The sequence below is a fragment of the Lethenteron reissneri genome, chromosome 18, assembly GCF_015708825.2.
Source record: "Lethenteron reissneri isolate LAM-NWPU_2019-01 chromosome 18, ASM1570882v1, whole genome shotgun sequence".
NCBI lineage: Eukaryota > Metazoa > Chordata > Hyperoartia > Petromyzontiformes > Petromyzontidae > Lethenteron > Lethenteron reissneri.
Genome location: NC_083796.1, coordinates 6713086 through 6784358, shown reverse-complemented (window position 1 = coordinate 6784358; position 71273 = coordinate 6713086). Strand labels below are relative to the sequence as shown.

At 46.3% G+C, this 71273-nt stretch overlaps 4 protein-coding genes across 8 annotated transcripts in view; 2 read left to right on the top strand and 2 right to left on the bottom strand.

Annotated features, from left to right (window-relative positions):
* The window catches only part of IER3IP1 (immediate early response 3 interacting protein 1), a 3951-nt gene extending 3672 nt beyond the window's left edge, over positions 1-279 (top strand). The window contains exon 3 of the mRNA XM_061553599.1: positions 1-279. This exon is cut by the window's left edge and continues 124 nt beyond it. The gene's annotated coding sequence lies outside the window, so the exon portion shown is untranslated.
* Positions 280-11697: 11418 nt separating this feature from the next.
* On the top strand, positions 11698-44715 carry STRC (stereocilin). The gene is made up of 28 exons (XM_061553592.1): positions 11698-11830; positions 13662-14215; positions 14732-14756; positions 14948-16502; positions 18345-18407; positions 19824-19934; positions 20697-20863; positions 21895-22075; positions 22741-22859; positions 23485-23617; positions 26238-26420; positions 28399-28437; positions 28942-29109; positions 29826-29969; positions 30217-30281; positions 31166-31289; positions 31386-31477; positions 31906-32041; positions 34324-34523; positions 34872-34962; positions 35419-35596; positions 37362-37525; positions 38753-38908; positions 40045-40187; positions 40984-41132; positions 41629-41726; positions 43186-43333; positions 44566-44715. Exons 1-28 carry the CDS (start codon positions 11736-11738, stop codon positions 44640-44642), a joined length of 5358 nt encoding a protein of 1785 aa, XP_061409576.1. The 5' UTR covers positions 11698-11735; the 3' UTR covers positions 44643-44715.
* An 843-nt stretch (positions 44716-45558) lies between these two features.
* On the bottom strand, positions 45559-57089 carry CIMIP2B (ciliary microtubule inner protein 2B). Of its 5 annotated transcripts, none has more exons than XM_061553593.1 (7): positions 56926-57089; positions 56655-56737; positions 53453-53688; positions 49477-49745; positions 48013-48139; positions 47051-47383; positions 45559-46137 (listed from the first exon to the last, which is right to left on the bottom strand). In XM_061553593.1, exons 2-7 carry the CDS (start codon positions 56723-56725, stop codon positions 46046-46048), a joined length of 1128 nt encoding a protein of 375 aa, XP_061409577.1. In that variant the 5' UTR covers positions 56726-56737; positions 56926-57089; the 3' UTR covers positions 45559-46045. The 5 variants fall into 5 exon arrangements, with proteins under 5 accessions (XP_061409577.1, XP_061409580.1, XP_061409581.1 ...); XM_061553596.1 differs by having other exon boundaries at positions 56655-56733; positions 56926-57073; XM_061553597.1 differs by having other exon boundaries at positions 56655-56730; positions 56926-57039.
* Positions 57090-60095: 3006 nt separating this feature from the next.
* On the bottom strand, positions 60096-67774 carry FAM221B (family with sequence similarity 221 member B). Its single transcript, XM_061553591.1, has 6 exons — positions 65645-67774; positions 63521-63664; positions 62588-62698; positions 62012-62215; positions 61556-61675; positions 60096-60854 (listed from the first exon to the last, which is right to left on the bottom strand). The coding sequence occupies exons 1-6, from the start codon at positions 67536-67538 to the stop codon at positions 60664-60666; spliced, it is 2664 nt and encodes an 887-aa protein (XP_061409575.1). The 5' UTR covers positions 67539-67774; the 3' UTR covers positions 60096-60663.
* Positions 67775-71273: the final 3499 nt, after the last annotated feature.

Sequence of the window (71273 nt, the reverse complement as noted above, 5' to 3'; positions counted from 1 at the left end):
CTACTCTGTTTTGGTGTGTTTTTTGTTTAACTACACGTGCAATGAAATGCAGCCTACCCAATTTTTTTTTCTGATGTAAAATTAGGAATTGCACAATCGGTTAATGTATTCGGGAACAAATGTCTTGCTGTATTGCCTTTTTTGATAGTGCAATTCGATCTGATAAGCAATTAAAGTATCAATTTACAGTCACATTGAATAAAGCATACTTCATCAATCAGAAAATGTAAGACAATGCCTATTAAACGAATTCAGAATAAAGTCGCAAGTTACTTTTTATTTTCTTGCTTTGTCATTATTTCCAGTTGGAGGCTTAACCACGTAATTATTTTAGACGTGGGGTATTAGGAGACGAGAATGAAGTTTAGGTTCAGTGACTTCATGTTTTATTACATAAAAGGTTTGTATATTAAGCTCGCAAGCCATTAAAACATCACATGAACGTCTTTCGTTGTGATATGCACATATAAATGTAATTACACTTTATACCACTCATTCATTACATATTAGACAATACTTTTGTTTTATGTAGTCGAACACATGACTTGCAAGAACGCATGGTATTTTAATATGAAATAAACTTCAGCTTCACACTGATACTTCTGAAGTAATCTACACATCTGCTTTGGATTAATGTACATGAACTTTATAATCAAGTGTGATTATAGATATCAATGCATAAAACGACATCACAAACTAGATGAGGAATAAACATGTTTCAACAAAATATAAAACTCCGTGGGCGTCGAGGCGATATACCTTGGCTTGCCAGAAGGTGGTACTGTACAACAAATGTGGACTCCACCTGTTCCACAGTATTTCCCATCACGCGTGGGTTTTTTTCCGTGTGCTCCAATTTCCTCCCATGTGTAAACACTCAATACACGTTGAGTTTCATTTTTTGTAAACTAGTAGGATAAAAGTCGTATTTTCTGCATCTATGTTGACGTTTTTTTCGGAGATTATTTGAACTTTTGTTACCTATTTTTGGTGTAAAAAGATCTACGCTTGTTTACAACATCATTAAAAAATTTTCGAAGAATTGACAACTTTCTGATCGTGGTTATATTCTTGAAAGCTTTTCGCTTAAAGATTCGGATGTGTGATAAACCAGGTCGGTAATTCTTTATATTTTTTCTGAATGCAAAAAAATCTATCTTCATTTTCCGAAAGTGGGTGTCTCGGGACAGAGCACTGACATGTGAACTAGGACTACTGATCCTGGATTTGAATATATTGGGAGCCACCCGTCAGTAATCGGGGTTCTCAACGTGAAGTGAGTTGATGGTCTGAGCCCAGTAAACATACAGTACTTCACAAAAATCTAATTTAATCTGTTTTTGAACATTCTTTTATTTGAAATATGTTTTGCCTACCGTTTGATGAATAATGTATTGTTCTTTTCTTCTGTAGCAGAACATGTGGAAAAGTGTTCTCCCTATTGTGTAGATAAATCACTTTAAGGGATCTCATTACTTTATCTTCTGCTGGCCATTCTGAAATACGATGCACTGATCTGCCCTGAATGGATGCTTGGCTCGTGACATGACTCCGGTGGTCCATTGCAATACAATAGGGAAGATGACAAAACATTTAATAACTATCTCCTGTATGCTTATGTTCCTGCTGGGACTGCGATGTTCATTCTGAAGACTGTTCGTTTTCCCTGGATATTGCTCCGTCTTTTGTATAAACCCGATGAGCAATATGTAATTTAAATACACATTTTTTTTTCTTAATAAAATCTATACGTATATTTTGAAACTATAATCCAGGCATCAATCTGACCATCAAAGCAATGTGCATTATCTTACTGGCTTGTTGGACATTTCCACCAACAAATATGTTGTTTCCTGGAATAATTCTAAATCACGCCTGGCATTTGTTACATTTTTGTAATGCAGTTTTGCACGTACCACACTTTGAACCTGGCAACCTGTGTTTGATTCCTGGCTACGGCGAATATCGGTGGCGGGTGAATTACGAATCGGTTATGCGCTCCTCCACGTAGTAGGATGGGCAAAAAAGCATTGCCCGTACTATATAGTACATCAATTAATGCAGCCTGCTGTCGTCTGCCTCATTTCGACGTTTTGATTTGGTCTGTGTTCAATGGTTGTCCTTGGTACACGATAATCTGCTTTGTTTTCCAACTGTCCCTCCGACATATATCTTATTATTTAAGAGAACGTGTTCTACATTACGTGTTATACAGGTAATTTATATGTCACGAAATTCGTTTTTCAATGTTTGCCAATGGGCATCCTGTTTTCTCAATGTTAGCCTACGGGCATTCGTTTTAGCGTGTTTCTCCGTCTTTTACTCATTAACTGGTCTAATGCTTGACAACTATTTTTTGACCTGAATTTCGGTTATAACCATTCAATGAAGATTTTTATTTTTGCCACTGACATTTTCTCTCCGCTTCTCCCATCGATATTTTCCAGCTTTCTAATTGTTCATTCAGGTCTCTCCTTCTCTCTGCTCTTGGTTTCTCTTTTATCGTCGTGGATTTTTAAGGGTCTTTGACTCCACCATGGGTATCTCTGTATCCTCTCACGCATTTGAATGTACAAATGTACACTCGCACTTCTGTTAGGCGCATTGTCCCCTTGCCACACGTCCAGTTTTCATTCTTTCAACTTGAAACGCGCAGAGTATTCGCTCACTCTCCAAGGCAAAGGCGCGAAAAACCACAGAGAAGACATTTGTGCGCCTTATTTTCCCAAGCCAATATTTTCCCAAGCTCTGCGGTCCGCTATATATTAAGGTATTATCAGCAATTTAATGCATGTTTGCGGAGAAAACCCATACGTATGATGGGTAAACTATCCCATTCAGACGTAACAGGTGGAGTCAACATTTTTGCTGTACTGCATTCTTTTGGCAAGTCAATTCGCTGTATGGCAACGTGACGCCCACGGGAATTTTCACAACAATTTTTTGATCTACCAACCCTCGCCTCCAAAATTATTGTTGTCGAGATTTTAACCTGCCACCTTCAGTCTCTGGGGTCGTCTCCCATCTTTCTGGGCTACCGCGTGCTCACACAGGACTCAGGAGGAGGATGCCACCCTCCACGTGGGCGAGAGGCTGCTGCACCAAGCGCGCGCACGTGGCCGATTTAAACACGTGGCCTCGACTACGTTTTCACGCTCGATGACATCATAGCGTGGAGAGCTTGTGACGTCATCGCGTTAATCGGTCGACCAGAATTAGAATGCTGTTATATTGGAGGAATCCGATGAGCTAATGCCCATAGGGGCAGATCAGAACGTTACAATAACAACAACAACCAAAAACACGATAGGAGTGGTAAATATAGGAAAGGTAAACACATCACTAAAAATATATATACTAATAAAAATTAACTATTTTTTTTAAAAATCTTACCAGACAAGGCTCACTGAGCTATTTCAGAAGCGGCCTGTCACAAATGATAGCTCAACGAAGTGGCTTATCATGTGGACATTTATCTCCGTAAAATAATCTAAACTATTTAGACGCTATATTCTTGGTTCTTTCGGTAAAGCCACGTAGAAGGAAAATAATAAAATAATAAAAATGTAAAACAATAAAAGCTTTAAATCAAAATGTATCTATACGCTATCTGATAATAATTATGATAATAGAGTTTGCATTGAGTGTTGGACCCTGAGACAATATTCCTCTGCCTTTTGATTTGTTTAATTTAAAAAAAATTGCCGTTTCGTTCACGTTATTTATTCAGTACTGTACTGAAAAGGACCGTTATATTTCATACACCGCATTAGCAGAGGGTGCCCTCGTACCTGCATCTGATTGGTGGGCGTCTCGCTCGCTGACCAATCGGAGGCGAGGAACGCCCCCGCGGCGCTCATGAGAACTGGGATATACAAAGAGGGTTCGATAATCCTTCGCCGGTTGTTGACGAGGCCGCCGCTTCGTGTTTCTTTAAAGTTCGACAAGAGGCGGATAAAAGTAACGTGGAGTGAGTGTCGCGATCGATCACATCGCCTCTTAACGCCAACACCACGTGCGCTCGTAGTTGTGTTAAACAAAGAGGGGGGAAAAAACTGCTCAATGTCAGCCGCTTGCCGTGTTCGCGTTCCTTAGGTTTCCGGGTTCTAGAACATGTTGCCTTGAATGTTTTAATAACAATTGATGTGTAGTTTGTAGTTTCCTCTAACATGTTTAATGATGACTTGTTTACATCCGCTATTGGTATTGCGTGTTGTGGTGTCGCAGTCTTGTGTAACAGTTGCCTTCGTGTACAGTAGCGCTGTTGTGTCGTCTACAGTTTTTAGTTCTTAGCTCTGTAATTTATTAAAATACTAAAGACTTATTAAAGAGCGTGTGTTTAAAGCTTCTCGGTTGATTGTGTGTGTGTGGTGGATTTAAAGCCGACGTAGGGTGTGCTAATTAAATGCTGCTGGAAAATAACGCATTGGTCCTGAGGGACAGGTCAGCTGATGGCTGGCTGGCTGGCTATGAATGTTATTTTCTTAAAGTTTATATTTTTATTGCGAGATAAACCTTTATTTTGTTTAACTTTTCTACGATAAAATATCCCGCAAAGAGTCCGTTCTGGGAAGCAAGCTGGGATTCAACCCCGATCGTATTTGGATGGGTAACCAAATCATAAGCTTTGGTGACTGCAAGGATTCATACTCTTAGGTAATTTCGGTAAAGTCACGTAGGAAAAATAATAATAAATGAATTGATTTATTTTCATTTATTAGTATTTAATTTTTTATTTTCATTTATTAGTATTTTATTAAAAAAATGTATTTTACCTACGTGACTTTACCGAAAAAACCTAAGAGTAGGTTAATGGTCTTCATAGCTACTACATTGGTGGTCATGACGGCGTCGATATTAGTAATACTGTACAGTACTTCTGTGCTCCCACAGTATTAATTCATCGGCCACTCGCGCTGATCAGCATGGTTAAATTACGGTCAATTAATCACCACCCTTACCGAAGGAGATGTTCCTCATTCAGCACTTGATTGGCAAAGGGCCGTACATGTACATCGGAGGCGTAAGAGTGGACCAAAGGGACATCGACCTATGTTTACCACCTATAGTCCAGCACAGTGGATATACATTTTGTGAGGTGGACAACTTCACAGAGATCCTCATTATGGTGAGCTCGAAATTGCCTCGAGACCACGAGGTCGACCTCGGTTCGTATTCAAGGACGTTGGCGACAGAAACTTCAAATACGTCCTACGTCGGTGACGTGAAACTGCGTGAGGCTATTGTCTTGCGCGATAAGACGGATACCACTGACGATGCACAACAATGAGAAACATTTCTTGAACGCATGGTTTGGTTTATGTGTTTCTCATATACACTACAGTCTTCCCTCATCGGTTTAACACGTCGGCTTTCGCGAGCGATATCCATAATACAGGTTTTTTTTGGTTAGATCGCGTAACCTTAAATGTGTCGTTAAACCGGTCACCACCCGACAGTCTTCTTGGTTCTTTCGGTAAAGTCACGTAGAAGGGAAGTAATAAAATAATAAAAATAAAACATAATAAAACAATTGTTTTATTTTTATTATTTTATTACTTCCCTTCTACGTGACTTTACCGAAAGAACCAAGAAGATGAATCCCTGCAGTCACGAAAGCTTTAAATCGAAATTCACCCGACAGTCGTTTAGTAAGGTTTGTCACGTAAACAAAACGTGCCAATTAGAGAGTAAAACATTTACAATTAGAGTACGATGTTTAGCCGGCGATTACAACCATCAGGCGATTAGCCAAAAACAGGGCACTTTGGCGTGTGCTCACTTGTGTAAAAACTAAATAGAGTAGAGTAAAAAATATACGGTCCTGTTATATACAGTACATCTGAATATCGTATATTTTTTGTCATGCGGCATAGCAAGCGGTGTGTAGATTGAACGTTGTCATAACACCAGGACAGTGATATTTTGTGATATTTTGAAATTTACCTATTTTCACTGAGAACACGTGTGCATTTTTGTAATTCATTCACGTAAAGTCCTGGTCACAAAAGTTTGTGGGGAATAATAGCCATTTTCTATACTTTTTAGGCATAAGCAATAAAAAAAACACTTACTACCCAGGGACAAAAATCGTGTTACATAGTGTAAACGCAGTTTTTTTCTCTCCCCCCCCCCCCCCGCCACAGAGAATATAAGATGGTGTGCATTCCATGCATCGTTATCCCTTTCCTGCTCTGGGTCTACAAGCGCTTTCTGGACCCTTACGTCTACCCGATGGTGGCGCCCTTCATTGCCCGACTCTGGCCAAAGAAGGCGGCCCTTGTCACAGCGGGGGGAGGTGTTCAGGGCAAAGTCCTGGATGGTGGGGACGCTGACAAGGTTCGTTCTGCAAGTCGCACGCACATACACAGCCCAAACAAGTATAACCCGTAAAAACAAAGTTTTTCACTATAAATCCTTTATATGCGTGGTGGCTAGAGTCCTCTGGCTTGAGATGGCTGCCACCTATGGGTCAGATGATTGTTTTGCACCATTAAGCAATTGGTAATTAAATATAATATTTTTGTCCTAAAAAGTGTAAAATTTTTGAATTTTTTTCACGAACATTAATTGTCACGCACAACGAGTCTGTGTGGAAAATGTCAGCTCGATTGGATCACGGGAAGTGGGTTAAAAAACGACCGAAAGATTTGCACGGTCGTAAGCAAGCAAGCGAACTTAATATAAAGGATTTAAAAATACTGTGCGTACCCAGACAAATGGCCTCTCGGTTTCCAACCTTGAGAAGAATATAATTGTATCCACCCCTTGGATTTACATTTACAGGTTACAGCCCTTTTGTCAATCCACTGCTCACAGTGGCCCTCCCGTCCCGTGGGATCGTAGGTATTATTTGACCCGACTTCACCACGCTTGTCAATGCGGGTTGATGATTGCACAGTAACGTAGAAGTACAGTACAACAATGGGCGCTTCTGCATTGCCCTCTGCTGCCCAACACTTTCTCACAGGCTAAGACACTTTTTATACTGTTCATAACGGTCACCCATCCAAGCATTCACCAGGCTAATAATCCCTGCTTACCTTCCGATATTTTACAAGATAGGGTGCAGTGCGGTTGATTTGGTCGTGGGCATCATGCTTTTGGCAATATACTGATTATTTTATGCTGGGAAAAGTATTGTCGTTTTTATCTTGTACACGTACGAGTTCCTTTTAAATATAAGCTTCTTTTTGCATTTATGATGTGTACATCTAATTATTGAATGCTGAGGAACCAATTTCAACTAATGCAATGAATTCTGGATGTCAACATACACAAACTGAACACTGAACTACAATATTAGATGCATCATTAAATATTAACCTACAATGCTAATAGAGGCTCACGACTAGGGTTAGGTAATTTATTACAGTAATAGTATTCTAGTTGACTTGAAACATGTTCATGTGTCTTCAATGTTTTTCAGACGGAAGGTTCAACTCCTGCCAGTGGGACGACACAGGAACTGGTCAACGATAAAAGCAGTTCGGATAAGAAGATAGACTGACCTAATACTCCATATGGACATATAGAGACAACTTTTGCACCATTCTTTTGCGCTTGGAAGTCTATGGAGGGTCAAGTGTAATTAATATATGAATGTAAAGTTATATTATTCATGTGTATTCTGTCACAGTAATTGTTTACCTTTGGTAAATCACTCAAAAACATGGCATTTGATCTGAGTAATTAAGAATATGTAGTAAGCATGTGTTACAGTTCCTTGTACATATTGTTTGTGTGAAAAGTTTTTTTTTTATGGTCTAAATATCCAACTCATGATGTCATTTTACAAAAGTATAATTTTCTCATGCAGAGCTGTAACCGATATACGTTGTTAAATACCATTTCATGTTTGAAATTCTCCCTTCATACGATCAGCACGGTGTGAACACATTTTTATCGGGCAACGAGAGTAATGCTTTTCTAAATCCTTTATATTAAGTTCACTTGCTTGCTTGCGCGCTTACGACCGTGCAAATCTTTCGGTCGTTTTTTAACCCACTTCTCGTGATCCAATCGAGCTGACATTTTGCACACAGACTCGTTGTGCGTGACAATTAATTTTCGTGAGAAAAAAAATTCCAAAATTTTACACTTTTTAGGAAAAAAAATATTATATTTAATTACCAATTGCTTAATGGTGGCAGGCAATCATCTGACCCATAGGTGGCAGCCATCTCAAGCCAGAGGACGAGAGGACTCGAGCCGCCACGCATATAAAGGATTTATAGTGAAAAACTTTGTTTTTACGGGTTAATTTTTTTCCCATCACAAACTCATCTGAGAACTTTTGTGTGTGAATTTAATGCAGTAAATTAATTGAGATGTCCATGGTGCTGTTTGTGAAAATTGCTTAATCACCAGTAATCGGTTGAAACAGGAACCTTTAGTAGATCTTTACAGATTGTAAAATGGAACCACGATTTGGAGCTAGTGGTAACTGAAGGCTGTCAAAATGTTGGTGCACACTGAATTTTATAGCGATGTATTATTTCCTTTGATGAAACACCATTTTCGAGGTTACATCTTACTACGTTTAGACTTTTTTTGGCAAATGGCTTAGCTTTGTGGCAATATTTAGATGATCACTGTTACTACTTCGGTATGTTTACCTGTAAATATGCTGCTAATAGTAATTTGTTGCAATGTTTGGTTGCATTGGACCCCTAATAGACATTTATAGAGACGTTTATCGAAGCCATAACACTTTTATTTTACTTTGTTTATTTTATTTATCAACACTTTTAAAACATCAGCTGCAAAAACCCTGCATCCGAGTCATATTTTGCTGCAATTCACTATTGGTCTGTAGTGCACAGACTGCAAAATAAATAGTTGCCCCAGTTAAAAAACACATTCCTTACATTAATTTTGAAATTTGTTTAAAATATTAATTTATGTCAATGATGGAGCACTAGTAAAAATATGAAGTTAACGTTTGGGTGTATGCCCCTTGTTAACATGCATTCTATGAATAATAAAATCGAATTAACAATTGATATGATCTTGGTGTTTGAATGTTTTTTCTTGTATTTCACGTACATAGTTTGACATGCCAAAAAAAATCTAGGATGCTCTATTAACTGCTTCAGAACTGGTCGTTGTGCACACCTCCACAAGTGGAGAATTAAAGACAACCCACAGTGTGACTGCGGCCACCCGAGCCAGACAGTGGACCATATCGCAAAAAACTGCACTCTACGCCCGTTCTCCGGCGGACTGAGCAGTGTTAGTTGCGCAACTCCTGAAACTATCGCATGGTTCAGACTTCAACTTGGACGTGTGACTTCCACATAATTGACATACACTAGAGAGAGATTGTTTGATAGCTACACCTTAAATAAAATAAATGCGTAGTAAGTCTAGCTTGTGGACTAAACATTTACGTCGTGCACACCCTGTTTTTAATGCTTGTCAATTTCTGCAGCCTAGATATTTCAGTTAAGTATTTTACAGGCAGAAAAAAAAGTTAATATCAACAACATATTTATCAGTACAGCTGTCCCCCAGCCAACTGTATTGTTGAGTGATCCTTGCGAAGATTACATGGTAAAGGTGTCTTGCATGTACAAGGCATTAATTAGTTAGGAATGTTTTGCTTTAAAACATGCTCAGGTAGGTATTTTTATAGGATAAAAGAAATGTTTTCACAAAACATCGGTGCAATACCTGGTTCTTATACATTTTTTTTCGTTATTGCAAAAAAATAACTGCACTTCTGGTTGTACTATTTAAGAAATAAATTGGGAATGAGTTATTGTTTTAATTGTAGAATTACATTATGATAGCCCTTCTGAAAAAACACTGGGAATGATCTGTAGCCTGAAGTGTCTGCGCCCCAATTAGTTGAGTTGTACAACTTTGGTTTAGGTTTGGTTACAACTGAATAAGTAATTGAAATGCGACCTAAGCTGTCTATTTCTAAAGAGAATTCGGCCAGAAGCAAACATAAAAGCAGATGATTGAAGGTGGCATTCACTCGCCCTACATTTCTATCAACGCAATTGAGTCGGAACGGTTGGCAGTTAACTGGCCTTTGTATAATGTATGTATTGCTGATTGATAAGTAAATCAGTAGCACTTAAACCTATTCTGCAGTCTAATCTAGGTTTATCGGATTCTATTATTTGAGACAAAATGCCAGTTGTCTTTAACATGTTTATCTGCTAACTAATCAAAAGTAGTAATATGATGACAAATTGTTGTAACTGTTCATAAGACGTCTAATTTGCATTTAAAGAATTAAATACTGTGTGGAGACCATATGATTAACATTCATCATAGTTAATTTTGAAAAAATGTTTAAATGTTATGGCAATAATGAAAATAGATTAACATTCTCTTATTAAATGGAGGGCTGCCATTAAATGTTATTCAGATATAATTTTCTACCACTTGCCTTGAAATACTATATTTAGCATGTGCTGTATATGCCCAAGTTATTTGACTAAAAAGCAATGTTTTAAGTAAAGTAATTTCAATGTAACACATGATACCTTTCAACATTACTGAGTGGAATTAGTGAAGTCTGGGTTTTTATTACACACTAAATGTGATTTAAGCGGATAGGCGATTACAATTTACTTGTCACTTTATGCATACAGCATTGGAAATCTCATTCAAAACAAAACACGGAATGTTGCAATTCTATTTGCAAACGCTTTGAGCTCACTAAATTTAGGCGTGTGTTAATTCAATTAAAAACAACTCTCCAATGCAGTGACATTCAATATGCTCCCTGCACGGCTCAGAGGCCACATTGATAATTTATAATGGCCAAATAACAATGAGATATGCTTGCCATTGGAGTGAAAGCGAGATGAGAGCTACTGGACAGAATGTGGACGGACCTGCGTTTGACCAGTCCGCGGTTTTGGCAGGATAATGAGCAGCAGAATTTCGCCACATTTCCATTTAAGACTTCTCTTCCTAACGCCAGCTGGATTTAGACATTTGAGGGATTTTGCTACGACTCGTGAGTGCGTTTGTCTCGAACCATGGCGCCAACTCGATCGAGGATAATCATCGTTGGTATTCTTCTCATCCTAACCAATCACAAAGGTAAGTCTTACAAATTTTTTTTTTATCTTGCAGTGCTTAATTTGGCACAGTTTATTGTTATTACGATCACTTACAAATTGTCATTTAACGTTTTAAGTGAATAATTGAAACACAAAAAAAAATCTGTTTCGCGCGTGTGCTTAGCCCTTTCAGCAGGGCGTAGGAAATCGATCAACAATACAATTGCCGTGCCACAAACAAACGGCTCGGCGATCAGATCGGACAGCAGCCCCGCCATCGGCACAGCGAGGCAGCACGGAGCCAAGAACCAAGTGAAGCTCCAAGACGTGGTGGGCTACGCCATCGAGGGGCTGCGTTTGCTCGGAGTCATCGACGGCTCTCACTGGAACCCGCCGGCATTCTCGCATCTCAAGGGTGCCGACAAGAAGATCACAAACTTCTCCTTCCACTTCCACAACCTGCTTCCCCCGTCGGAGCCGCAGGGAGCAGACTCCGCACCACAGCCGCCACCGCCGCCACCGCTCGATGTCAAGCCAGAACACTCGTTCTCCGGTCTCGCGAGTGTCCTGCAGACGGTGCTGAGGGTCGAGAGGGAAGGGCAGAACGGGCAGCGGGTCACGCTGAAGCTGGAGGACGTGCTGCTGGTGCTGCGCGGGGTGAAGGGCTGGAACACCATCCTGGCACCGTTGCACGAAACCGTGCGCACCATGGGGCAAGCGCGACTCTGGGAGAGGCTCAGCCGGCAGGTGGAGAGCCGCTGGCTCAAGGTCGCCTTCTCAGTGGCGCAAGCTTTCTCCAGCAGGTTGTCTTTTTTTATTTAGTTGTTTTTCATTTATTTTTTACCTACGTGACTTTACCGAAAAAAACAAAGTATGAATCCTTGCAGTCACAAAAACTTCAAATCTAGAATGTTTATTTTTTTTGTACGTGGAAACAAATAATAGTTGTTATTTTCTCCTTGGCTTTAATTTGCTGTGGCTGTATTTTATCATAAAGATTTATCATTAGCATCAGGCGTGGTCAATCCACTGCTGGATGAAGGCTTTCCCAAGCTGCCATGTGTGGTGATTTTACGATTGAATATAGTGATATCATCACCATCGTCACGCTTTATCGTTCGTTGTCACCATTGTTAATGACTTGTGAACCTTTTATCAAAACTGACATTTCTGACATTTAAAGTTCCATTTAAATGTCATACTGCATGCTTTTATTGCTGTATCTTCATATACAGTTGGGTTGTCTCTTGGTTTATATTTTGACCTTGTTTATTGTTTTTAATAATAAGGGTCGAGAGGGAAGGGCGGTATATATTTTATGCATTTTGGATCTCAATGTTGTGGAAAGAGGCACGAGGAATCACGCAGGAAAGCCGAGAATGCACCCAAACCCATGCCGGCAATCGACAAAGTTCTGTGGTCCTATATTAGGATATTGGCCAAACTCCATTAATGAGCATTTATGACCTATTTTATGATCTTTTATCACATATTCTCTCTTTCAGACTCTAATTTTGAATAAAGATTTTGATAGACTTCTCGGAAAAGGTAAATTTTTACTATATATTTTTAACTATTTTTTATTTACCAGGCAAGACCCACAGAGCTACTTAGCTCTTTTTTAGAAGTGACCTGGCCACAAATGATAGCTCAACGAAGTGGCTTATCACGTGTAAATTTATAGCAGACATATGCTCTTAACGCATGTTTCTAAATTTGGAGAGAAAAACCGGAGGACAAGGAGAAAAGTCAACGCAATCACGGGGAGAACATGCAAACTCCAAATATACAGGTGTCGGGGTCGAACCGACGACCTCCTGTATATCAGGCGAGGCAGTTAACGCCTCACCACCGTGGCGCCCCCATTCGGTCGAAGAAACAATTTGTGAATAAACTACTGTATTGTCAAGTTGGTCATATCTTGCATGTAATTTATGTATAGTAAATTGCAGTTATATTGATTATTCTTTACTGTTCCTTCCGATAATTAATATTACTCCTGTTCTCTTCGTTACTGGCCATTTTTCATGACAGTCTTTAATGAGTATTCCGAGTTGCTACAACATTTAGTAACTGTCCCAATGAACTTCACCCGTATTGAAGACTCGGTCTATCAGACTGACTGTGTAATCCCATCCATCCATACTGTGTTCAACCAGCACAATCAGGTCAAAAACACTTCTATTTCTGCTTTTTCCTTGAGAATGTTTGTCAAAATCTTAATTTAAACTGCAGGAGGAATCCGATGAGCTATGAATTTCTTTTTCACAGATGTCCAGTCTGGACGGGACAGCAAGTTACAACAGCAAACAATACAAAGCACGATAGGAGTGCAAAATAGAGAAAGTGGTAAGCAAGTTAATATAAATAACAAATTACCTACAGTTTATCAAACTTGGGCAAGGCAGCAAAAGCAACAACAATAAAAAAAAGTCCCAGGTCACACCAAGATAACACAGTCTTTCAATAAAATGGCACATTACACTGCTCGGCTCTGTAATTCCTTCCCATCTTCTCTCTTGACAAGCTCTCTCAATTCAAGAAACCTTCATCCGTGCATTTTGGTCCTGTTGGGCCTTGCACCACAACCGTGATTTAAATAAACAAAAACATTTTTTATTTCTCCAACCACAGCTCACCAGTGGACAGAGGCATGGTCGAAGACCTGGGCAGTTCCTTGCGCGGGTTCCTTTGCGTCCTCTTTGGCGACAAGCACCCGGAGGAGTGCGGGCCTCTCGCCAGCCCACTGGAAGGCATCATCCGCAGCCTGATCTCCAGCCAGACCTGGAGCAACCTCAGCTCCTTCCTGAGGAACAACCTGAAGGTGGACGTGCGCGGCGACCCCGTGGGCTTCCTGGAGGCCCTGTCACGAGCCGTGACGAGCAGCGGAGACCTGCAGCTGATGTTCAACACCGTGACCCCCATGCTGAGCGTCCTGGGCGTGCAGGGCAGCACCCTGCAGGCCGTGTCGTCGGCGGGGCGCTTCATGCAAGCCGTGCTGGGCTACGACACTGCAGAGATGGACAACCTGCGCAGCCTCCCGGGCAACCTCATGGACCAGATCGGCACGCGCCTTTACAGGCGCGTGGTGCAGAAGATGGAGGAGGTGAACAGCTTCCTGCTGGAGGAAGCCGCTTCCACGCTGGGCATGCAGCATCAGCAGGATCCTCGGCAGTTCTGCCAAGAAGGTGAGAGCGTGGATCGAGAAAAAAAGCGTAAAACCAGATCGTAATTGAATGTCAGGTCTTAGAACGCGATAAATGCGTGCAATCATTGGCGCACTGTTCGATGTATTGGTAACCGGTACAGGTGTAGCATCTGCAATTGTTTGCTCAAGCTACTGCTGGTGGAAGGGCCTACGCTAGAGCGCCCCTCTCGAGGGTATTTTGTTCAATTGTTCCACGCTGTAACAGTCGTGATAATAATCATTTACAGCCCTTCGTCAATCCACTGATAGATGAAGGCACCGCCATGCCTCGTTGGTCATGGTGGTTGTTGACCATCCTTTACCATGCTGCTCAGTGTGGGTTGGTGAGTGTGGGGGGAGATGCAGAAGGGTTCACGTTTTGCTTAATTTTTCGCTGTATATTCATGCATTGTTTCAATACAAACTGTAAAGCATAACTTCATATGCATAATGTGAAATACTGTATTGTAATTTGTCAAATAATTAAAACCATGTGTGTTTTCTGTTTTTGTTTCAGCTGACTTAAGACAGCTGCTTCTCTGGTAGGTTAATTTACACACCACTTAAAACACATTTTACCATAAAGTAATTGAGTTATTTGAAATACATTGTGCAGCATATTGGCATTATTTACCCCTGCTGGCACTTGGAGCCAGGTTGAACATGTGTTGGATTTGCCTGGAGTGTCCTTCCCTTGTTTTTTTCTTGTTCATCTTGTTTGGACGTCCGCCAGGGGTGTAATGAATAACATCACCTGGGACCACCAAGGGATGGGCTTCAGTCTCCAGGATCTCCTTTCCTTGCTGCTCTTTGCCGCCTGCGATGACGACGCACTTTCCGAGAGCCCGCATCAGCACACACGCGACTCCCTCGCCAAGGGGCCCCGTTCTGCCTCCAAGTTCTTTGAAAACGACCAAGCACAGGGGCAGAAGACTGTGAAAAAGCAGTGCGGTATAGAGCCACCTTACTCGGGCTCCATGGCCCAGTCCGTTTACTGCAGCGTCTTCAGCACTGTCATGAACGACGCAAACTTCGAGGATGCCTTTGCAGCGTGTCGAAATGTTTCCCGGATGTCGGACATGTCAGAAAACTTTGGCATTGTGTACACGTGCGGCTGGGTCAGTTTGGTTCGTTTCAACGAGTCGATTTGCAATGGGGACGGTTTTTCGGAGGCCAGTACTAGTCCTGGTCATTGGTTGCAAGCTCGCTGCAGTTACCTGCAGCGCGAAAAGGTACACGGAGGAACGGAAAGCGGCTTCATATGCGACAACATCCTGTGGTTTGTGAAGCCGTTTGGATTCAGTGTCTTAGACTTTTGCTTCGATCAAAGCCCAGCACGTTTCATCAGTGCCATTTGCTCCTACCCTCATCCCACGGATTACAATGTCTCTGTCCTGGTTAAATACTGCAATCAGGAAAGTAACGTCACAACAAATTCCGGCAGTGAGTTTTTCGTGAAGGAACTAGAAGAGATTACTTTGCACTGTCGGGACTTGAACGTCGTCGCAAAACGCAACTTCAGCTACAACGTCGTTGAAATCTGCAACGTGTACATGTGGTGGGCAGTACGAAATGTTTTCTGTGCAAACAATAGCCTCCTTGATAACTTACAGACGGACCTTCCGTGGCTGCACGCATTCTGCGGAAGCCCTCAAGCAGAAACCACCATGGCCCACCTGGTGGCCAACATGTCCACGGGAGAACTGTCGGCACATTCTGACACCATAAAGAAGTTTATTTTAAGAGGTTTCAATGATACGACTGAGACACACTTCTCCGTACCCAATTCTACCACCATTGCATCGACAAATATAACCCAAGGGGAGGAGGTTCTTGCCCGTGGCCTCGACTCACTTGCGTACAACGGCTCGGACACTTACCACGGTCCGGTAAGACGGAACCGTTTGCCAAGCGCGCGGCCCCGTAACGCGTCGGTCGGAAGCAAAAACGCGAGGGAGTCTCTCCCCGGGCAAGATCCTTCGGTAAAAACGTGCGTGAGGCTGCCATCGCTGCTCAAAAACTTGGTGTCCCTCGTCTGGAGCGACGGCACGGGCTTCGCCGCCGAGCCCGAGATCACGACCGCCTGGCTGCGTCTCGCCACCGAGGACATTGGGCAGCAGCTGGTGGAGGACATCGACGAGGCCATCTTCCTGCTCAGCCTGCTGAGCAGCAATGCGTTCCAGGCGTACGCCAAGCCCACCGCCTCGCTCAGCATCCTCCAGTCGATCAGCGGCTTCCTGCACAGCGTTCCTCCCGACAAGGGCTACCAGCTGCTGTCCTGCTTTGGGGTGGGTCTTGCTTTTTTTTTTCCCGGCTGGCTACGTGTAACACGTAGGCTTTCGCGACCAATATTATTCATAATAAAGGTTTTTTGGGTTAGATCGCGTTATTTATAAATGTGTCGTAACCTTCCACCACCCGACACGGCCAAACAGTAAAAAAATGTGTCACGTTTACAAAAGACAAATAGGTCACTACTTTAGCCCACCGGTGTGTTGAAAAGTGAATCAACATCATTTACAATTTTGAGTACGACGTTTCTCTGGTAATTACATCCAGCATCATCGAGATGGGGAGGGTATTGTAATTATATAATAGATTGGTAATAATTCAATTGTTATTAATTAGTATTTGTTTCCCCTACAAGGAATTGTAGTTTTGTTGCGATGATTTGTTGTTGTTGTTGTGTGTGCGTTTAGTTCGTTGTCCTTCCCTCGCACGCACCTCCAATTAGCACGGTTGGCTACGTACGGTGTGAAAGAAGTCAACGTACATATGTAGGACTCGTACTCGGCTGTCTTTCTGTTCTCTTTATTTTCCGCTCAACAGTCCACCTCCACCGCGCCACCACTCCGCGTCTCGGTGTGGCCTCACTCCGCTCCGCGTCTCTCTCTGCAGCCCCACCACTCCGCGTCTCTCCGTGCCCTCACTCCGCTCCGCGTCGGTCCGCGTCTCTCTCTCCCGCCCCGCCGCGTCTCCTCCGCGTCTCCCTCTCTCTCTCTAGGTCTGTCGACTCCCCTGCTATTCTACACTGCATCCTTCAGATGCATGGCTACCCCTGTTCGCACACTGCGTTCTCGCTATCACTGCCTCTCTATACTCTACTCCGTCTGTCGCCACTAACCCACTCTATCTCTGCTCTACTACCGTCACCGCCTGCTCTGCGATTCCCCGGGCACCGTCGCTGCAGCTCCATCCAAGACGCCTACCAAGAAAAGCCCCCTCTCTCCGGCGTGCTGTGGCTTATATCCCCACACCAATTAATCCTTATTAATTATCTCAACCCCCCGCTTATTACTCGCCCCCCTGGCCCCCGGTCTCACGTGACCTTGTTATTGCCGCCAGAGGGACGCCAGCTAATAACCAATTACCCTCTTAGCCAATCGCTGGCCTGTGTCCCCCCCGGCTACCCCGAACACCTATCTCAACACTTAACAACCCTCTCACCTAATGCCACAACAACAACCGTGTCCTCACATACCCCCCACTGTACTCTGCTCGCTCGCATAGCAACAGTGGAAGAGAATGCGTGGCGCGCTATAACTCAAGTCCTACACATATAATGCAGCATAATAATAATAATACCCCTACGTTACCCAGGAAAGCCTCACTTTGTTTTGAGATTATACTTTTTGGATGGTTCTGCATTGGGATGATTAGCCAGTTCCATCAATGAGTGTTTGACATGTGGGAAGCAACTGAAGTAGCCGTGCCTGAAGAGAAGTCATGCAAATGAGGCAAACCACTCAAAGCTCCACCACACAGGTAGATTAAAACATCCATTACTGTACTGGCATCTCCAGGCCACCCCTTGTAGCCCAAGCCGACATAACCTGGTGTTATCAGGGAGTCACCCATCCAAGTACTAACCAAGCTCAACTCTACTCAGCTTCCAAGATCCGACGATATCATGCGCAACCACGGTTCATGGTCGTAAGTACCATCTTCAGTTTTTAGGAATAAACACATCGGCTCTTGGGATCTTTCGATCTCTGTGCAGCGGTAATCTCCCCACTCCATCTCCCCACTAGTTGTGGTGTGTAATTTGTGCTGGGTTCTGGTAATGTAATGTATATGGCGTGAGCATTAACATCTCTCTTGACTCACATTGTGTTTTTTTTCTCCCACAGGGTACTTTGTGGAATTTAATGTTTTACGCAGAAAACTCCTCGGAAATTCTCTTCCTTTTGCAGGTGACGTATATCGCGCGTGCTATTCGTTCGATCGAACTTCTGATTAGGGGCCGTCCATAAATGACGTCACGCGATTTTAGACGATTTTTGACCCCCCCCCCCCCCATAGTCACACGGCGTCACAAAAAGTCAGACCCGCCCTCAAATTTGACGTCACAAAGCTCTGCCACCCCCCCCCCCAAAAATAAAACATGCTTAAAATCGCATTAAACTATTGTCATTATAGTGCGTATTTAATGTGGCGCTGCACTCTGATGTTGTAGGAGAAAACATTTATTAAAAAGTCTATTTAATTAAGTAGAACGTGTTGTCTAAATTTATTTAAAGTTGCGCATTTTGATGTGACGTCACATTTCTCACCCCCCCCCCCCCCGTCACAAATATCTGACCCCCCCCTAGGTGCGTGACGTCATTTATGGACGTCCCCTTAGCACGATTGTCGACCTATGTAGCCAACCATGCGAATCGGTGGTGCGAAAGAAGTTCAACAAATCTACATATATACTTCGCGGCTTACAACTGTTCTGCATAGGCACTCACGATTCGTGCTGTATGGCTCTCTGAGACCCTGTTTATGTTTTCTGGGAAAAACAAAAGAACTTTAAGGATCACTTTCCCTCCAGCGGATTGAAGTGCCATTTCTACTCCGATTGTGTTTGCGGGCAGCGTGCTGTTTTGCACAATGTCCGACGTTTTGCTCCATGTGCTGGGAGCTGCCATAGGAATTGAAGTTCTCAGCATGTGGAACGCTTTGTTGCCTGAGTTGGTGTGATCGTTGGACCTGAGCTTGGTCTTTTTAGTACCCATTCATAAGATTATTGACAAAGATGATCTCCACGTCGTGTGTGTGTATGCGTCAGTATGTTGTAATCGTGTGTATGCGCATTAGCTGGGGTGTTTAGAACACTCTTCTCAGTTCATGGCCATACATGGCATCTGCACCTTTTCTGCATCTCCTATACAGTAAGTTAACCTAACCTAAAATACGACCTCACGTAGCGACTGAAACCTCACCACCGATGCATGACGATGGCCTCACCACCTTTTCTTGTGTGATGCCAGCCTGAATGTGCACTTGCTAACAACACTCAAGCGGTCATAGAGGGCTAACCTGAGGATGACTGTGTTGTATTATTATCACATTTGCCCAAAAGCATATACTGTCACGCAAATTGGCCATCGACTAAAAAACATTTCACCAGCATTAGCCGCTCTAGCGCAATCCATGCCTCACAGAGGACAAGCACGCAGCTTGCATAGAACAATGGCTAGGGCGTCTCCGGCAGCCACAACCAGACGTGTCTATATCGGGAGGCAGAAATGGTCCCCTGGGCAGCACCAAAGCCGAGACGGCTCGACTTGACTTCGACATTGTCCAGCTGTTGATTGCGTGCGCTGGGTCCCGGTTGGTGTCAGGAGTACCTGCGCCTGCCCAGCCACGCGATGGAGACGGTGCTCTTCTCCAGCGATGATGTCACCGTGCGATACTTCCTGTCCGAGCTGCGCCAGGCTTGGCACGACCTCTCCGTACGTTCACCACACACTCTTCGCATGACACAAAACAATGATTGGCGTCGCTGTGGAGTATATAAATCGATAAGCAGGGAATGTCTCCTTCAAATGTTCGTCTCTACACGTAACAGTATTCTGTTACACAAATCACTGCTCCATGGCCGTCTGGGAGTGCATCATTTCAGCAGCATTGATTCAGTATGGGCAGTCCTCGGTTTACGAAGCTAATTCGTTCCTGAGACCCATTTGGAAGTCTGGCGTTGGCAAGTCTCGAGGACTGTACGTACAATCAAACTTTAGTGGTTTTGAGGCACACGTTCGCAAGTCTACATACAATGTTCAAGTTGTGGCGAGGCGGCCACGACACAATGCTGAGCTGGCACCACTGAGATCCTCAATTAAAATCCGGGCAGCCACCCACGATTCAACTGGATCCTCAAGTGAGTAAAGTTGACCGTTGCAGTCAAGTCACCATTGACTGCTCAAAACATCATCGCTTATTTGACCTCCGAGAAGTACACATTTTAGTTTGATTTACAATAACATTTGTTTGCAGGGTATACCAATGGTATGTCCCTTGTGTTGATAAAGAGGCTGAGAATTGAGCAATTGTCCCTTGCAAAAATAGCAGATGGACATTTGTCTGATCACATGGTGTCAATAGCAAATTTGCATTCTAAATGTGGTAAGAAAAGTCAATCATAATCAGAGATAAAATTTTTTGCAACATTAAAGTTGCCTAATGAACCGCAAGTGCTTGTGCTGGCCTTCACACAGGTGGAGGAACGCTCGGAGCACTTGCTGAAGCCCATGGTCGGCTCACTACTGCGCCGATTCCACAACCTCACAGAGGACATCTTCCTGGAGATGGTGCAGCTGCTGCCGTACCTGAGTCCCGCCGACATCACCGCCTTGCCGGCCACACTGCTCGAGAGCCCCAGTGTGTGCGTTTGTTGCGCGCTCGGAGAGCAAGCCCGACAATGGTGCCACGATGGCAAGATGTTAATTACCTCGCCTGGTATACAGCAGGTCGTGGGTTCAATACCGACCCTGACGCCTCCTGTATATTTGGAGCTTGCATGTCTGTCTCCCCGTGGACGTGTGGGTTTTTCTCCGGGTCCTCCGGTTTTTCCCTCACGTTTAGAAACAGTGATAAGCCATATTCTTATTCTTGGTTCTTTCGATAAAGTCACGTAGAAGGGAAATAAGAAAATAAGAAAAATAAAACAAAATTCTCACGACGTTTCGATGGTCATGAATCCCTGCAGTCACGAAAGCTTTAAATCGAAAGTGATAAGCCACTTCGTTGAGCTATCATTTGTGGCCCGGTCGCTTCTGAAAAATATCTATATAGCTCAGCGGATCTTACCTGGTAAAGTAAAAATAGTTGCAATAGTTTCACGGCGCCATATTGCAAAAATTACTGTAGCATCGTATATTTCCAAACAACCTCGCGGTGAAAGTCAAGTCAAAGTGATGTCTTGCTCAAATGACTATTGAGCCGCCAGTGCTCATCTCCCATTTACAGCTCTGAGTCAGTGGTGGAAATTCTACATTGCCATGGCAGGGGCGAGTCTAGCTATAGGACAATGATGGCTTGTGTTGCAATCGAAACGTCGTATGCTATTAATTAATTTATTATTTTATCTTTATACGTGACTTTACCGAAAGAACCAAAGAATAATTCCTGCAGTCACGAAAGCTCCAAAATTAAGATAGGACAACCACTGTTGACTTCTCCACAAAGTGGTACTCATCGTATCGACCCCAGTAGGATGATGAGGTGAGTCAACTCCAAAGCAGGATTTAAACTCGCGATCACCTTATGATCGCGAGCCTCGCGCCCTAACCGGATGAAGCAATTTTGTTTCACGGCGTCACGTTCCGAACGTTTCAAATCGTATCGTGAAAAAGTGACATCGCGGCAGCCCCCGTGGTGACGATGGTTGCCTTGTGCCCCGCGTGACGGCCTCAGCCTCACCGCGGCGCTGGCGTCGTGCCCGGCGCTGCGCAAGGAGCAGAGACAGGCGCTGGCGCGCCACGTCGCACGCCGGCCCGGCGGCGTGGCCGGCTGGTCCCCGCAGTTCCTCGAGTCACTCGCGCCGCTGCTCACCAGCCTCCCCATCAGCTACTTCGTGCAGCTCACAGACCAGCAGGTGAGCACGCTGTATGAAGAGAGCACCAGCCTCCACATCGGGTACTTGGTGCAGCTCACCGACCAGCAGGTGAGCACGCTGTATGAATAGAGCACCAGCCTCCACATCGGGTACTTCGTGCAGCTCACCGACTAGCAGGTGAGCACGCTGTATGAAGAGAGCACCAGCCTCCTCATCGGGTACTTCGTGCAGCTCACAGACCAGCAGGTGAGCACGTTGTATGAATATAGCACCAGCTTCCACATCGGGTACCACAATCTTTTTGAACACGCTAAATAAAAAATAAAAAAGGTAAAAAACAAAAGTTTCTTTACTTACTAATTATTGTATTTACTACTTATTTTTTCTTTTGCTATTCGTTGCGCACGGTTGCACTTTATTTTGCACGCCGTTGCAATTTACTTCGCTCAGTCTGTGATAGCCGCTGAGGTCGTGGTGGGTTTCTTTTCTCATTCCTGTTGCTCCATGCCCCCTGTACCGTTGCCGTTCTGCTGCAATGTGCACCGGTGCCTTACTTTATCCAGGGCGATATTTACACATTCGAATAAAGGCTGAGTGCGCCGTGGGTCACAACACTTCTCAGCCTATGTATTCCTTGACGCTCGCTGCTCGACCCCCGGACATTCCCTGCCACCGCCCCACAAACCTTGCCGCTGCGCGCGTAGGTGCTGTCGGTGGTGAGCCTGCTGGACAGCAGCTCGGCGGACACGGCGCACTGGCGGCACGTGAGCCACGTGGCTCTCAACGGCAACACCGGCAACCTCACGGAGAGAGACGTCCACAGGTGCGACGTCGGGGATTTTTCAACGGCGAGATGGAAAATGATAAGCGGTGTGCGTAAGCCACAGCTCATCTAGCTGCAGTGTGACCCCACGATGCACGCCGACATAAAGTTCCATAGGTTGGCATACTCTCTGGTTCTTTCGGTAAAGTCACGTAGATAGAAAAATAATAATCGAACACGACGTTTTGGTCGCACGAAAGCTTCAAATCCATAGGTTTTGTTTTGTTTATTACCAATGGATCAACATACTGTCCAGGAAAGCCTCACTGAGTTCCAGCGCTCGAAGTAAGGTGGGTCCTGCATTGCAATGTGTGGCCAATTCCACTCAGCACGTGGGGGGTAACACTCAAAACTTCATACAGATGGATTCAAGAATCCATTGCTGTACTTCCATGCAGCGATCTCGCAGCCCAAGTCCACATCAATTGGTGTTCCCTGCTGGTCTCCCATCTAAGTACTAACCAAGCTCATACCTATCTGATGAGAACACGCACATTCATGGTACTTTGATTTGCTGATTTGGTCACCTTTCCTCACACTGAAACAGCGGTGAGTGTCTCTGTGTTTACGTGTATGGCCGCTACAACCACGTGCAGTTTCAAAAGTGTAGCATCTCGCCGTGCAGGTTTGGCAGGGTGCTGTGTTACACAAACACAGAGGACCTGGCGCAGTTGATGGGGAATCAACCCGTCTTCCGGAGCGTCCTTCAAGCCCTGATCTCCTGCATAGAGAAGGGCGCCATTGACATTGACGGCAAGGTATGGAGGTGATTCACAAGCGAGCGTAAAGCCGGATTCACAACTCGAGCGATCAGTTGCACAAGCAGGTTGTTCTCAAAGTCGCGCAACTTCAACTCCCTGCGTTTGCGCTCTCCGCATCTCAGCGAGTAGTTGCGCTCCAAGGAAATTAAAGAGCGTACGGAAGATTGGAACGACCAAGCAGAGTTCGCGTATTTGCAGCACGTAATGGAATACGTCACTATAAATCGCCGAGCTGATCAGTTGAGAGTAAGAGTCCTACTCATAAGAATGAGCATTTATATACGGCGTCATTTATGCAAACGGCATCGCACGACGCCGCACAATCCACAACACGTGGGGGCGGCATATCAATTAAGATGTTTTTCAGCCAATGAATGACGAGTGTGTATACGTGTGGGAGGACACCGGAGTGCCCAGAGAATAGTCACGCGTGCGAGGGGGCAGCACTCTCCCCCCATACAGATCTCAACAGACGACATCAGTCCACACGTTGCGGTACCTGCCTTCTTTAAGGCAAGCCAGAATATGGAACCTCGACGCCTACGGGAAGTGGATTAGGGGCCGTCCATAAACGACGTCACGCACCCAGGGGGGGGTCAGGTATTTGTGACGATGTGTGACGAGGAGGGGGGGGGGAGAACTGTGACATCACATCAAAATGCGCAACTTTAAATATAGAATTGTTATAACACTAATTGTTATAACAACACTCCTACAACCATTCTCAAGCAGCATAAACTATCATCCGACCTCCGGTCATTCTCGCAGCGGCTTTTGGCTTAGCCATCGAAGGAAAGAGGGTCACTGCATCGCGCGCTTTCAGATGCGCTTCTGCGGCCGTCTGGAACGCTCTTCCTTCCAATATAAGCAGAGGCGTAGCTAGGATATTTTGCGCCCGGGGACGAACTATAAAATTGGCGCCCCCCCCCCGTTTAATCACATTTTCCTATTACATCGAATAAGGAATAATTTAAATTTTAATGAAACATTGTACTGAAAGAAGCAAATTTATAGAAATTATATTACATGGCTCACTCAGTCACTGTCGTAGACTGGTTGACATAGTCTACAAAAGATTAATTTTTCTTGATTTCACTGTCGCAAACTGGTCAATCACGTAATCAAAATCAGTTTTTTCCAATGTTTCTCTTTCAACGCTAAGAAGAGCAAGATCGCTGAGACGATCTTGTCCCATTGAAGCACGCAAATACGACAAAATAAGTTTCAATTTGCTGAACGACCGCTCACAGCTTTCAATTGAAACTGCTATTGTTAATAAAATTTGCAGTGAAATTCGCAAATTCGGAAATATGTCGTCTCCATAAAACACAATCAAACCAAGAAGATCCAAAGGAGTTTCTGGTAGAACTTCATTCCGGTTACTGAGCAGCATTTTGCAATCTCCAATTTCTGTGAAAAGTTCGTGGCCATTGATGTCGGTATCATAGAAATTTCCAAAATCTGTGCAATTTCGACGAATTGCATCGACATCTGTGTCGGATAGAAGAGTTTTGACGTCCAGCAGAAATCCAAATTTTGTGTTCAGGTCTTTTAGTCGTAAAAACCGTGTTGACATCTCCTGTTGAAGTCGATAAAATACGCTCTTCATAACGCGCACAATTTCTTCTTCTGCTGAAAGTCCTGCATCTCTTACCAGTTCTCCTGGCATCTTCCGAGGTCGCCTAATTCTTCTGTCCACATCGATCTCCCAGGCTGTGCATCTTGTTTTGGCGTTTTCTACAGCAAATTAGCTCAAATCATCACGAAGCTTGACAAATTCATGCCCCAAAGATTCAAGATCAGTTGCTGCTTCCTTGAAATTCATAGTAGGATCCTGTAAGCGCTTCTGAATACGATAAATTTTTCCAAGAATGACATTCCAGAAATGTAATAAAACTATGAAGTTAAAATTTAAAACGCATGCCTGTAACTGTTCTGCATCACTTCTGGTTTCAGGTGTCATAGTTACGTCCTCCGATAATTTGTCTAGCAGCCCTACTAGTTCATCCAGTCCTTCGTAGATAGCTTTAACAGCTTCTGATAGTGCACTCCAGTGTGTTTCAGGCCGTCGTAGTTTCCGCCACCAAAAAACAGGCCAGTGACTAAGGCTGAAAGACTGCGCCTGTCTGTTGTTTGGGACGTTCTTCCATGTAAGTTCTTAATAGGCGCGCGTACCAAAATGTAATTACATGACATGTAGGCTGTGTGTGGCGGGATATATAAACTTTTAGGTTGAGGTGTAGATTTGTGCAGTAGTTTCAGGCTGCCGCGCCCGCCGCAATAAGTTATAATGTAACGTTGTAAGCCTCATTTTGGCACCCCTTTACCTTGGCGCCCGGGGACATATGTACCCCCCTGCCCCCCCCTAGCTACGCCTCTGGATATAAGGAAGCCACTGGAGCTATGCACTTTTAAATGTAGATTGAAAACTAATTTCTTTAGAACTGCTTGTTGTGCATCGACTCGCACAGAGACCTTTAGGACTTACAGAGACCCGTCGTTTGGTGTCCTTTCCCAGCACCTCTGATTAGCAACGGGTGGCTATGTAAGGTGCAAATGAATTTGTGGTGCTCGAGTTCTGGCTCTTGGCCATTCGTCATCTTTCCCTCCCGTGCAGCTCGCGTTCTTCATCGCCAAGAACCTCGGCGTCGCTGAGGCCTCAGAGCTGACGCAGGATGACCTGGCAGAGATGGCCTACCTCCTGCCGGCCCTGGGGTTGGCGTATACGCAGCAGCTGCCCAGCCAGCTGGTGCAAGCCGGCGCTCGCCACATCAACTCGATCACCTACGCTCCGGCACAGGTCGGTTCTGGCTTCGGTGTGCCTATCATGTAACATGCCCGTATCTGTCTCGGTGTTGTTGTACGTGTTACATGTGCGGCGCTTTTTGTTCAGGGGCCGTCCATAAATGACGTCACGCACCTAGGGGGGCGGGGCGGGGTCAGACATTTGTGACGATGTGTGACGAGGGGGGGGGGGTTGAGAAATGTGACGTCACATCAATATGCGCAACTTTAAATAAATATACACAACACGTTCTACAACATTAGAGTGCAGCGCCACATTAAATACGCACTACAATGACAATAGTTTAAAGCGATTTGAAGCATGTTTTTTTTGGAGGGGGGGGCAGTGCTTTGTGACGTCATATTTAAGGGGGGGGTCTGACTTTTTGTGACGCCGTGTGACTAGGGGCGGGGAGGGGGTCAAAAATCGTCCAAAATCGCGTGACGTTATTTATGGACGGCCCCTCATTCGACCGGTGGATGAGGGCCCCCCATGCCGTGCGAGTTGTGGGGGGAAGGGTGGATTTTACCATAACTTCAATCCCGCTGGTCAGCGTGGGTTCGTGAATGCTGCAAGCATGGACGTAGGAGCAATAATCGGTGTTGCTGCACTACTCTCTGCTGCCCTCTGCTGCTCATATTGTAGCCCTCCCCCATTAGCCTCCAACACCTTGTCTTATGCATGTGTGGCCACCCATCCCAGCACCCTGAGGTCTGACTAGCGGCTTCTGTAAATTATATTTAAATTATGTCCCATTCATGGTACTGGAATCGAGAGTGTCCCTAAGGTGGCACCTGGTTTTGAGTGGAGGTCACGCGGCAATTGCCTCAGCCTGGTGGCATCTGTGTGGCTCGTCACGAGGCGTGGTTGCTGTTCTGTGAGAGAGTGATGAGAAACATTTCGGGGCGAGTCCCTGCCAGGCCCAGCTCCAGCTGCTCTAAAGATGTTGGGGGGGGGGCCCAATAGGGATGTTGTGTGTGGGGTCTCACCATAGGGAATTGATTCACAGCGAAGCGGAGTGAACTTGGCTGGGGTCAAAATGACATTTGGTTGTGGCAGGGCCCTGCTCCAGCGCCTCTGCAGCTGATAGATGTCTCTGCAGGACTGGCGAATGTCAGACTTGGAGTGAACTTGACAGTGTTTTTAACTCAGAGAGTGCACGGCGATTCCAAAGAACACAGGATGAGATGTTACTATCCTTTGAGCAAGCACTTCCAAGAGTTCATGAACAGTGAGCCTGGTGAAATTTGGGGAGCGCATCGTCAGTAGTGAACCTTTGGGTCCTAGGGTGTTTCAGCCTTTCATACTATACACCCTCCCCAAAGGCGGCCAGCGACAGGGTGATCAATCCTACGCTTGCGTCCCATTCCCAATTAGTCCTAGGAGTTGCCTTGTTGTTGATAGCCAACATCCCATGGGACTTTGCATGGCAGGGGCGTCCTCCTCCCTGAGTCAAGCATTGTTGACTGCATACCTCCTGGCCCTCTCACTTTGGGGCCCAGCTGGAGTCTTTCCTCTTCATCCAGAGCCACTGACTGCTGCCTTCTGCCGCCTCCGATACAGCTCTGATTGCCGAACGTTGGCTCTGGCCCTTAATTCCCAGGTCTCTAAGCAGTTCATTGCAACAAAACGTGAGCCCGGTACAACGCGACGAAATATTCCAGTGACGGGGTGCTACAGGGAATCCGCGGTAATCGATTCCGGCACGATGGAACCACACGACAGGGGAAGGAAGGGGGGGTTTAGGCCCTGCGGCCCCAACCAAATGGGGACCTCGCGTGTGTAGAGAGGAAGATGAAGATTTAAATGGGGAGGGGAAAGGCGTAAAACCAACATGCTATGGAAAGACCAAGGATAGGGGGAGGGTGGGACAATAGGAAACATTGAATGATGATGTATTTGAAACCACCCCGTTATATTTTTTTACACGTGTGTGTATTTGCGTGTGTGTGCATCTGTTTATTTTGAACGTATGGTACGTATTGTATTGCAGGCTCGAGTGCTTGCTGAAAAATTCATTCACGAGAGACAAGTAAGAAATGTTGTTTCGTTACATAAGGCGTTCACTGCAGTCGTTTTGAAACACACCATTTATACCACTGCACTGATTGCAGAGAGATTGATTTCAAGCAGGTTTAAATGTTTTGTTAACTAACTTGGATAGTGCTTATTATTTAGGTTAGTATACTATTCACAAAGTTTACACCAGGGTTAATGACCAACGTATTGTATCATGTTGAACCTATGATACTACATGTGGTCGAATTTAAGTGAATAAAAAAAGGAGGAATGTCCGACCGGTAAGGCCTCGGCGTCGACACTAACGAGAGAGTGGCAGCCAATGGAGGAAGCACACCTGAGGGCATAAATTGTTACCTCCATGGACAGCGAGAAATGGTAACGGTTGGGGAGACCTTCATTCAGCAGTGGATTACTCAGGACTGATGATGATAATGACAAGGAATAACAATTGATGAAGATTATTCCAGGTCGCCAAAGTTGTGCTCACACAGCGTGTGTGCCTCTTCTTGCCCAGCTGACGGCGCAGGTCGTGGGGCAGCTGGGCAGCCTGGTGTGTGGGCTGCCGCCATCTATGCTGCGCACTCTGCCCCCGGCGGCCCTCACCCAGGGCTGGCCGGCAGTGAGGCCCCACGCTGCCTGCCTGCGTGCCGCACAGAGGACGGCCATCATCTCAACATTCAGGGTCAGCATGCTCCCCTCCCCACATCAGTTTTCATGTTCTCGCACATGGGTGGGTCAGAGAGACAGAATTTCCCCCCTCGTTAGGCTCTTGCGCCGCCAATCTCGGATTTTTGGTCACAGAGTTTCTGTTCTCCCCCCTTGTACTGTGACCGGTGATTTGTACTGGGCTCGTGTTGAGTCGCAAAAAAAAACGATTTAAAACAACTATTTAGGGTCGGCCTCCCTCACCTGGCTCTTTTGTTCATTCACTGCAGGATTTCCTTTTTCCCCCAAGTCTCCCTCGCAAAATAGGCTTTTGTCTGAATGGGCCTTTCACCTCGAAACACAAATTGGCCCTACAAAGTTGGTGTCACAAAAACTACTTCAAAAGGCCTCTTTATCCACATGAGGGGAACATCTTTGATCACCTGCAAAGGTCATCACATATCAATCAAACCTGAATGTTTAAGTCTCATAGCTGGAATAAGCCTATTTACATGAAAAACCCAATGTAATGTGATGCCTTTTTTCAAAGTCATTGATCATAATCACCATACTTAATTACGCAGTTGTTCCCTGGAACCGAACCCAGGATCCCAGTGGTGCTCGCTCAGTGTCTTAACCACCAGGCCAACTTTGTATCATATGACACATTGTAAAAGCAATTAATATTGTCAAGCAGTGCACATTTGGGCAGTACACCACAGGGTCTATGCTGAATCCTTTGACTTTACCCAGCGCTCCAAGATTGACTGTCTGGAGTGGATCGCGCGACTCGGCCCCCTGCTGTCTGATCTGCCGTTGGTTGACCTGGACTTCCGCTACCCGGCGCATGCTGCCAGCCTTCCGGCACTCGCCGACATAAACTGGACTCCTCACCAGGTGTGTGGGCCCCTTTTTGCAAGCAGGTGAATTCAGGAGTCGGTGCCCGCTCTGGGTCTGTGTGGCAGCAGTGGTTGTTGGATTGTTGCATCACAAGACTGTGATAGATGGTAATGGTAATAGAAAGGCCATGATCCAGCGGTAGATCATTCATGGCTGATGATGATGATGGCATCAGTACTCACTCATTATTTATGTTTTGTTGTGTTTATATATAATGTAATTTTTTCTGAACTTTTTGTTGCAGGCACAGTCCCTTTTCAGAAGGATTCTCAAGGGGCACAGTGGAGAGCTGAAAAAGGAATTTATACTGTAAGGGATCTTACTGTCAGGGATCAGCGATGGATCGGTGCCATATATCCACCGTGGCCATGCACCTGCACAGCGGCTCATCATTGTGCTGCCTTGTCAGAATCAGAACATGTATTTATACTGAAGAAATCCGATGAGCTATAATGCTCTTTTTCACAGATGTCCAGTCGGGGCGGGTCAGAACGTTAAAACAACAAACAATACAAAAACACGATAGGAGTGCAGAGTATAGGCAAATAAAAGGTAAATAATGGACACACAAAGAACATGTTTCAGTATATCATAGTAATATGATGATGGTTAAAATAAACATTTTAAAACATTCAATTGTGATTGGAAAAATATTGTAATTTATTTGTCTATCAGTAGCAGACAATACATCTCCCTTCCAGGAGTGGCCATCAGCTCCCAGAAGGCCGTGAGGCTGAGGGGCTGGGTAAGATTTACTTTGAATTGTTTATCGAAAAAGATGGATGTGTAAAGCGGCCGTGTCGTCTGCTTATTTGTTTTGTTATTTATAATTCTACAAAACGACACTCATGCTTCTTTTGAGTTGTCTGTCAGTAGGTGTCTTTAGTGAGGAATCACAACCAGTCACTCTGCTCAATGTTCCTATGCACATCTCCAGGTCAGCTCATGCACTCTCATTAAACTAACTTGCACGATGGAAAGCAGATTTCATTGTTGTTATTTATTATTTGTGCATTTGCTTATCCCTGGTTCTGGAAATATGAACAGCATGACAAAGCACCATCATTTAAATCATCCTCTTTGCTAATGAAATCCTCTTTGAGAGCCACGTTGTTCAGCCAAACTGAGGTTAAATGTGACATTGTCAATACATGAATGCACAGTGTGACAATAACATATATTTGTTCACCCAGGTCTCTGGGGACGGTTTTTCAAGGTGTGGACTGTGAGACTTTGATGGCATTTTCCCAGGATCCTGAGTTTCTGGGTTTGGTGCATCACCTGTTGTTGGTGGCAGAGGTGGTCAGGACATCTCTGGTGAGAGTCTCGCATGGTCAAAGCTGATGACTGAATGTTGGTTTCTGAAGGCTGTCGTGGCCTCAACTTACACACGTCTTTTCTCTATGTCCACAGTGCAAGTGCATTGTGGCTTGGATTGAAAACAAATCTGAAATAACCGTGGAAGAAATCATCTTGATGGGACCTCAGCTTGTCATGGAGTTGCCGTAAGTGACATAAAGCTAGAATAAAGACAATAATTATGGAAACAGTAATATATCACGTGAAAAAATATCCCGTGTTCATTCAGCACATTCATCAATAACACTGCCATAAAGAAGGGCCATTGCCCGAAATGTTGCCTAATATTTGATCTTTAGGACAGTGTTATTCAGAAGTGTTGTGGTTTTGTTATTGGTGCTTGTGTACCACTGCTGACACAGCTATAATAAGCATTGTTTTTTCTGATGTTCCCTGTTCATTCAGATTTTCATTCATTTGTATTTTCAGCTAACAATTGCTCTCTAACACCATATAATAAACATTTAATCAATATTTACCACATTATGGTAATTATACTGGTTAAAATAATAGTTGTCATTATTATAATATGAAAATTTTATAACGGTGCAATGTTTTGTATTTTACTGTTTAGGATGAAAACGCTTTCCTCATTTCCCAGCAAAGCATTCAAGATGGCTGTGGACATCATCACCCAAAACCAAATACACTTCCTCAATCTGGAACCGTCCAAGCAGAGGCAGCTGACAAAAACAATCTTGGAGCAGATGGTGAGCACAGTGCTATTTTTTTCTTCACATAATTTATCCAGCGCTTGCTCCTGAGCAAAGGAAATATGCACACGTGTCCCAATCGTGCTCTGGCCACCAGCTCAAGAACCAAACAGCTTTTTACGCCTTTCTTATTATTCTAACTCTCAGCTGTGAGCGGTAACATCGAGTAGACATTCACACTTCTGTAGCTGCAGCTCCTTGTCCACCACATGGGCCCATGCTGACACGGAAGTTGAGTATTAGAGCATCGCAGCAATGGACTACAAGATGAGATGTCCAGCAAAAAGGGGCTGCCAAGGGCAAGGGGCAAAAGGTGCAATTTGCCCTAGAGCCTCACACATTTTTTCAAAACTGCTTTTTTGTGTTTTAGTTTGTTGTCCTTCCCCCACACCGTCGATTTGCACGGTTGGCTACACGTACGGTGTGAAATAAGAAAACATTTCCACGTACCGCCAAGCCCCCCTACTCATGGTGACAAAACGCATTCACTTATCTCTAAATACCAGTGCTACGAAATTATTAATATTACCGGAACATTCAAATATTTTGAAACTTTTGTTTTGAGAGGGGGGGGGGGGGTTAGATCTTAGGGTTAGGGTAGTTTGATCTGGGTAGTTTGCCTCACTCCATTTTCAATTTAATATCATTAGTAAAATATGAATTAATGTCCAAAACAGTTATTTCCGGATCATCAACCTGTGCATTTGCATCACAGCCACCGCGGCCCCACCTGGAGGACATTCGCGGACCACACTCTGTGGGCCACTGGCAGAGGTCGCAACCGGGTACCGGGTACCCGATACCCGTACCCTACCCGATACCCGGCTACCCATACCCGGCCGAGTACGGGTAGGGTACGGGTACCCGGCCGGGTACGGGTAGGGTACGGGTACCCGGCCGGGTACGGGTAGGGTACGGGTACCCGGCCGGGTACGAGTACCTGTTAGCAACCCTGGTGCGGCCGGGTACGGGTAAGGAATCAAAACCCGTTTGCGACCTCTGGCCACTGGGCTAGAACAAGCGCGTCGTGCGGTAAAACAGCAATGGGCTGAATTGTGAACCAGCTCGAGCAGCGGCTCTTGCAAGCAGAGGTCGCAACCGGGTACCCGATACCCGTACCCTACCCGATATCCGGCTACCCGTACCCGGCCGGGTATGGGTACGGGTAGCCGTTTGCGACCCTGGTGCGGCCGGGTACGGGTACGGGTAGGCCGTGAGTCACTGGTGAGTAACTGTTTGTCACTCATTTCCCAACGTCTTGTCTCTTCTCACAATTCAAGTTCCTAGAATCAACCCACCCGCGCCTGCAACATGGCTTCATCCCAGAGGTCGCAATCAGGTACCCGATACCCGTACCCTACCCGTACCCGGCTGGGTACGGGTAGGGTACGGGTACGGCCAGGTACGGGTACCCGTTTGCGACCATGGTGCGGCCGGGTACGGGTTAGGAATCAAAACCCGTTTGCGACCTCTGCTTGCAAGGGCTGCCTCTCGCTCAGCAGGTGGAGCCCTTCTTCAGCAAACGCACATCGTTGAAACGTGAACAGGAGACTCGACTCCACGGGTTTTCGTTTTCGCGGCTGTGCAGTGCAGCTCTCAGATGTGTTTTCGGGTTGTGCCGCGTGTCGTTCGGCACGATGTCCAACGTTTCGCTCAATGTGTCACCGGGAGCTTCTTCCGGAACTGATAAAAATTCTCAGTACCTGTCTGAATCTCCGAGCACGTTGGACGTAACGTTAGAGATAATGCCGCCGAATAACACGCGGCAACAACCCGAACGCAGAGAACGTTTGCAAACACCAAGAAGCCGCTCCTGGTTCCACTCTCCTCCTCCACTCCACTTTTCCACGTCCATTAATTCTTTCTCAAATAGATCATTAAGTTCTTATTCGTTGTTGCGTGCTCCAGATGAGAAAACATGTCAAGCCTGTGCCGTAGGTGGCATCACGGGAGTGGGTGGGAGGAGTGGACAGATGCTGTTGCCGTGATGCTACAATCTAAGTCGGAGATTTAAACCTGTGTTTGCTGGCCTATTAAAAGCTGCCTCGTGCCATGTCCCTCGGCTACAGCTCCGCATCCGAGGCATCTCTTCTCTCACAAAGTCCCCCCCCCCTCCTCACCATCACCAAGTCAGTTATCCCCTCCACTTATAAAACTGTGCCACTGCCTGTGGCCTGCAGGACAGTAGGAGGCAAGCAGCTGAGTTTGAAAAACCCTGGAGTGTCCGTGGCGAGAATTACACTTTGTCTTCCCCGTCCCTTCCCTCCATATGTTTGCAGCCACTGCCAGCCGCTGTGCAGATTGGCGGTGAGTACCTCGACTCGCTGGGCTTCCTCGTGGGCTTCATGGAGGAGGTAGTGTTGCGCAGGATGTCTCGCCCGGAGCTGCTGTTGCGGTTGGGCGAGCTGCACGGGTACTGCCTCCCGGCCCCAACGCTTGACGCCCTGGGACTCATCCTCACGCAGAACGATGCCCTCGGGTCAGTGATGTGTAACACCGCCTGGATTTTTCACAGGGTCCTCTGGTTCCATATGTTGAAACATGCGTTTAGAGTATACATCTGCTATAAAATTGACATGCGATAAGCCACTTTGTTGAGCTATCATTTGTGGCCAGGTCGCTTATGAAAAAGCGCTATATAACTCAGTCGGCCTTTCCTGGTACAATAAAATTGTAGGAGTAGAAGTAAATTCCATTCGAGACTTTTCTGCAGAGGCCGTGTTTGAATGCAAGCTGTGTAGAGAGTTTGAGGGGGTCAAGTTCTTTCCGTCCTAGCCATCCACCACATACGGTGAACGATGTGGTGCTGCTGCTGCTGCTTCTGCAGGGGTGCTGACATGTGGAGTCTGGCTACCGTGGAGCAGCTGGGGAGGTTGGTTCTTGCCCTGCCTCTGGAAGACATCTACCAGCTGCCCAAGGTGGGTGACACCTCGTGGCATATACGTTACTGCACAATACAGAGACTTTTATAATTTTTATAATATGAATCATTTGTACATTTTATATTCACGCCATTGTTTGGCACAGAGGCTCCGGTGAAGGTGCTGTGTTACACAGATGGATATAGTTTGCCAGTAAGTGGATGATGTAGCTATATGGTTTTATCCGATTAAGTACCGTAATTTGTGCGTCATTTTAAAATGTGGCAAATTTGTACCGTCACTCTGCCATGGCAATCTCAGACATTACCCTGCCGGTGAATATATCGTACAAATTCTATCTCTATTGGAGCTACCCATCCCACATCCAAGTGACTGAATTACAGGCATACGCCATCTCACCTGTCTGATTAAAAAGCACTTCTCTGCATGCGTACCGGTTAACTAACAAGTCCTTGGATTCGCACCCCCCCCCCCCCACGCTGCCTGCCGCAGGAGGTGCTGAGCATGGAGGTGGTGGAGTTCGTGCTGCGGGCGCAGTGGCGCTGGGAGGCGAGCGCCGTGGGAAGGGTGTGCACGCGTCGCCTCGGCGAGAGGGCCCGGCTGGGCCTGCTCAGCAAGGCTCGCGCTCTCGCCGAGCGGAGCTCCCACATGGAGCACGGGCAGCGTGGAGGTGAGGGCGGTGGCCTGCAGATGGTTGATCCTACTGTGGAGATGTATGTCGGGCAGGTTTTAATAGGCAATCGGGAAAGCTACCAAGCTTCCTGGTTTCTGCTGGGTCTACCCGGTTTCAGAAAGGCTGTACGTGCCAGTGTCCCGAAGCATTTGGGAAAATGTTGGATTTGGGTCCTAGTTTAAAATGTTCGGGCCTAAGGCTAGGCTTGTACAGGCAAAGGGTGGGGCAATGGTTGGGGTTGACAATGAGAGAGAGCGAGAGACCTGGTATAACGTATGGATATGCATGGCATTCAAGAGCATGGATTCACCAAATGCCATACGATAGATAAGTACATGCTGTGTATAGCTTGAGAATTGCTAGTACAGTACACATTTGGATTATACGCAGCGATCTTCTGCCCCTACTTTGAAAACTTGGCAGGACCCTCCAAAAAAAGTGTTATGAGACGCAGTGAGACTTTACTGGGTAAACAAGCACAATAACAATAATATTATACACAGAACTTCTATTAACTGTCAGTTTAACATGTAGGCTTTCAAAACAACACATACGAGTCAGATTTGGCATGGTACATAAAACACAGAATTTAATATCTGGTACAAAAGATGTATTGCCGAAGCTATCAACAGAAGGTGTGTACAGGATTAATTGCACGTGTGGTAAATGTTATGCTGGGCAAACAGGACGAATGATCAGCACGACACTAAAAGAACATCGGAGAAATATAAAATTCTTCCAAATGCAACTGTCAGCAGTAGCAGAACACGCGTGCCAACAAGGACACTCAATTGATTTTGATAATGTTGAAGTTTTGTGCAAAACTAGCTACTACTGACCAAGACGAATTAGAGAATCTATCGAAATTGAAAAAAAAACTTTAACCGTTCGGATAGCTACCGTCTTAGTGCTGCGTGGAAGTGAATCATCAAATAAATCATTATTTAAATGCACGCCTACAAAGGGCAGCGTACTTAAATAGGGATTACCGTTGGTAGGTCTATTTTAATAAACACAATAGACAGCAAGGACAAGTTTAAAGGGCTCGCATAATGCACATGCATAAGGTACGTTGCCTCAGTAATCCCCCCCCATCATTGTGCAAGAGCGCAGAAGGGTGGTCAACACATCTACGTCTCTATATAAGGAACGAAACAGCAAGAGACTTCTCCACGAATCTGGCTGTCGCCTGATGAAGCTAGTTGTTATTTCTGGCGAAACGTCGTACTCAGATTGTAAATGTTGTGGCTTGGTTCTCCAACACACCGGTGTGCTGCACTAGTACACTACACTATACACCACACTATACACTACACTATACACTACGGCACTATACACTAGTGCTGTACTAGTGACGAATTGGCCACGTTCTGTTTACGTGACAACCCTTATTAGTTGGCTGTGTCGGGTGGTGGCGGGTTTAAACGACACATTTATATATTTACGCGATCTAACCCAAAAACCTCTATCATGGATCTATGAACTGTATTACGAAATTCAGGAATAGCATCTTCATGTTAAGCAGGGCATCTCGAATTTCCTACACAAGTTAACCATAGCACTTCACGCTGTTACTGTGCAGCTTGATTACCGTTTGAAGAGAATTTCGGTCGGAGTGTTTTTGGTGTCGACTTCATTATTCATCTAGCAGCATTCAGTGACACTTTCAGCTATCCCGAGTTGTGGCTAACCCTTGTCTAGCTTGGTGAGGCGACGCGGGACACGTGTTGTACTCTGTGCTGCTGGTGCTCCTCCTTCTCAGCTCCGACGTGCGCCGACATCAAGGCCACATTCCCCGCGGTGTGGACCCCGGGCCAGCTGGTGCGGATGTCTGGGAAGGATTTCTACGACTGCCTGGAGACACTGGGGGCTGACGAATACCTCTCGCCCGAGCAGCTGACGGCCATAATGCAGAGAGTGGGACAGGTCAGCCTCTTGGTCACCCGTCTCTCCCAGTTTAATAGCATGATACAAGTAGGGGCAAGTTTAAGGCAGTCGTCACGGGCGATCGTCACCGGCAGCGCATTCGCTATGAGCAGCCATGTCAACTTCGTGGCGTAGAGCGGCGAGTCCTGTCAGAGTTCTATCTGGTCAATGAAAGCAGGTGTGTTTGCCTAAAAAAATATTGTTTTGCACAACGCTCAACCTCAGGTAGTCATGTGACCTCAGTCTGTGATCTGATTGGTATTTGCCATCCCAGTTGTCCATTCATGCCAAACGGCCTCTCTCGGATTTGGTCCAGATTCAGGTAACTAAATGTTTTACAATAGAAAACGCTGCGGCGACTGTTTTCGGTGACAAACGCTGGCAACGGTTGCCCTAAAATTGCCATCGTGTATCATGGCTCTCATTCCTTTGCCACGAAGCTTGAAATAAAAACCCCCACATTACTGATGCACACTTGACCTGTGTAGCCGCTTACACATTTGTAAGTGTTTGGGCCTCTTTATTAGTTGGTGATATAATTAACGATATCTCAATTTAAAGGCTTTGCAGGGATTAGGTGTTCGCTGCTCGATTAGCATATGTTTCCTTGAGGTCAAAACTGCTGTAAAGCAATAATAGTTGGTCGGTATTTTTTTCTCTTGATTTTTGTTTGTGTCAATGGATGTAAACCAGAGTGCTAATAGAAGACCCACTCACACGGGGGAAGTGCTGCACTCAAGCCCTGGATGTGGATGCGTTGTTAGAAACCTGCTTTCTTTACTGCCCCATGCAGGCACCCACCTCATTGCTTCTGCAGGGGGGCATCCCAAAAATCCGTACTCTCCTCTCTTCATGATCTACCAACCCCACTTCTGAATTTCTGAATTCCGAGCATGGATAACAAACCTGGAAACAACAAGATTGTGAAGCTGCTGATGATTATGATTATGATTTTTTTGCTGGTGGTGATTATGATACCAATGATGGTGAGCATGATGATGATACAAATGGATCATACTGGCGATAATGAATATCATGCTGCTGATTGCATAGATTTTTGTGATCATGTTGATGATACCGGTGATGATGATCATTATGATGCCAAGAGTGCCGACGAAGCTACTGGTGATTCCAGAGATGATGTTAATGTCCTGGATGATGAGGATGATGACGACGACGATGATGACGATACCGACTGCTTCCTTCTGCTGCCCCCCCCCCCTGCAGCTGCATGGCGGAGCAGCGCGGCTGCCCCCCACGATGATTCAGCAGCTGGGCCGCGCTGCGACGCGTCTCGCGCCGCGCGAGCTGCTTGAGCTGGACCTCACCGACCCGGCCGCCCTGGCCTCACTGGGTGCCCTCGAGGGATGGGACCGCAAGCAGGTGCCCCGAGCTCACACGGCTCTAATTACGCACTCACCACACGCTCACCACACGCTCGCCAGACGCTCACCCTGGTCTCACCCAATACTAACCACACACCCTCCCGCAGCTCTGATTAGCACGGTTGGCTAAGTACAGTGCGAAAAAAGTTCAATCTACATACATACCACGCGCTCACCGCACGCTAGCTCCATGCTCACCCCATGTTTTATTTACACTCACCCCATATTTGCCCCATGCTTGCCTCACGCTCACTGACTCGCTCACCCTACGCTAACACCACTCATCATATGCTCACCCCACACTCAACTCGCACTCACGCCACTAGGCTCACATTCATGCCACACTCATCTCACACTTACCCCACTCTCACCTCCTGGTCATCCCACTCACCCTACACTGTGTTATGAGAGGTTATCGCTAACATGTATGATTCATCTTTCATTGTTAAACCTAACGTTTTTATTGCTCGTGCTTGTTGCGTGTGATTGAACTCGAAGCCACGTGTGAAAATTTTACGTCCTAAACTTACACTATATTAACCTTGGTTTTAGCAGCGAAACATCTTCCTGCACAGAAGTCAATCTTTTATTTGCAATGCTATGCATGCTAATTTAAAAACCATTTTAAAAGATTATTTGGCAAAATGATGAAAGGAGGTACATTTACATTTTCTGTCAAAAAGTTTTTGTTAAACCGACATGTGTTCTCACGTTAAATGGACTAATGTGATGTATTTTAACCTCATTATCATGTTAAATGGACTAATGTGATGCATTTCAACCTCATTATCGGTCGTGCAGTGATCAGTGCACCACACTCTAACCCCAGCGATCTGACTTCTTTTCCTGCTCACGACCAATAACAGTGGCGAATGTTTAAACCAGTTCTGATCCTCCCCAAGGTCGACTCAATCTTAAATTGAGTACCTGGTGTGGTGTATAAACATCACCACAGGTGTGGTGTTGTGGTGTTAGCCCTCATGTGCCGTGCCAGCATTTATTGGTGCTTGTTAATGGCACTTGCCGCAAACAGCCTGTTAAAGGCTGTACATGGGATTACCACCGCCTGGGTTGGAGTGGTGGCTCGCGCATTTCACTGCGGACACACTTTGATGTCCTGTCGCTTGGCTGCAGTTGGTGGCAGGTTTCCGGAGTTTCGTACAAAGGAGTGGGTCATCGGTGGCGGAGATGGACTCGACCGATCTGGTGATGCTGGGACACTTCATCTGCGGCATGACGCCGACCGACATCTCGCGCATCAACGCGCGGCAGTACAGGTCAGAGGGCCGGGAACATTTGCTGGAAAAAAACAGAGGGCAAAGGGCGTGATTCAATTCTTAGGAGCCTTGGGATTCTGTGAAGAGAGAGGGAGATGCCACAAAACACTTTTGCCTTTGTAAAATTTCTACAACTCAACACATGCCCGGTACAATACACCGATCATAGAACGGAGGGGGGGACATAAATTACGCAAACGGCAACCTGATTTAGGCGTGACAGGGCCCCATTAACGGGGAAAACTGAGCTCACTTCCCCACCCAAGTGGAGACCACGTGCGAGGTACATGAAGATTTATATCAGGGAAGGAAATACATCTGTCAAAATTTTAAGGGTAAAGGTGAGGCCCTGGAATTTCTCGCTCACACCACCTCCGGTGGAAGAGCCTGCACACTCGAGGCAGCTCTGGAGAGCTCCTCTCGAGGGTATTTAGCCTACTCTTCCACACTCGGCACGGGTGGAGGAATGAGTTCGTGAAGTTTATGAGAGCAGTAACTGTGGTAGTTTGCGACAGAAGGGCGATAAGCGAGGTGGTGAGCGAGTGACCGGAGTGAATCCAGTGAGGGCTGGATCATCAATCAACCTGACTGCTCTGAGACATTGAACTCCATCAGGTGTGGTGACGTAAGAACGACGCGATCCATTCCAACAATGTTCCAACTTCGACCGAATTTGTGTTTGGAGTAGCCGGAATAATAGTACTGTGCTAAAGGAGGCTTCGCATCAAACAGAAATCCAAGCATAGAAAGCCTTGGACAGTGCGAGGGGTGTTCGTGCCACCGGAATTGTGTGCAGTCGGGCAGCCCTGGCGATCGGAAGGCTGAGCCTGCGCTGCACAGAGGCCCAGCTCAACTCCTTGGTCAAGGTGGCGATGAGCTCCTCAGCCTTTGGCCTCCCAAGCAACTGGGGTCTGGAGGTCTTCACGGAGATCGGGTCTGTTGCAGGTACCGCACGATCGGGTCTGTGGCCGGTGTTCAACTTCGTATGATTCGCACACTTTAAGGAATTAAATCCGGCTTCGGTGGCAATCGAGGTTGGGGGGAAGTTGTCATGGTAGTTAGCGCACTGCACTATGGACCAGGTGACCTTAGCCCCTGAGTTCGAATCCTGGTCACGGCTAACATCAATAGCGAGTGATATCTGAGCTGTCACGCGTTCTCTCCCCAACCTTGCTATTCACCAAACCACAATGACCACCAACGTGGTGATTTATGGCCCATTGCCAACATGGTAACTCATTTCTTTAGATCGGCTTTTTGTGTTCTGTTTGTTGTCCTTCCCCCGCACCTCCGAGTAGCACTGTTGGCTAAGTTCTTTGTGAAAGCAGTTCAACATACATACATGCATGGTGGGAAGAGGCCATCATCCACCAGTGGATAAAGGCACACTTTGCAAAGATGTCAATCATGGAATGTTGCCTCATCTTGTTTTATGTTGCAGTAGGTCTCTCCGATGTGGTCCTGTCAGCCTTGGTCAAAGAACAAATCGAGGGCCTCACATCGACCGCCATTGCAATTATGCCTCCACGGAAATTCGCTGTAAGTAATTACAAACGCACGTTTATAAATGTGGAGGAAAAACCCGCAGAACCCGACCCAGAGAAAAATACAAAACGACTACGGAGAGACACGCAAACTCTGAATATACAGCAGGCGTCAGGGTCGAGATCGAACCCACGACCTCCTGTATACCAGGCGAGGTAGTTAACAACTTGCCACCGTGGTGCCCCCACCTTATACGAAGTGCGTTCCAATAGTCCACGCCACGTGTTTCATTCACCGGTTTCCTGGGCGAGCTGCACCGGAACAGCTTAAATGTTTGAATTACCCCTCATACGTGTCCTGCATTGGCGAGACCGTTACTTATATATGCCAAACTAAGTGACAGAGCAATTAAATATGATGATTTATTCGTGAGGTTAATTAAGTGATAAAGCAAATTAAATATGATGGTTTATTCGTGAGGTTATTGGTGACTGGGCTGAGAGTTCCGGTTTAATGACGGGTTGTGTCATGAATTTGATCCCAGGCTCTGTGTGGTGGCAGCTCCGTGCTCTGACACGCGAAGATTCACCCCCTCGCCGCCCCCAGCAATTTGGTTATCACCATTCGAGGTCGCAATTTGATCCAACGGGTTGATTATTTTTAACCATTCAATTTTTTTAATTGTTTCATTTGTAATTTTGTCCACTTTATCACCCCCGATCTAACATTGGCTCATAATTTGTTTACAATTTGTGTAAATAGTAAATGGTCAATTCTCACATGCACGTTTCGATGCGTGCATCGCAAGTATATAATAATTGTAATCAATACAATAGATGCATCATTCCTCATCATCAGCCATGATCAATCCACCGCTGGATGAAGACTTCCCAAAGCATCATCTCTCACGGTCCCGCGACCAGGGTTGCGATTTCCGCATGGAAAATGCGGAAGGAGGGTTCAAATTTTCCCGCATTTTTGCTAAAGTCAACCGCAAACGGTGGAAAGACTACTCCTGTGACCGCGCGCTTTTAACAACACGTTCATGCGTTCTATTGGAAAGGATACATCATGTACATGTGCTCGTAATCACGGCTCCGCATTTGAATAAAGTATGTGGTTCTTGTGCGGAAATGCGGAAATCATATATTCATTCCAATCAGTAACTCAAAGCCCTACGTGATGCTGGGCTTTGCATGTATCCTTTCCAATAGAACGCATTAACGTGTTGTTAAAAGCGCGCGGTCACAGGAGTAGTCTTTCCACCGTTTTGCGGTTGACATTAGCAGAAATGCGGGAAAATTTGAACCCTCCTTCCGCATTTTCCATGCGGAAATCGCAACCCTGCCCGCGACGTAATTACAACTGATTGTCGACGCGGAAAAGCACCTTGGCGTGGGCCGCCAAGGAATGTTTCTACACCAGTGCGTAAATAACCTGCCACGATGCATTGCTAACATCCCCAGTAGTAACCCCCACTGAGCCACCCAGCCCTTTGCGTTCCTTCCCCCAGGTGGTGTTCGAGGTGAGCAGCCTGCAGCACTTCACGGCGGCGCAGGCGGAGGCGGTGACGGACGAGCAGCTGGAGCAGCTGTCGCCGCTGCAGCGGCACGCGCTGCTCAACGTGCGGCACCGCGGGGAGACGGTCCCCGACGGACGGGGTGAGTGGCCGTGCGATCGTCTTCCATCCCGTGCAGCGCGTGCTCGAAATCGCGCAGTAATTCAGCGCTGGGGTGCGTGCGTCCGTAATATATACCTATTTGTCGTTGTCCCCCCTCCACCGCCTTCCGTTCTATTGCAAATGTGTTATTGGAACTGTTGCAGAGCGGTGGAACCGTTCATGTTAGGGAGCGGCCCGCGGATGCGAATATCGCAGAGCCACTTACGAGATCCTTTCTATGCACGCCTTTTGTAGTTGCTCTTGCCAAATGCCTTTTTCCTTCGTAACCTATTCTGGCCCATGCTATGTTCTAGCCTGTACTGCCATTCGGGAGTGATTGGTGGTGCAAGTTGTTTAGCGCACGATGCTGTGAACCTGGTGAGTTCAATTACTGGCCATGACTAACTTTAGTGGCGAGCAATATCTAAACCAGTCCTGGGCCACCCACAGAAACAAATTCACACTGACCAAGCATTCACTCAACTCCCATTTGGGGACTATGGTGTAGGGAAGCCTTTATCCAGCAGTGGATGTCACTTACACTTGAGTGGCATTGAGCTTCTGTATGTGTGTGGAATGATGTGAATGTTTATGCTCATCCGCACTGTGCCGTGCATACACACTAGGCCCAACTCTCATCATGTGCAAGGTCCCATTGTATTAAGATGGTTGTGTTAGCCAGGTGAATGTTGTAGTTAAATTTAACGACTTAGGTTAGCAACACCCGATGTATGCAATGCGATGCAAAACACGTATCACTCTCATCTTTAAATCGATAACCAACTTTTCACTGGGAATGCAGTTTGTATTTTTGAAATATAACCTACCATATTATTTAGTTTTATGCAGTGCTAACTTAAGAAACGTATTGAAGGAGCCTTAACAAAACAAGTTTGAGTTATTAATGGGTACATTCTAGATTTGACGCTTTCGTGACTGTAAGGATTCATACTCTTTGTTTTTTTTGGTAAAGTCACGTAGGTAAAAAATTAAATAAATGAAAACAACTAAATTAACAACGAAATTAAATCAATTTAGCTGTATTCATTTCTTTAATTTTATTAATTACATTTTTTACCTACGTGACTTTACCGATAAAACCAAAGAGAATGGGTACATTCACAAATTATTCACATTTGCAATCATTCCTGCTAAATTTCAGCCAAAAGTAAGCCGTCATCCGCGTTGCTTGTTGTGTTGAATGCTCAATGGTATCTGTTTGATTTGTTTCAGGTCGTTCATCTGGTCGCCTTTTAAGGTCCCTAACTCCCATGACTACCACACTGCTCGTGGCTTTGTGTTTATACTAACTGGTGCTGGTGTTTACAGCTTGCAGCAAACAAGCAGCCTAAATGCAATCTTGACAATGCCTGTGGTTGATATTTTCAACAAACGAACCGTGGTGCTGTAAAATGTGATTTTAAACATATATTTAGACTTGGACATTTTCATTCTTCTTTGGCACGACTGTAAATAACTTTTGCTGAGTTTTAATTATCATTTCGTGTTCTGCAGTAAGCAAGGCTGATAGTCGACACATCGGTGAATATTTATTTTTAAGCTCGCGATACATAAGAATCAAAGTTTTTGATTTGTAGTATCGCGCGCTGAACCTGGCAACTCGAGTTCATTCTTGGCTACGGCTAACATCAGGGTTGTGTGATCTCTGAACCAATCCTGGCCTCCTGACGCCTTCACCAATCTACGCTGGTCAGCGTGGTGAAGTATGGTCAAACAGCCTCCCATGATCGTGACGGAGCAGGAAAGCCTTCATTAGTGAGTTGAGAAAGGGCTGAAAATATGTTTTATTAGGTTGCAATTAGTTCACATGAGCCCCTACAGCCACCAGTGGCTGCTACATTAACCGCAGAGTAAAAAAGAAAATAATGTATTATTTCATCTAATCACAACAAATCATCAAATTGTGTGGAGAGGTGAACCGTTAAACTTCTAGCTGACAAGTGCCGGTGCTTCCTATGTAAAACAGTGCCGTTTGTAAGTGTGGCACCACCATGGTCCTGTATATTGTGTACCCGGGTGGATCGTTGAGGCTGATTTCCAGAATTGAGCTCGACTGAAGAGAATGGATATATGTCGTGCAGTCGTTGGTTGGCACGTGTGTGTGCGCGCTTCACCTCACCATCTGGCCACCACGACCTGCGTAATCTCCTGTGTGCTCACATCTTATTGGTGGCTGTGTCTACAGTAGACTCTTGACACGACGAGCCCAACATTTAAGTTTTATTTGCAGGACTTCCGTAAAAGGAAGCATATTATATGTTTTGCAAAAAAAAAAGCAAACGGCACTTTGTCTTGATATTAAGACGGTTGTTTTGTATTGCTGTTTTTCTTCCAAGTGCATGTTTGAATTTGTAATTAAAATGTGACCTAGCAAATGTAGGAAACTATGTATTGTTAACAATTGCATTTGGTCGTGCATGAGTTGAGGTTTGCGTGTGTGGATCAAATCTTTGCATCCGGAACCTAAATCTTTCACAAGTACAGGCTTAGTCTTAGATCAGAACAAAATCTCTTCAGCGTGAGCGTAGATTAAAAAAAACAACCCTGACTAACATCAGCAGTAAATGCAATATCAAATGCTATTATAATCTAACCCTGAAACATTTTGATTGCATTTTAAGCCACACACATGCGCAACAATACTATTGGTTAAAATGGTGGCTGTCTAGGCCCGCGGTGCCCTTGCTTTGATTCAGTTGGCAAGGATCTCCTTCTGCATGGTGCTCATCCCGAGTGCGTCCTCAGTCAGTTGGCCGTACGTGTGTCCATACTGGAACTTGTATCCTACGGACAGATCACAGACAGCGTGTTAATAATCCAGAGCACCTGAATCCTGGGTAGCTTTAATCGGCCCCCATTTGGGGGAGAATTACTCATGATGTTGCGGCTGGACCGAGAATGTTGTGCACACGCGGAATGTATCCTCTCTGTGATTCCTGTTCTTTGGGTTCAAGAATAAAAATTATAACCCAGATCAACATCCCCATGTTAATTCAAAGCATAATGCAACAATACTAAACATTACTTATGACAGGTGCAGAAGTGGTGCAATCGACGTGGTGGCTCAGTGGAAGAGTGAGCAGCTCGCAATGGGAAGGTTGTGAGTTCAATTCCTATTTGAGGGTTGCCTCAGCCCATCACCCCACTCGGGGTTGATAAAGTGAGTACCACTTTGTGGGGAAGTCAACAGTGGTTGCCTTATAGATGGACTCACCCCCACCATAAGGATGTGCATTATCCACCGCTGCTCGTATGAGTAGGAAATCACATTGGCTTTAAAAAAATATATATGAGTGGTGCAATGATTAGCACCACTGTGCCAATCATTGCATCACTCATATAGACAGGATACATGCTGCTGCTGCCGCTAAATGCGCAATCTATTCGGTACTCGGGGCCCCTGAGTTTGATTGCCGGTGGAGGCGAACATCAATGATATCTGAACCTGTCCTGGACCTCCCCTCTCGCCTTCAACTTCTATGGTGAAGAATGAACAATCGACAATGTGGGAGAGGAATTCCAAAGTGGAGCAGTGCGAGGAAAGAAGCACGGAGAGATGTGTTTTGACCGGCACTACTGCGGTTGACCAGAGTGTGGATGAGCCAAAACAGTAACGATATTAGTGCGATAAGCAGGCGACCGACCGCCGTCAAGCGAGCGACTGGAGTGGAAGCAGTGCGAGCAAATCGTTGTGCACCTGGGACGTAGCCCGTGTAGTTGGGGATGAGGCCCATGTCCGGGGCATAGATGACATTCCTGCTGGGTGGCTGCGCTCCCTTGTGCTGCACGATGTCGGGGAGGTGCCCAGGCAGCGCCGTCAAGGTCGCCACCGCCTTGCCTTCGTGGTGGGTGTGCGGGCGCATCCCGTCCAGGAGATCGGGCTTCCAGGGGGACAGCGGCGCCATCGTGCCGCCCCTCCACGCGCTGGTCCTGTCCAGCTTGGAGCTAAACTCTCGGAGCGCGCGGTTCGTCGTGACCGGGTACCCGGCCCCGATCAGGAAGCGCTCGCGTGGTACGTAGCCCGTGTATCCTGCAGAAAGCGTGGCAGCGGCGTGGCATTTACGAGTTGTTGCGGCTGGTGTGCGCGTCTCGCAATGATGGAGCTGCCATCGTTGAAGCGGTGATTGTAATAATAATAAGAAGAATCGTTATATTTATATAGTATTTGAACGACTCAAACCCAAAACGCCTTACATCTCACGTCAAACAATTCTCAGGGCACCCCCATTGGCAGCTGTCCCTGTGCAACACAAGGTGACTTAGCATCAGCTTGCGGTAGGTATTGGTTTGCCAGTAGGGGACGATGATTGCTATGTGTAAATTTACGAATTTGCAGGTCATTTTTCGAATTTGGAAAAATTGGACCGAGGAGCCGGCACAGGATGGTCTGCTAATTCCTAATGACGATAGGGGACCTTTAGTGTCCACTGTGAACAGACGATGCACATTAATGATTAATACTCCGACAGTAATAACAAGGGCGGCCTGCTGGCTTTGAATCCGCCAACCTCTGCAACAAGCGGCAAACGTGCTACCGACGATGGATCGTGAAGATATTGGATGATGCCGATTGTTCATGAATGATGATGATAATGTTCACGATCATTACATTACAGTGTCATTGATGATGGCGGTGCTTGCGTGATGCTCGACACGCACCAGACATGAACCACTTGTAGGGGTCGTCACTGCCCATGTTGTACGGGGAGTTGAGGACTCGGAGGGCGGGAGACGAGCGGTACAGGGGCACTTCCTTGGCCAGGCACGTCAGCGGACGGCTCGGCATCTGACACAGTCACAGCCCGGGCCACACAGCCGGTCGAGTCAGTCACGTGTGTTAACGTGTAAAGATCACCTGGAGCTTCTTCACGGCTTGCTGGGTGTTTCGTCTGCATTGTGATGTGTTTCATCTGACAGGGCAAACACAATCTCTTCACCTTCCCACGCCACGCATATCCATTCATTTGCTGTATCCAGAATGATTGACACCAAACAAAGAGGGATTTCTACAGCTCTATGCACACCTATGTAAACTGAATATTGCTCAATAAAAAATGACCTTGTGATTATTCTTTGGGTCTTTCGGTAAAGTCACGTAGATAGGTTGAAATAAAATAACAAAAACTACGACGTTTCGATTGCAACACAAGCGTTCGTCATCCGGAAAAGGGTGATTCATTGTGATTCATTGTTATTTTTACATAAATCTAACACTCCATTATATTCAATTTAATTAACACATTTTATTCACTGCTGGACGAATGCTTGCTTCCCCATGCTGTGTCGGTCATGGGGGTTGTTTAACTATATTTCACCATATTGGTTAGTGGGTTGATGAAGGAAGTAGGGGGAGGGGGGCGAAGCAGGACACACACTTGGAACTGTTTAAATATCACTCGTGGTCAAGAATTGAACTCGGCCAGTTTCGTAGTGTAGTGTGCTAACCACTGCCCCACCACTCCACCCATTAATAGTAAGTGCCCTTAAAAAACAAACTGACAGCCCGCTGAGATAAATGGCCTCTTTTTCAAAGGACGCCTGTGTCAGTACAGGACAGTACAACATAACAAAACGCAATATAGGACCAAATCCTATAATAAAAAACAACTTAATACAAGCAGCTATCTGTCAAGATACCCCGATTAAAGTTTTACGTTTTTTATCAGACGGTTGTATGCAAATACCCAGGTACCGTATTTAAAGAATGTAACCATTTCAATGCCATAGGCAGATAAGGCGCTCAAATTATACCGCACACGGAATCAATATTGAGATGGATTTAGGGCTGACGATTGTTAAACAATACGGTCCGCTTGCATTTAATTTAAGACTTAAGAGCGACATCCCATCGGATAGTTTTGTTGACCCAGTGGCTTATGCGTTCTCAACATTGGCAGCATATATAGGGCCCTAAGCAGAACTCCGTTCTGTCTCCACACATAAATAAGAAAGTCTTAGTCTATCAGTCTATTGGCTTTCCAGACCAATGCCATAATCAAGCAGCATTTGTTTAAGCAAGAAAGTTCTGCACCCTTTTCGACCTTCTGCGTCTCATCGGCACAACGGCAGGCTCGTTAACACGAACCGACCGAGCCAGACAACCGATGACAACACGCATTGCACCTTGAAAGTGACGTGCTCGCTCGGCGAATCGCCTCCTCTGCGTTCAGCGACACTGCCCCTGGAGTGGAACCCACCATCGATCCCACCACCACCCCCGCCACCCGCTGAGCCATAGGTTCGAGCCCGGAACCTGGTCTCCCCGTCGAGGGACGTTGTCTGCAGGCGCCGCTTGGTCGCCACTCGCTGCTCCTTCTCGAAGAGACGGAGCGCATCGCGACACGTATCCGCGTACGTGTGCGAGAAGAAGCACTCGGCTCGTGGGATGAACCCTAAAAAAGGGAGCAACACACGTACGCAGTATAATTGAACAACTGTCGTCTATTGTGTTCTTGTGAATGGCAATATGTTAAGGAGATGAATGCCAGTGTCGAGGTCTGCTCGCCACGAGAGGGCTTCAGGCGAGAGTTCGTCTAGTTTTGCAATCCCTCCACAGAAGGAGCGCAGACAGCAGTGGCTTACTTTCAGGTTCATAGTTCGAGTTGCACGGCCACAATCGCACTACTGTGCCATTGTCTTTCATTTTCAATCTCTTAACGAGATGCGCGTATCGTCCTGTTGATGTTCTGATGCGGTTGATAGTTACACTGGTGTCTTCGAGAAATTCCAAATCCAGTCCCAAACGTACCAGGCATATTGAAGATGTGATGTGATATCAAAATTCAGCACGCTCCAAATGTAGCACTTCCCAGGTGCAAATCTCCATGGGTGTTTATGTTCATAAACGATCAACGAAAGTGTTAAAAAATCTTTGCCTCTCCCCCCCCCCCCCCCCCCCCATGTTTTGCAATAAATGTGGTTTACGAATTTCACTCCGTGATCAGAATATACTTATCTACATTTCAAATGTCCTCTCTCTAAACCTTCTGGAATTGATATTGTGCACTCACGACGCGCTATATAAATAACACATACGCGACAAGAACCCCCGCATAGCCTACATAGAGCTGGAGAGGGCAAGTGCTGTGAGTGAAAGTTTTTAAAAGCAAAGCACGCATTCACAATTAAGCATCCGGATGTACAGAATTATTCCGGATAAATCAATCACAAGCACAACGCCTCTGGTTAATCTTGCAAAAGGGACAGTTTGGATCCACGTGCTCTCATCGAATGACGTAAATGAGGTTGAATTCATTGAGTGTTTCATTTGTTCCGCTTTGGGTCCTGTGGATAGGACTGGTGAACCCGCCTGGCTCAAGCGCCGCGCCAAGGGAGGGATAGGAAGCTGCTCTCTAATCAACCCAGACAGGCGCGCGCGTTGCTTTGAGCTGATAAGCGCTTAAATAAGGCGCAATGGCATCGCCAGCTCTCTCATTAGTGGTCGATTAGTGTTGAAATGTCAGCATTGTTAAACGTGGCTGAATTCTAATGATACATTTATTATACGGAGCTGAAACGAGGCCAAATTGCAAGCATGCGTTTAGATGACTATGTAGATTATTTGGGTGCTATACATTTCCACATGATTAGCCACTTTGTTGAGCTATCGTTTGTGCCCAGGTCGCTTCTGAAAAATAAGATAATAGCTCAGTGGGCTTTATCTTGTAAAATAAAAAACTAGTTTAGTTCAATATTTATTTTTAGTAATTTGCTCACTTTTCCTATCCAGTACTTAGTACTCCTCTCGTGTTTTGTGTTGTTTGTTGGTGTAACTTGCTGATCCGCCCCTACTGGGCATCTGTGCAAAAAAAATAACTCTTTAGCTCATCGGATTCCTCGAGTACAGGTAAAAAAATAATGATTCTTATAATAGCTCATAATTATTATTAAAATGTAATAGACCTTCGTCCATCCATTGAACGATGAAACCCATTGCCCCCCTTCATTCGGTGTTGGAGTTGTTTGACAATGCTTTGCCACGCGGGTGGGTGAAGGGAGTTTGGGGAACGCACGAGCCCAAGACCGCTTGAGAAATTCCTCGCCACTGATGTGAGCCGGTTTCGGGCATCGAACTCGGGACGCCGGGTTGCGCAGCGCAGTGGGCTAAGAACCGAGCCACAGCTCCAACCCAAAACAACTTCATCTTATATCTTTATAAATAGCGCCTTTATCCAAGGCGCTTTACAAGGGTAACGAGTGGTACGATGAGGGTAGCTAAAAGTGATGTGGTGAATAGTGATATGGTAAATAGTGATATGGTAAATAGTGATATGGTAAATAGTGATATGGTAAATAGGGATGTGATATGGGGGGGGGGAGGTGAGTGGGTACGGGAATCACGGGGGTTGGTGCCTCGGGATGGAGGGAAGGACGGGTCAGGGAGAAGAGGTGGCTGGCTCTTGAGGGAGAAGCGGACGCGAGACACAGGGAGTTGGTGGCATGCTGAGTGTGGAGGGGAAGTTTGTCCCAATGTGCACCGAGCGCTGGCAGCGGTCTGTCTAATTCGGGCTGCATGCACGCAGCGTTTCGTTATTAATTTACGTGAATATACAAAGACAAAAACAAAGATCCCCCGTATAGCCTTAACAGACTGTAGGGTCAAGTGCTGTTAGCGAGCACCTATGAAGGCCGGCACGGCACACAAGGGGGTGGGTGGCCAACACCACGCCCGGCCGCCTTTGTCTCCCTAGTGGCGATGTTTACACATCGCACCGGGTTCTCATTTGAGGCTGAGTCGACCTAGGGGAGGCCCAGGACCGGTTCAGTTAATCGTCACTTGGTGTATGGCCGTGAGCGTGAATCGAACCCGGGTTCGCCAGGTTCGTAGAGCAGCTTCATTACATTGAAGCGGGAGAGTACTTGCGTTAAAGCTCGTATTGCTCAATGGCGAGACGCTGGCCTCAACGAAGCACTGTGCTATCTGATCTCAGGGGGGTCGGATTTGAATCCGTAACCTTTGTTACACTGACGTGCCCACGTGTCCTGGTCCAGTCCCCTTGGCTACAGCGCGACAACACGGCACGAGGCCAGGGGAAATAGGACCACAGATAGAAGTATTGCTGAACACTCAACCCTTTCCAACATGTTTCGCGTCGAAAGTATTTGACTCGCAATAATCTGTTTCCTTTTCAGCGGCAGAACGAACGAGATGACGACTAATGGCGTGAGACGTCATCACATTGGCTGCTGAGGCTTATCCATGAATGCTGCAGTGCCGGATTATCCCAGTAGCAAAAGTAGCTACATATGTATGTAGGTAGATACGGACCACGCACTTTCAAGGGCCCCGCGCTAAATGCTTTAAAGATATCAATTCCGGTTCAGTGATTCTGCACTTGCTCTATTACTATAGTACTATACCGCCTTCAACTTTTATGAACGACTGGGTGTTTAAGGTTAGCGATTTGTCGTATTATCTGGCTGTATATCAAATGAAAAAATACAATTTACTAAGCAAGTAAAATTGTTGTGTTTTAATATTAACGTGTTTTAACATTTATTTAGGGCCCCTTTATAACATATGCTACAGGCCCAACACTTGCTTAATCCGACACTGCAATACTGTTTTCAACGCTTTGATCAACGTGTCATGTTTTATATGGGAGAAGCCACCAATATTGACACAACTTTATACAAACATTTAATTGACATTGGATCTTTTCTTCTTGACGAGTCGATAGATGTATGCACGTAAGTAGACTTCTTTCGCACCGTACGTTAAACCAACCGTGCTCCAGGCAGACAGATGGACAGAGCGAAATGAAAACAAGATGATGGTGATTTAAAGCTTTCGTGACCTCAGGGATTCATATTCTTGGTTCTTTCGGTAAAGTCACGTAGAAGGGAAATAATAAAATAATGAAAATAAAACATAATATAATAAAATTCTCACGACGTTTCGGCCACAATCCAAGCATCCGTCCTCAGGTGAAGAAACAGAGCTGTCGGAAAGACATCGTCTTAATGAACACTGCTAAGCCTGGCAGCGTATTTTAAGCTGGGTGGGAGGAAGAGAGAGACCTGACAAAGGAGTTTACGTGACTTTCCCGAAAGAACCAAGAATAAGATGATGGTGATGATGATGACGACGATGACGCACCCGTGTATCCGGGCACCATGCTGGCTGTCAGTTTCTGAGCGTCGGACACGGGGCGTCTCTGCGACATGCGCTGGTGACCAGGGGATCCCGGTGGGGGTCGCGGTTGGACCGGCCGCCCACTCTGCAGCACCAGCTTGTCCGAGTGAGCCACGGCAGGGTCGCGCAGCAGCTGGCCCGTCTGTTGCCCGTACGTGCTGCCCACGTTGTACTTGTACTGGGGGCAGTAGCCGCGGTACCTGTTGGTGGAATCGGCAGAGAGGCGAGTGGAATCACCGTGACCTGAGCCGGCTCGTACCAAGTTACTACGTACGAGGGGAGTCAGGGGCGAGAGGAAAGGAAAGACATGTTACTGTCTTCCCAGATTTGTCACAAAAGTCTAGCATCGTCCGTGATCAATTCAAGCCGTGATCAACCCACTCCTGAATGTCATCAGGCATGATCAATCCACAAAGAGATGAAGCACGATTATTTTGTAAATAGCCAAAAATGAATGTTTAACACGTAGGCATTCGCGACCAATATCATCCTTAATAGAAGTTTTTGGGTGAGATCGCGTCAATATATGAATGTGTCGTTAAAACCCGCCACCACCCGACACACCCAACTAGTAAGTGTTGTCACGTAACCAGAACATGCCAATTCGTCACGAGTACAGCACACCGGTGTGTTGGAGAGCCAAGCCACAACATTTACAGCTTCATCAGTTGTAATTACTGGCGAAACGTCGTACTAAGATTGTAAATGTTGTGGCCTGGCTCTCCAACCCACCGGTGTGCTGTACTAGTGACGAATTGGCACGTTCTGTTTACGTGACAACCCTTACTAGTTGGCTGTGTCGGGTGGTGGCGGGTTTTAACGAAACATTTATATAGTTACGCGATCTAACCCCCAAAAAAAACCTCAATTATAGTCCAAATAAAGTCTGCCCGTGTTCTCTATTCTGGACTTTATTTGGAACACTTCTCTCATCTATCATCGGTCCTGATCAGTCCCAAGCCACGATCAATTTCACCGCTGAATGTCATCAGCCATGCTCAATCTACTGCCGAATGAATGTTGTGTGCTGAAGCCCACCTACGTTTTTTGTTACTTAACAAAGAGACAAATAACCCTTGCGGATCCGTACGACCGAACCCCACTTCCCTGATATTGGCGCGATGTCGTCGGATCTCGGAATGCAACAAGCGGGGTTTAAGCTCGGTTAGTCCTTGACTCGGACTGCCCGGGAATATCGCATTTGCTGTAAGGAGGGTTGGCCTGCGGAGGCGGCCATGAGACGGGAGCCACTTGTGTGTTATTCATTCTTGAATCGATCTGTGCGGAGCGTTTAAGTGTTCACCCTTACGGTAGGCCTGTTGGTGTTTATCCATCTCCTCTCGTGTCTTGCCACAAGGCAAACAATTCGTGGGTTTGGCCAAACATACCAATTGCAGGACACCCCCTGAAGAAAAAAAAAACACCCAACACTGTTGGGACTTCGGGGAGGCTTTCTTTGAAATGTAAATACGTCTTGCATAGCTAATGGAATGTGCGTTGCAAGGGTTCCAATATTGGCAAGTTTTCAATGATTAGAGAGATCCCATGTTCGGTCTCAACTTGAGCGAACCGTGGCTGGCAAACTTTTAAGTATTTTTAAATCCTTTATATTAAGTTCACTTGCTTGCTTGCGCGCTTACGACCGTGCAAATCTTTTGGTCGTTTTTTAACCCACTTCCCGTGATCCAATCGAGCTGACATTTTGCACACAGACTCGTTGTGCGTGACAATTTATTTTCGTGAAAAAAAATTTCCATAACTTTACACTTTTTAGGAATTTATTTTTTATATTTAATTACCAATTGCTTAATGGTGGCAGGCAATCATCTGACCCATAGATGGCAGCCATCTCAAGCCAGAGGACGAGAGGACTCTAGCCGCCACGCATATAAAGGATTTATAGTGAAAAACTTTGTTTTTACGGGTTAATTTTGTTTTTATTCGTACTGGAAGTACTGTACATCAAAACACAATAGCAACTAAGTAAAAACATTGCAATATCGTTACAATGCATATCGTATAATTTCCTGGAAAAAAATTATACAACAGCGACACTAGGATGGAATGCGTATTATAAATTTGAATTATTATTACTCGTGAGGCGTATATTGACCGGTGAACGTGTACACTATTCCCAGGTTGCTGTGTGTGTGTGTGACCCCGTTACCGTGTTGCCAATAGCACTCAGTGGAAGTCGTCACTACCCCCTTCTTAACTCCAGTCGCTATAGAGACACGTACACAATTGCAGCCCGCACACGCCCAGCTCTTTGCGGGGGTCTTTGCTTGAGCAAGTTCACACACACACACAAAGAACCCCCCCCCCCCACCCCCCGTAGCCCTTAACACACTGTTGGGGTAAGAATTGTTAGTGAGCACCTATTAAGGGAGCGGGTGTTCGTGGGCAGCATCGCACAGGGCTGTCTTTGTCTCCCCAGCGATGATTTGTTACACACCGTGCCGCCAGGAAAACTCACTCGAGGCTAAGTCGACGGAGGGGAGGGCCCAAGACGGGTTCGGATATCACTCCCTACCGCTGTCAGCCATGGCCGATAATCCAATTCGGGTGGCTTGATTCGTAACATTGTGCATTAACACCACTACGCAACCGCTCCCCAACACACACACAAACATACATAAGCACTGAATAGACCAATAGGGCTCTAAGTAGTGGAGTTACTTGTTCGTTGCTTAGGCGTCACACGAGTTTTAGAGGCTCGCATTGGCAGTGTGACGTGGATCTCCAATGCTATGTCGCAATGGTGCGCATTGCGTGGGTGCATTGTGGTCTGTGATATCCGAGTCCGTCATGCCCTCCTGCCCCTCGCTTCAACCAGCCCGTATTGACCAGTCTGGTGAAGTATGGTCTCTCAGCTAGCAGTAGACAGTGCCGTGAATAATTCTGACTCCAGTGACTCCGTCATCCCGAGAGCCGGAGCGACCAAAGTTACCCAGCAGCGTTTGTTTCAGCAGGAAAACCCTCGAACGGGTTTCGATCTCACGAATTCTCATCAGCAGCACGGAGCTATGCTTTGATCGTAATTTACGGATTGCAAGACGTCTTATAATGAGGGTAAAAGTGCGTCTTATAATCCGTAGAATACGGTGCGTGCGTGATGAATGTGATGTATACACGTGGCGAAGATTTCGCCCCCCGTGTCACTCACCCGGGGATGTAGTGCGGCTCTGCGGTCATCAGCAGCGAGCTGATCTTGGGAGGAAAAACGTCTTGGTCCATTTCACCTTCTCGCTTGAAAATACAATTTGAAAGAACAAACCAAAAAAAATAAACTATAAAGGAAAGAATACACGTATAACGACACAGACACGCGCACACACACACAACTCGCAAACTCACCGCACGGATACAACTTTGAAGAGCCACCCTCGATGAGACCGGCCAGATTGCCCGTGTGGGGCACCGCGTGCCAACCTTACCGCTTCGCCCTCTGCCGTGAACGCCGCCTGTGGTGTTTGCCCGTTGGCGATGCCGCTATTTAAGCCACCTCGACTTGTGCTTTCGTTCGCCACTCGCTCACTCTTTGCGGGCCAAAGCCCTCCCCCGAGAGGGCGACCGCTCAAGCAGGCACTGCCCCGCTGGAAGGCGGGACGCTGGCACCTAGGAGATGGTGTTGTGACATGCACCAACAAAACCCATCGCCATGCGCGTAACTCGAACGCGCGTGTCACGCCTGTGGCGACGATCCGCACGACGATTGTTGATTGTCATAGAACGTCTTATTCGCGCGCGTGTGCGGGGGGGGTTGACTCTTGTCGTAGAAATGTGGAATTTCCACCGAGGCTCTGTTGTAGGGATGTGGAGCTATCCACCTTCGGCCGAGGGCTGTAGGAAAGAGTTTAAAACCATTATGGACTGAATCGAATGCATTGCATGCCGAACTTATTTCGCACCGTACGTAGGCAACCGTGCAAATCGGAGATGTATTGGAGCTGTCCTATGTGTTGTTAGTCCTTACTATAGCGGGTGGGTGGGTGTGTTAGAGGCGTTGTTATGCACAGCTCTGCTGTACTGTCGCATGCGGAACGTGTATTTTTTTTTACCACCGCCTCTGAGCGTTAATGCCAGAGAAGGGACTCTTTGTGCATTTGGTAGTGTGTGTGTGCAGAAGGAGTTTGAGTGAATTTAGTCCCGGCCTGTTTATTGCAATGGTTGGATGTGTTCGAACGTAAGCGTGTGCGCTCTATTTCATTTGCAGTGTGTAGATCAGGTTGTGTGTACGGTCCTGTATTACCTAAAGAAAATATTCGCTTGAACGTCACCCCTCCCTTTTTATTGCCATTGTTAAACACACGTTACACTTCATTAAGCCTAACACCCGTGTGGTGTGTCGAGCACCTTGTCATTCCACTGCTGGATGAGAGCTCCTCACGCCTTTCGTGCTCTCAGGAATATAATTTGACCATAATTCACGCTGGTCATTGCGTAAATTAGAATCAAATTAATTTTGGTAAAGGGCGGGGTGTTACTCAAATTCACACTGTCTACAACACCTGTTCTTTAACCCTTTGTGGTTATCAATCCAAGCACTGTCCAGGCTCAAAGCCCTGCTTAGCGTCTGCATCTTTCATTTGTCGTTGGGTTTTATTGCTCAGCCATGAGTGTTAACTTCATGAAACCATCAATATTTAAATCTGGTTTGTTTAGTTCATTTTTTTTTCAGTGTGATGTCATCTGGTTGCGTAGAGATGATCAATGTGTATCGTTTGATTATATTGTATGGAGGTAACGTCACATGTCTGTCAGCCCACAACCCTTGCTTGAGTAAATGTCACAATTACAGAGTCGAATCAGGGCTCATTCTGAGCGGAAGTCCATGGTGACTGATGTTATTGATGACGAGTTATATAGGGCATGTGATCTAATATATAGGTAAAAACATAATCATGATCAAAATATGCTCTTTCACCAATAGAGTTCTAACAAGTCAGTCTGTCGTATATACATGGTGAATAATTGACATAGAATAGCCTTCTTAACATGCAAACCTCTAAATTTCGATTTAAAGCTTTCGTGACTGCAGGGATTCGTCTTCTTGGTTCTTTTGATAAAGTCACGTAGAAGGGAAATAATAATATAATAAAAATAAAACATAATAAAATAATTCTCACGTTTCGGCCACAACAGGTGAAGACGGCTGCTTGCGTTGTGGCCGAAACGTCGTGAGAATTATTTTATTGTTTTATTTTTATTATTTTGTTATTTTCCTTCTATGTGACTTTACCGAAAGAACCAAGAAGATGAAAACCTCTTTTGTGAGTAGCCAAAACCAGTGGCGGCTCCTGCAAAATCTCTCAGGGGGGGGCAAATGTCTGGATGATTGATAAGGATAAGGTCCACCCATGCAATGGATACATTAACAGCTTAAGCATGTAAAGGCAACTTCACTTCTTTAATATTAATGAAAAATAAAGTGACTCTTACAATACATCTTGTTTGTTTCTATACTCACTATTAAAACAAACCACTCAAGTTTATTTTATTAAAGATTCCACTAGGTGGCCACAAATTATATTGTTGGATGAAACGTGCTTACGTATGATGACGTAAGCACGTATGATGACGTAAGCACGTTAGGGCGAGCCCTCCCGGAAGCCATAGAGAATGCATTGCAGCGCCCCCGTTCGAAAAAAAACATCTTTGAATGTAAGTCTATGGGGCCACTCGGGGCGATTCTCAGCTGGAGGGAAATCGCCCAAAAAGAGGCGGTACTCCACAGAACGTGACATGACGCTGATTGGACTATATCCAGAGGCACAGTGACGGCTAGCGTGACTCTGTGGTTGAATGACATTGGTGGTGCGTCGCCCAATCGCCATAATGAAGAAACCGCCCCTGGCCAAACACTGAGCACCGTGAATTGTCAAAAATAGCAGGGAATTGATTATGACGAACCGCACAAAAAAATATACTTTCTCGCATTTGTGCACAATGGGTGTATGCCGTGGTGCAGTCGACGGACCACACAGACACAAGACTGCCCAACACGCATGGTTACAATTGAGCAAAACACTTTTCTCCGTGTGTGCGTGCCCACGTGTATTTACACATCTTTCCTGTTGGATACGAGGTGTTCTCAATCTATGATTGACCTTGCGATACCCATATATATATTTACAAAACTCTTGTCCTGAATGAGGATGACCAATGTGTTGTTGCAGCCATCTGAAATGTGTCAAGGTGCAGCAAGAGGACATTGCGTCAAAGCCATTATACGGTATCATGCTCCATGCCTTTACCTGCCGGTACTGATCAGCATATGGTGAAATAATCCCCATAACTTGCATAGTGTGACGATGCCCTTATCCAGGAGTAGATTGACCCTCTAACTTCCCTGGCAATACTGTGGGAACAGTGCTCTAGTAGACACGAAATGGGCGTGTTGGTGCATCTGCCCTTGAACTTGCAAGGTTCGGGCAGCTTTGCGATTGTCATAGATGTTAATGAGGCGATGTATTCCTGTACATTGCAATTAAAACGATGCTTCATGTTTTAGGTATTTATTCTTTTGATTTCTGTTCAGTATGATACACACATGACTGAGATGAATAAATACACACATCAGTTGCTTAAACTTGTATATGCTGGATTTATGGAAAGCAAATGTTAACGTTTCCTGTAATTTTAGGAGTAAAATCACCCCCCCCCCTCCCCCAAATGTGACATTCTTTCATGTAATTTCATTAAAAAAGGTAAAGCTCCAGCCTTGCGATAATTGCTTGCTCATTCCACTGCTGTGTGAAGAGCCTCCACTGGAGGATATTTTGGCTAGACATCTTGGAAAAGGTGGGGGTACCAACACTGTACCCGACCATATGTATCCTGCCGATCAACTAACCACGCCGTACACATTCATACTGCAGGGTGTAAAGAGGTGGGGTGTAGGGGGATTTGATAAATTTGCACCATTTCAAATGCCACGCCGGGAGATCGAATTAAATCGGTGACCTCTGAATTACAAGTCAAGTGTGCTAACCGTAACACCACCGCAGCGTCCTTAACATCATCTTATAGCAGTCGTATATATATGCAGATTATGGAAGTTCACAGTGGACATGAGGCGTGAGAAGGTTGGGTTTGTACATTTAAAGAGTTTCATGAATACGACATTGAAATAAACGGGAAACGCAGTTTTATGGAAACCGTAGCAGCACAGGTTAGTCATACACCGGCCGAAAGCCAGACGCCTTCGTGCCGCTGGCCACACCATCTTCCGCTGGCTGGCTTGGTGGCAGTGCAGCGAGGCCCCCTTCCCTGAGGGCCACGTATCCCGTGTCGTCCTCCTCGCTGCCCGTCAGCACAGCGTTTCTGAGCTTCGGGATCTCCGCGAACGGCAAGTACGCCTCACCTGTGGAAGTGCGAAGGGCATTGTGTCATTATGGTTTGACGAAAGAACGTGCATATATATATCAATGTTGTTATCGGTTTATATTACCTGGGTCACAAACGTTGAACTCGCAAAAAAAATGGGCACAAAAGCCAAAAACGCAAATAAGCAAGGAGAGATGCATGCATGCATTCTACTGCAGCATGGAAAGAGGGACACACGGCATTGAGCACACACTCAAGTTAGATACATCACTCAGGTTAGATACAAACTTCAAATCTAGAATAAATACATCAAATTAACTGTTGCGAAAAGTAAGTGGATATGGGCAAGATACTTCGCTGGAAGGGATGGTGGCCGGTGGTTAAGACTAACTACCGAGTGTCCACCAAAAGAGGGAAGACGCCTGAGAGAATATCTACCACAGGGATGGGGCAATGAAATCAGCTCATGCGCAGGTGCAAGACCGTGAGGGATGGGAATGGGTTGGGAAGGCCCTAATCCGGCAGGGGATTGATCATGGCTGATGATGACTAAAAAAAGACATAATATTAACCCTTTATTGTATTAAGATAGAGTAGCATGTGCTTTATCTTCATTTATACGTAACTTGAATGCCTGCGAGTGCAATGACGCATGCGGGAGGGTTTTAGTAAAGTGTCCACAGAGTGCGTTTTAAGACTGCGGATGTTAAAGGTGCCGAGGCCTACAGCTGCGCTCACCGACGGGCAGGCCAGCCTCACGTCTGCTCTTCTCCGTGTCGAAGAATGTCTCGTGCTGCTCCCAGCGACGGTCGCACGCCGCGCACAGAAAACTCGACTCAAAACGCGGGCAGCTGCAACCTGGCGACACAATCGGGTCACTCGATTGTCTGCAGTATGAGGAGTTGTGTTGCCAAGTTTTTGTTGGTGTCTTGCTCTAAAAAAGTGGTACCTCCCCCAACTCTCAAACCTGTGGTCTGCAGACCACTGGTGGTTTTCAAGGGCATGGGAGGAAGTGGTTCGCCGATTCGTTACCCCAATTGAGGTTTTTTTGGTGTTATTTTGAAAAATATGTTATTGTGTACATGGTGGTCTGTGATGAATTTCTTTCATTTTTTTTCAAAGGATGACAGTGGTACTGTAGGTGTAGAAACATTCAGAACCACCGCTCTAAAGCAAGGTCCAGGCCAAACTCACCTTTGGTCTTGCAAGAGAGGCTGCCTCTGGGAACGTGTGCGTCGTGGCTATGTTTGCAGCGACACTTGGCGCGCCAGTTCTTCGGCTCGAAGCCAGGACGCTTTCGCAGCCAGAACTCTCCCACCTCCTCCGGCCGGGAAGGGATGAAAGCAAATGCACGGCACCCGCATCCCGGTTTGGCACATGGCACGTGTACACTCTGACCTGCACACGGCACGTGTGGAGATGGTATCAATTCCTCGGCAATCGCATATGCTGTCCACGTCGGTGTTTCCCAACTCCGGACCTTGTGAATCTCTACAGCAGTACAGCTTTCCGTGATTACCCAACCATCAGGCGCAAGCAGTGTTGCAGTCAGTGGCATCATTCGCGCACGATCAGAAAAGATTGACAATTATGGAGGACTAGAGGTTGAGAGATGCTACTCTACATCATATGTAAAATTTGCACGGTTATGCGATAAAACTAACAAAACCAAGATCCCATGTTCTTTTTAAAGTGACAGTAAAGACCTTCGCTTCAGACCCGAGTTGCTCGGTGAATATGCGGTTTTGGCAGTGGCAAACACGTCTTCACCCGTGTAGCTGTGGTGATCGGCGAGAAGGTGCCCGCAGAAGCAGCGGCACGATTCTCCCACACGGATGCAGTCCCACGTGAACTCTGGGCAGCGCCAGCCCACGTACACGCCTGCCCCCACGCACACGCCAATGCTTAGACAAGTAGCCTATACAATGGGGGAACTTTGGATATTTTTGTTGTAACACACCTCGAAGTTAAATGGGTTAGTCGATCAGCCAGTCGTGTATAGTGGGGTGAATATGGGTAAGCGTAACTCTTTCTTCAAAGGAGTGTGGACAATGTGGAAGAGTAGGCCAAATACCCTCTAGAGGGACTCTATCTTTCGCCTTCCTCTGGTGGAGGCCCTTTTGCCAGTAGTAGCATGAGCAGGTAATTACAGGGCTGCACCTCTACTTTACATTGGACTTTCGCCATATGTTGAGTGTTATCTGCTGGAAATGTTGAGTTCATGTTGATTCTAATAAACGGTGCACACGTGTAATCTTGCATGTTGAAAATGAGGGTTGGTGAAACGTGCATCTTTGTGAAATTCCCAAACCCACTGGCCTGCAATATGTGCAGGAGATCACAGTGCAGCAGCTTGGTTTGTGAACTCCTCTGGATAAGTAAATGACAATCTTGCACCTCAGATGATCAATCGTACATGTACAGGCTCTTTGTCAATCCACTGCTGGATGAAGACCTTCAAGGCCGAGCGGGTCATGGGAGCTATTTGGCTACGTTTTACTACTCTGGTCAGTGCAGGTGGGTGAAGGTGGGAATCATAGGAGTGGGAGTACAAGAACGAATTTTGCTGTACTGCCATCAGCTGCCCACCACGTAGTCGCACAGACGATTCATCATGGCCCGTTAATTTAAACTCGCCATGTTGGGCTCTGCGTTGCATGCTTGATTTGTGTTGATAATTGATCTGTGTTGTGCTTGTCACACCTGTCTTGAGAGCCTGCAGGGTGGCTTCCCTCTCTGGGTCGAAGAGCTCTTTCACTTTGGCCGCGAAGTTTTCCTGATGCATGGCCTTGGCGACAGACACGATTTCCTTTTTCTGTGCAGGGATCACAGCTCTGCCAGTGTAGCCTGCGACACACGCGAGAGAGCACGCTGCAGCGAAAATATACAACGTACAAGCCCTTTCGTCAGTCCACTGGTGAATGAGAGCCTGCCCATGCTGTACATGCCAATGGGGTCAAATGACCACACTCACCATGCTCGTCAACGTGGGTTGGTGAAGGCGGGCAGAGTGCATGTCTGAGCATAGAAGTACACACGGTACAATGGATTTTGTTTTGCTGCCCAAGTCGTAGGCCTGTGGCCCATGTCAGCCTGTGGTGGTCACACATTAAAGCACTATCCAGGCTCCAGCCTGCTTAGCTTCAGAGATCTGACAAAATCAAGAACATTCCTGGTGTCATGGTCATAGGCTCATGGGCATGCAGGTAAAAGTAATCGAATACAAATAAATGATAATTTGTTTTGGAGAGAGCGCTCTCATTTATGCCAGGTCGTCTCGCAGTGATTCACGTAAAATCTCAACAGCTGTCCGTGTGGGTACAAGGTGGCCCAGCAGCCGGTCTGCAAATGAACACTTTTGCCAGTAGGGAGGGCCATGATTGCTTATGTTGTAATTCCTCTGAGGTAAATTTCAGTTTTAAAAGTTGCCAAATTCGGACCCTGACGCGGGCACACGATGGCCTACTCTTGCAAATGACAACGGAGGATCTTTTAAGGTAATTCCTCTGAGGTAAATTTCAGTTTTAAAATTTGCCAAATTCGGACCCTGACGCGGGCACACGATGGCCTACTCTAGCAAATGACAACGGAGGATCTTTCAAGGTCCACCGTGAAACGGATGGAGCGTATTGTTGGGGTCGGGACGTCCGCAGCGAGAATCATGGCAGGCGCTGGATTCAAACCATGAACCTTTGCAACAGCCACACACGCTAAAGTTGAAAACATGAACGTGTTTTATTTTCAATAATGCCACTCTATTTGTGGATCATTTTGTGGTGGAGAGTGGTGCTGCAGTGGTTAGTGCACTGCACTGTTGAACCTGCCGGCCCTCGTCCGGCCCATGGCTAACATGAGTGGTGAGTGATATCCAAACTGGTCTTGGACCCCTGCCCCTCCGCATTGACCAGCTAATGAAGTCAGGTCAAACAACCCCCGTGACAAAAAGGTATGCAGAGATCTTCATTCAGCAGTGAATTGTTTAATAATTTGTAGATAATTGAGCAATTTGTATTCTTCGTGGAATGTCCCCGTTAGGCAGTGTGTAGCTTTCTCACAAAGAGGGCCTTGTTTTTTGTTATTCTGATGGGTTCGACACAATGAAGAACCATGTGTCCTTTTCTACAAATACTCTCTGGCAGCGATTTTTTTAACGGAGGGAGCAATTTGTACTCAACATTAATTAATACAATTAAAATCATGACACGTCACCAATTAAAATGGCAGCTATTTGACAAGCGCTGCGTTGGCAATTAATACATTGCAAGTTAGAGTGAAATTATCCCAAACCACGTTCACTGAAGATCCACAAGTTCCACTGACAATTACCCTTGAAAAGCTTTGCACAAGCGTAACCCCCCCCCCCCCAAATATAGCATTAGGTTCCCACTGGGTGCACCTTCATTTGGTAACGCAATTTCAAAGTGTTTAATTTGTCGCAAATTATACACAGTGATTTCCCATAAGACGAACCTCCCAAAAAGTTACAAAAATTACCACCACTCAAAAGAGGCTTCTTGTGACATACACAAACACTGCTTCGCGGAAAAGCATTATCCAAGATTCCAAACCCACATGCTTCCAGGAATACATTTCAGCCCGAGCTGTCTAGGGCTGAGCTCCAGAAACCGCTGCCAAAAAAGTATTTGCCAGGGGTTCGGAGGACCCTGGAAATTATTCCGTGAGAAATTACGTCCTCAGCCCGGAATGCATCACAATAATTACTGCAACCACCACGTGGAGGGAAAAAAAACCCAACACAATGTGCCATTGAAGCAGGCCATGTATTGTCATGCACTAGAGATCAAGGCACATTTCATCAGGCAGCACCTCTTCGCGATACGACCTTCACTGCTTCCGGCTTTTTCTTAGCCACGGCTCCTGCCCTGGCTGACGTTGCTGTTGCTGCTCCCGATGTCCCTGCGGGGATGGAGGTCCTCTCTGGAGGAGGCCGATCCTCTGGCTGCCCTGCAGGGCATGCCCTCCCTCCTCCTGCGCCTTTCCCCTCCATGAGTTTGACCTCTGCTCCTGCCCCCGCCGATGGCTTTGTTGCTCCCGATGTCCCTGCTGGGATGGAGGTCCTCTCTGGAAGAGGCCGATCCTCTGGCTGCCCTGCAGGGCATGCCCTCCCTCCTCCTGCGCCTTTCCCCTCCATGATTTTGACCTCTGCTCCTGCCCCCGCCGATGGCTTTGTTGCTCCCGATGCCCCTGCTGGGATGGAGGTCCTCTCTGGAGGAGGCCGATCCTCTGGCTGCCCTGCAGGGCATGCCCTCCCTCCTCCTGCGCCTTTCCCCTCCATGATTTTGACCTCTGCTCCTGCCCCCGCCGATGGCTTTGTTGCTCCCGATGCCCCTGCTGGGATGGAGGTCCTCTCTGGAAGAGGCCGATCCTCTGGCTGCCCTGCAGGGCATGCCCTCCCTCCTCCTGCGCCTTTCCCCTCCATGATTTTGACCTCTGCTCCTGCCCCCGCCGATGGCTTTGTTGCTCCCGATGTCCCTGCTGGGATGGAGGTCCTCTCTGGAGGAGGCCGATCCTCTGGCTGCCCTGCAGGGCATGCCCTCCCTCCTCCTGCGCCTTTCCCCTCCATGAGTTTGACCTCTGCTCCTGCCCCAGCCGATGGCTTTGTTGCTCCCGATGTCCCTGCTGGGATGGAGGTCCTCTCTGGAAGAGGCCGATCCTCTGGCTGCCCTGCAGGGCATGCCCTCCCTCCTCCTGCGCCTTTCCCCTCCATGAGTTTGACCTCTGCTCCTGCCCCCGCCGATGGCTTTGTTGCTCCCGATGTCCCTGCTGGGATGGAGGTCCTCTCTGGAAGAGGCCGATCCTCTGGCTGCCCTGCAGGGCATGCCCTCCCTCCTCCTGCGCCTTTCCCCTCCATGAGTTTGACCTCTGCTCCTGCCCCAGCCGATGGCTTTGTTGCTCCCGATGTCCCTGCTGGGATGGAGGTCCTCTCTGGAAGAGGCCGATCCTCTGGCTGCCCTGCAGGGCATGCCCTCCCTCCTCCTGCGCCTTTCCCCTCCATGAGTTTGACCTCTGCTCCTGCCCCAGCCGATGGCTTTGTTGCTCCCGATGTCCCTGCTGGGATGGAGGTCCTCTCTGGAAGAGGCCGATCCTCTGGCTGCCCTGCAGGGCATGCCCTCCCTCCTCCTGCGCCTTTCCCCTCCATGAGTTTGACCTCTGCTCCTGCCCCAGCCGATGGCTTTGTTGCTCCCGATGTCCCTGCTGGGATGGAGGTCCTCTCTGGAGGAGGCCGATCCTCTGGCTGCCCTGCAGGGCATGCCCTCCCTCCTCCTGCGCCTTTCCCCTCCATGAGTTTGACCTCTGCTCCTGCCCCAGCCGATGGCTTTGTTGCTCCCGATGTCCCTGCTGGGATGGAGGTCCTCTCTGGAGGAGGCCGATCCTCTGGCTGCCCTGCAGGGCATGCCCTCCCTCCTCCTGCGCCTTTCCCCTCCATGAGTTTGACCTCTGCTCCTGCCCCAGCCGATGGCTTTGTTGCTCCCGATGTCCCTGCTGGGATGGAGGTCCTCTCTGGAGGAGGCCGATCCTCTGGCTGCCCTGCAGGGCATGCCCTCCGCCTCACTCCTCCTTTTTTCTCCGTCGCCGTCGTGGTGGTGGTGGCGGCCGTGGCCTCATGACAACCATCATCTCCGCCGGTCAAACGATGGGCGTCGCCGTTCATTGTGTCTGTCCGCCTGTCCTGCTTCTGGTCGACACTGCTGCGCCGCATTGCAACAACTAAGATCAACCCGGGGATATTGCCGAGTGATGATAACAGTCCCTCTGACAACGGAAATCTTAACACAGCTGTTATAATAATCCCAGGTGTGTCGCGCTAACACAGCACACGATTTATTCTGCACCGCGGACACGTCAGTGTTGCATGGATATCTTGAATGTTGTCATTTCCTGTGACCGGGTAACGAAGGAATAAAAAGACCCCGACTAATATTTATAAAATGCGGCTCTACCGCCACCTAGAGGCGTTGTTAGGTTATTTCCACCGGCAAGTCAACATGCCGAAGCTGGGCCATCTCCGTGCATGTGTGATGGTTGGAACCGTTGACCCGATGTTGTCAGTCTAACGTTCCATGTTTACCGGACAGGCACTTGAAAATGCAATGGTACCATAACTCATAATGGTTTAAATGTTGATTTGAAGCTTACGTGACTGCAGGAATCCATACTCTTTGGTCCTCTCGGTAAAGTCACGTAGGTAGAAAAAAATTATAGATCACGACCTTTCGATCGCAACGCAAGCAATCGTCATAAATCAGGAAGAGAGCAATTTCCAAGCGAAATCATTGAGGGCAGCAACCCAATGTATGAATGCTCCCGGGCCATGGAAGGGTTATGAATGATTGTCAAGTTCAGCCACAAGAGGGCGTACTGACACCGTTAACAACAATGCGCCATTGCACAGCACACACACATCAAGATGTGCCGCAAGTGTTACAAAACTTGACATTTGTCACAAATATAGTGAAGTCGCTGCTTGTGGCTACAAAAAAAGTTCCTCACACCTTTACTAAATACCATCATGGTCTTTCCAACATTTCGGAACGGACATTTGAATAAAAAAATACTTGGCTTGCATGGGTGTGTATCTGAAGTATCTGAAGGCACGGTATCCAAATATGAAATCGAATTTTGAAATCCAAAAACAAGCATCTCTAAATTTGGCCCTTTCCTGGAAAAACAATTATCCTGAACAAGATTTATACTGACATTTGTGTTTTTAAACCGAGATTGCAGCACGGTTGTGTATCGATGTTTTGAAGAGTTTTGAAGTCAGTGCCAGCACCCTCTCTTGGGTACTTCGTTGTCGAGCGTGATTACGACGTAGACAGCAGGCAAACCTGCCTCAAGTTACGAGTACTACATTCACATTCGGGTTTTCACTTGTCCTGGTTTTTCTCAAGGCATCCTCATGTTCAGGCACCGGTCCTTGAACATCTGTAAGTCTCCCCAAGACATTAAACATCCTGGACTTTTGTCAGTCCCAAAATAACATTTAGTTTCCCTCTGTTCTGGTGTTGTAACCACTGTTACAAACACACCATCGTTTTCCTAAGAGGTAGTGTGCAGCATGAATAAGTGTCAGTAACAATATAAAAAAAGCTTTTTAATATGTCCCAGCAATTGGCATGATCTTTCATATGCACAATTAAATTACACCCATGATTTCTAACCAGAGATGTATAGATGGGGAGTGAGATAACCTGGTTAAGGAAGGATATATACAATCAAGCGTTGAAACATTTATAGGCCATTAAATTCAGATATTTCTTATTTTACTTGAATCGTGACATCCAACTCAGTGCTATGTACAGCTGGCTTTGTTGAGAAAAATTGCTGACTAATTGCCACAGGTGATGGGCGGCATTGATTCTGCAGGCATTATAAGCATGCAGTGCTTTGTACAATAGGGAAGGGCTGTAATGTGTTGAGAGAATATTCCAATCCCAATGTGCACAAAGGCTTTTTGGTTTGGGTCGAATTCATTATGGAAAATTGTGGAATCAGGGTTTCATTGTGGAGGGAGACAGTCACTTCCCCCTAAGGTCAATGGCTAATACATGCATTGCTTTAGTTTAGTCATTTGTTCTTGAAGAACTTTGGGCTTTGCAGATAGTAACCTGTCTTAAAAAAGAGAAATATACTTTTATTTCAGAACCCATGGTTTTAGTGAGAAATGTTATTTCATGTCGGCCAGATTATGTCACGTAACAAACAAAAAATCCCATCCCCCAGGCCTTCGACTGCTTTGATTTTGTTGCTTAAGCAGAGCGTTTGATGTGGTTTCACATGCTGAGGGACACGAGACAGATATAAAACCTCCCCCCCCCCCCAACTGGTAGCTGTACTGCAAAGATGCATTGCGTTGCGTGGAGAAAAGTTGGCCTGGGGCTAGAGTCAAACTCTCACATTATGTCATCAATCACGAGACATTCAGAGAGCATAAAATCGTGTGAGCATCCACTCTTGTCATGTTTAAAAAACAATGCCATGTAATAACGATCATAATTATTCGCCGTGGAGGCAATGCTCTGTCTGTGATGAGTTGTCACAATGCTTTGTTTTCGAGTAAATGTGTGTTGGCATGGTAGTTGGGAGTGGTTGGGGAAATAGGGAGAGGGTTCTGATAGTGACATGCCATTTGTGCTTCACCGCAATGCTTTTATACAAGTGAACTAATGGTAAACAAACAAGATCATGAGAAAGGTTTTTGAGTTAGATCACGTACATGCAAATTTGTCGACACAGCGAATTCGTAAGGGGTTGTCACGTGAAAAAAAACGTGCCAAATGTGTTGATCCTTGAGCACCACCGGTGTGTTAGAGAGTAAACTCACAACATTTACAATTTGAGTCCAACGATTCACTGGTCACTACAACCAGCTTCATCAGGCCATTGGTAAAATTGTAGGTGGGTTTACGACACATTTATATTTACGTGATCTAACCCAAAAAACGTTATCAAGAATAATATTGGTCGCGAGAGCCTACTTGTTATATATTTTTAAAAAATCACTTGATATTAAACAGCCACAATTGTGTGCGCTGTTTTGCCACCTCACTTTGAACCAAAGTCAATACAGTACAAGGATTTTGTGACGGTTTTTTCTTGAAATTCATCGATGAGGGTCATTTATTTACTTAACTTATTCATACTAAAGGACATTGGACGAATAGCTGGGTTTAGAATCAGGGGGAACAAGGGAGAGAAGGTGATGTTGTGTTGATGGCTCATGGGCTTCACTCGGGTTTTAGTACCAGCCTCGTATCATCAGACATAACACGAGGGGGCTCAGTGCCTCTTCTGAAGGCTCATTCCCCATTTTATCAATATGCAAACTTCACTCAATGATATACAAACTGTCTGGGAGGGGGGGGGGGGTACAATTAAGCAATGTGTGCCAAGCCTTGCATTGTACACACACACGGGATGAGAGCTACAGCAAAATACACGATAGGCAACAGGCACATCACAGCATTACTCATTCTGTACGGTGTGTCACCACCAAATACACTTTGTTGAACACTGTGGTATTCGCTGCCCCTGAGTTGTTGTATGCTCTCCCCCCCCACCACCTTTTTAAACAGGGTCAGCTTTTGGGGATGCCTGGGTACTGATCTTTCTGTGGTGCTCTTAATCCAGTGGCTGTACAAAAGAAAAAAAATCGATTCTTGTTTGATAATTAATGAGAGATCTACTTTACAATTTATATTTTTGACTAAGTTGAGACCAATTTGTGGTATAGCATTTGTTATTTAAAATATATATTTTTCATATTGGACTAGCAGTGTTTATTTATTGAGCTTTATCATCGTTTGTTATTAGATAAAAAAAAATATTATACCTGGATAATCCTTTCAGATGGAACGTCTACCTTGCAAGGATGTCAAGGGTAAATCCAAATTGTGCTTTTCACTGGGTTTCTATAAGAGGCGGGAGTTAATAA

Coding starts and splice junctions, on each gene's coding strand:
- FAM221B (XM_061553591.1), bottom strand. CDS start 67,538: ATGCGGCGCAGCAGTGTCGACCAGAAGCAGGACAGGCGGACAGACACA. Junction 63,665..65,644: donor GAAGGTCGTATCGCGAAGAG/GTGCTGCCTGAT, acceptor CGTGTGTCGCAG/GCTACACTGGCAGAGCTGTG. Junction 62,216..62,587: donor CGATCACCACAGCTACACGG/GTGAAGACGTGT, acceptor TGCCGTGTGCAG/GTCAGAGTGTACACGTGCCA.
- STRC (XM_061553592.1), top strand. CDS start 11,736: ATGGGGCAAGCGCGACTCTGGGAGAGGCTCAGCCGGCAGGTGGAGAGC. Junction 30,282..31,165: donor CTGAAAAAGGAATTTATACT/GTAAGGGATCTT, acceptor TTGTTCACCCAG/GTCTCTGGGGACGGTTTTTC. Junction 41,133..41,628: donor GGAGATCGGGTCTGTTGCAG/GTACCGCACGAT, acceptor TTTATGTTGCAG/TAGGTCTCTCCGATGTGGTC.
- CIMIP2B (XM_061553593.1), bottom strand. CDS start 56,725: ATGGACCAAGACGTTTTTCCTCCCAAGATCAGCTCGCTGCTGATGACC. Junction 53,689..56,654: donor GAGCCGCACTACATCCCCGG/GTGAGTGACACG, acceptor TTCCACCAACAG/GTACCGCGGCTACTGCCCCC. Junction 49,746..53,452: donor CATGGTGCCCGGATACACGG/GTGCGTCATCGT, acceptor TCCCTTTTTTAG/GGTTCATCCCACGAGCCGAG.